Raw genomic sequence first — 72,089 nt, forward strand, 5'->3', positions numbered from 1 at the left:
GAAGCAGGCTCCAGGCTCTGACCTGTCAGTACAGAGCCTGACGCGGGGCTCGAACCCACGGACCGTGAGATTATGACCCGAGCCAAAGTCAGACACTTAACCGACTGAGCCACACAGGAGCCCCTTCCATGTTTTAGTTATTAATGGTATTACAGTCTTCCCAACCTCAGGTCAAAAATCTAAGAATCTTTCTTACTCTCTTTCTCTTATCCCTTGGTCTAATCAATACCTAAGTATTCTTGGCTTTTCCTCTAAAATATTTCTGGGATGGAATAATTTCTCAACCCTACTGGGTTAATTGCCCTGGTCATAGCCACTGTCACCTGCCGTCTCTCACTTTGACGACTGTAGCAGCTTCCTGGCTTCATTTCTGTCCACTCTTGAGCTCCATTCTCCATGCAATAGCAGAGTAACCTTCTTAGAGTATAAATCATATCATGTAACTGATCTATTTAAAGTCCTCTAATGCTTCCCTCTGCACTAAAAATAAAACCCAAACACCCTTCTTGAGACTATCAACCTTCGCACGATCTGGCCTCTGCTATTTCGGTTATATATTGTTGCATAACAAACCATCCCAAAACTTAGTGCTTGAAGCAGTAACAACTTATCATATTTCATGATGTGCTGCAAAAGAACAGCTGGTCAGTTCTCTGCTCCATTTGGTATAGTCTAGGATCATTTGTATGGCTGTGTTTGGTTGGGAACCCATCTGGGACTGAAATGTCCAATATAGCTTTCATGTCTGGTGCCTCAGCCAGGATGGCTGGCTGGGCCTCTCCTTTTCCTCATAGTCCCTCAGCATTAGTGGGCAAGTTCAAATGTCTTTTTCTAGCAGCTGAATCTCAAGAGGACAGAAAAGGAAACTACCAGTATCCTTAAAGCCTAAGTCAAACACATAATATCAATTCTACCACATTCTATTGGTCAAAGCAAGCCACAAGGTCATCCCAGACTCAAAAGGTCGGTGGGGGGGGGGCAGTGAAGATTGACATACCCCTTGATTAGAGGAGTGACATAAATGTTCAAGAATGGGAGGAATTTTGGCAACTGTCATTAGAAATAATCTTCCACACCTACCTATCTCTCCAATCGAATTTCATACCACTTTGCTCCAGCCCCACTGAGCATCTTTCCCTTGTTAACAGATGTTGAGATAGAGATTGCTGGCATTTCTCCCAATATCCTTCTCTCCATCTTCTTTAGGAATAGAACCTATGAATTCCCATTAGATTCATGTCCCCAGAGTCAAATTTTGCTGATAGGTCAGATAAGACCCGAGAATTTGTGATTGGATTTGGCAACTTGGAAATCATGAACAACCTCATGTATCAATTAGGACTCAACCAGAGAAAAAGAACTAATAAAAGATACACATTAAGAGACTTATTGCAAGGAATTGGCTTAAGCAATTGTGAGGGCTGTCTAGTCAAGTTTGAATTCCATTACGTGGGTCATCAGGAAAGATAAGTCAGAAATCTCAGGCATGGGATAAAGCTTGTGTTCACCAGCAATTTTTTTTTCTTCAGAGAATCCTTAAGTCCTTCAGCTGATTAAATGAGCCCACCAGATTACCTAAAATCAACTGATTATGATTATGGACTTCAATCATATGTACAAATTATCTTCACAGCAACACCTAGATTGCTATTTGATTGAATAACCTAGCCTAACCTAGCCGACACATGAAAAGACCATCACACCTCAACAATACCAGCCTCAGTGGACTATGGGAATAAAAGCCCAGTTGAAGCAGGTTCAAGAGAATGGGAAGAGAGAATGTGGAGATAATTAGTGTTAGCAATTATTTCAAAGAACTGTACTATGCAGGGAAGCATAGAAATGGAGCAGTGACTGGAAAGAAATTGGAATGTGGGTTAAGTGGCTGAGTGAAAACTTACAACAATACCATTGGTGGAGAGGAGCTTGAGGAGTTAGAGGCTTTGGTGTTAGAAAGTCATTTCAATGGACACCGAAACCACCAAGAAAACATAAGAGTGACATAGAGTAACTGTGAGTCAGTTGATAACATATCCAGGGAATGAGAACATGCCTCAGGTATGAGTCAAGGGGTGACAGTGCCTGGCGACACAAGAAAGAGTGGTGGAGTTACAATCTGATGACATCAAATTCAAAGCTGGGGGAATAAGGTGGTTAGAAAAGAAGAAGTGAATCATCTGGGGAGACATCAAGGAGGAGCAAGAGGACACACAACCACATTCAGACACAGCATGGGGGGCCTGGGGGTGACAGCCCTCTCTTGAGAGGGATGCACAGAGAGTGGTGTCCTCATATGAGATCCAGATCTGAGCGAAAGTAGGCAGGTGAGGGGAATTTTCAGAGAAATTGAGGATTTATGGGAAATGCTGATAGTGAGTTTCAAAAGGTGGGGGTGCAGAGGGGAGATAACATCAGTAAGGGGGTTTTCAGAGCCGTATTAGAAGCCGCTGAGGGTTAGTACCCTGGGGTGTCTAACATTGAGAACAGTCTTGGTTGTTTCCAGAAAGACGGGGATCATGAGGCTGGGAATGTTGAGGCATATGTAAGGATGAGGGAGTCTTGGGGTGCCTGGGTGGCTCAGTTGGTTAAGCGTCTGACTTTGGCTCAGGTCGTGATCTCACAGTTCATGGGTTCGAGCCCTGAATCGGGCTCTGTGCTGACAGCTAGCTCAGAGCCTGGAGCCTGTTTCAGATTCTGTATCTCCCTCTGTCTCACCCTTCCCTGCTCATGCTGTCTCTCTCTCTCTCTCTCTCTCAGAAATAAAACATTTTTAAAAATTAAAACAAAAAGGATGAGGGAGTCTTGCCAAGAGCACAAGTTCTGGGGCCCTGTTTTCGTCTCACTGATGGGGATTTCACAGCTGGAAGCAGGGGAGTTGTATCCCAGCACTTAATCCCCCTGGGTCTTGGGTTCTTCATTGGAACAACAATTTTGTTGCAGAAATTCTCTGCAGCAACTTCTAACTACACTGTGATTTTTTTTTCTGAGAGAGAGTGAGAGAAGAGGAGGGGGCAGAGAGAGGGAGAGAGAGAATCCCTCTTGATCTCTCAAACCACCATGAGAAATCAAGAGTTGGATCAAGAGTTGGATATTTAACCTACTGAGCCACCCTGGCACCCCACCTTGTGATTCTTTAAAATAGTTCTGTAATTCGTGTTTGACATAAACATTTGATTCCCAGGATGTTCACTTTTCTCAACTTTTTGGTACTTGTCAAAATCTCTTAATGCCTTCTGGGCCTGTCCCATGACAACATGGAAAGAAAACAAATATACTACATGCCATTGGTACTAGTATCCCCTAAAGATCAACCTAATGCACAAAAAAAAAAAAAAAAAAAAAAGCTGTTTACTTTCCCCTGAACTTATGAAGCTGTATGAGTTCCTGCACATGCATACATCTCAGAAAGCCCTATTCAGGAATAAAAGAACCCTTTACTTTAGTCCACCCCTCAATCATCTCCATGCCTCAGGTCAGCTTATGGCACCCTCCAAACAATGGTATCCGAGTTGAAAGACTGATTCCCCTCTCTAACTAACTTTCCAGCCTCACCCCCTACTCCATCAGTTCTTAAAGTGGGGCAGCATCAGCTGCCTAGGCATCAGCATCAGCATTACCTAGGAATCTAGTAGACATGTAAATTCTCTTGCCTCACCACATACCTACTGAATCAGAATCTCTGGGGGTGGGACTCAACAATCTGTGTGTTAACAAGCTCCTCAGGAGATTCTGATGCATGCTCAAGTTTAGGAACTGCAGCTTTAGACACAACACACAGTTTGGTCATATGGAATACCCTCTGGTTCTCCTAACTTTGGTACTCATTTATATCCTGGGCCTTGACACTATTCCTTCTGTTTGGAAAATCTTCCCATATAGTATCTGCCTCTCATACCCTTCTAAACCAGCTTGACCATCATGTCTCCTGGGAAGCCTTCCCACTGCCAGGCTACTGGAGACACACCTCTTCTAGATTCCAAAGAAAATTTCCTGCAACCTTCCACTTGAGCATTTATTATATTGTTTTTTATTTTATTTTGGTTTTTATAATGTTTATTTATTTTTGAGAGAGAGAATGAGAGAGAGAGAGAGAGATTGTGAGCAAAGGAGGGGCAGAGAGAGGCAGACACACAAAATCTGAAGCAGGCTCCAGGCTCTGAGCTGTCAGCACAGAGCCCAAAATGGGGCTCAAACTCATGAGATCATGATCTGAGTCATGACCTGAGCCTAAGTCAGACACCTAAACAACTGAGCCACCCAGGTGCCCCCTATTTTCTTGATCTTTGGTCTCACTCCTGAAAAAATAGGCTTAATCCTTTGACATTCAACAAAATTATAAATGCTTATTATGGGAGCACCTGGGTGGCTCAGTCGGTTAAGCATCCGACTTCAGCTCAGGTCATGATCTCACAGTTTATGGGTTTGGCCCAGCGTTGGGCTCTGTGCTGACAGCTTGGAGCCTGCTTCAGAGTCTGTGTCTCCCCTTCTCTCTTCCCCTCCCCTGTTCATGCTCTGTCTCTCTCTGTTTCTCAATAATAAATAAATGTTAAAAATAATTTAAAAAATTTTTAAATGCTTATTATGTTTTAGTGAATATTCAAGGCATTGGGAAATTAGAAGTTTGAAACAAAGATCAAATACTTGTTCTACTGCAAGTTGCCAGACAATAAATAATGCAAATGACTGCATTTCATAGTAATGTATTTTATTGATTCTAAACCACAGATATTTTCCCCTCACTTTTAGGATCTGAAGTCAGAATACATCCTAATTGATGGCATATCGTGGCTTAATTGGCATCTTTTCTTAGTGGTGCACAAAATAATAATGTTTCCACAATAACATGACAACCTTAGATTTGTTGAAATACAGAAAAGTTAAAAAAAAAAGTGATATGTTATGGGGGAAATCAAACCAGAAAGAAGGGTGAGGGGTATAGCTTTCAGGAGAAAAAGGGTATCTTTGGAAATAGGATGTCCAGGGAAGCTCTCAGAGAACATGACATTTGAAGACAGATGTGAGAGAGAGGTGGGTGACAGATTCATGGACATATAGAAGGAGTAACCACCAGAGTGGGGGAAACAGTCTTTCCTAAAGACAGGAAAATGCGTAGTGTCTTGTTGGACTGTTTAGAACAGAGATTAGAACGATCTGATAAATACCCATAAATGTTTGTTTCTATAATGGACATCAAACACTGGTAATGTACAGATACTTGCAGAATATGATGATTTCCAAGTATTTTAATTTCATGTACCTGTGGGCAGTGGTGATGCTAGGAACAGAAATGTGTAAATCAGGAAATCTTACTTTGCATCTCTGGTGTTCCAGACCTTATTTTAGGTGCTGGGAATACAGAGATATATTAAATGTGACCCTTGCACTCAAGGAATTCTTGGCTAGCAGAGAAAATAGAAAAATAACCACAATATAATGCTACTGAGTTATAGTCAGAGGTATGTGAAATGTATTATTATAGCCACTTAAGAAGGAACAATATCTGTGTTCATTCATATTCCTGTGAAGGTCTATTTCAGAGGGAAAGTAAAGAGCAGCATTTTGGACTACATCAGATCCTGATCTCTTATCAAGCCTCCTAAAGTCAAGGCACAATGGATTACAACTCATACACAGAACGTTCTTACGAAAAGGGACTCCCAAAATGGGCTGCTACCTTGAAAGTTACATTCCTGCTAATGTTATTTAGAAAATAATAATGCATCAAAAGGCTTAAATGATAGGACAAGCTAGCTGTCCAACAAGTGCAAAATGCCACTCTAGCCCAGCTTGTGATTCCTACAGTCTTCTCAAATGGATCTCTCCCTATCTTTTAAAAGGTAGAGCAGATGTGCTGAATCCCAGCTGGCCTTTAAGCAGGGCAGAGTTAAGGAATCAAGTCTCATGGTCTGGTTTCTCTCTCTCTTTCTCAGTTCTGATCTTCCCTATGTTACTAGAAAGTTTGTTTCTTCATTACAGAAGTTCAAATTGTCACCTTTAGTGGCTCCAGACCTTATGTTCTCTTAACTAAGTCCAGAGGAGAACAAAAATACCTTTCCCAAGAAGACCTGGGAAATACCTCATCCTCCTTTGTAAAGTCAGATATTGATCCCTAAATCAGAAATCAGTAGCGGATTCTAGAGTGCCAGAATCCCATGGGCTGAGTTGGAGGGAGGGTTTCCTCCTAGTGAAGCAGGATATAGTTAAAGAAAGTGGATGCCCGGGGTAGGGGGAGCAAAACAAGAGATGTCCCCTAAACCTCCTCTCAGAACATGAACCTGATTGATCATGACGCCAGTTACATCATGGCCCCCTGCCTCACATCTGGCTGTGGACTGACATATTCCTCCCCTTTTGTCCCCTCCTTACTCTTCTCATACCCCTGCCACTCATGCACACACAAAGAGACACACCATATAAACACAAAATTATTTGAATATTCTGGTTTGTGTATATCTCTGGACAATTTCCAAAGGAACAACGAAGTTAATGTCTACCTCTTTCCAGTTGAAAGAATTCTCTAGACATGCACTGTCTACTAGAGAAACCATCAGACTTTTGTGACTCTCGAGTACTTGAAATGTGGCTATTCAAAATTAGAAATACCAGATTTCAAACATATAATACAAAAATGCAAAGTACATTTACGTTTAATACAAAATATAAAATAGCTCATCATGGGGCGCCTGGATGGCTCAGTCAGTTAAGCGTCCAACTTTGGCTCAGGACATGATCTCACAGTTTGTGAGTTCAAGCCCCACATCAGGCTCTGTGCTGACAGCTCAGAGCCTGGAGCCCACTTCAGATTCTGTGTCTCCTTCTCTCTCTGACCTTCTCCCGCTCATACTCTGTGTGTGTGTGTCTCTCTCTCCCAAAAATAAATAAAATTAATAAAATAAAATAGCTCATCAGTATTTGTTATTGGTTCAATGTTGAAATGTTGATAATTCTGGATATACCGTTAAATAAAACCTATTCTTAAAATTAATTCTACCTTTTCTTTTCTACTTTTTAAAATTTAGCCTCCAGATTTATAAAAACAGAGAGTAGAATGGTGATTACCAGAGAATAGGAAAAGAAGAGATATTAAGTACAAACTTTCAACTGGTCAATATATAAGTCCTAGAGATCCAAAGCACACATGTAGACAACAATATTATATCATAATCATGAAACTTGCTAAGGGACTAGATCTTAATTCTTCCCACCACATAAAAAGATAATTATAAAACATGACAGAAATGCTAACTATTACTACAACTGCAGCCATATTACAATATATAAATATATCAAATTAACATATTCTACCTCTTGACTTTATACAAGGTTATATGTCAAATAGACTTCAATAGAAAATAAATACATAACAATTTAAAAATGAAATGTGGCTCCCAGAATATTTAAAACTACAACTGTAGTTTCCATTATATTTCTATGGACAGTGCTGTTGTGACATTTCTACAAGACTCGGAGCAGACTTTGATTTGGCTCTGTGGTTCACAGAGTATGGTCCCCTCCGACCAGAAGCATCAGCATTACTCGGTGGCTTGTTAGCTTTGCAATTGCTCAGCCCCTTCCCAGACTTACAGAATCAGCATCTCTGGGCAGACCCCTGCCATCTGTTCCTAACAAGCCCTCCAGGTATTTTTATTCAGTAGCTGCCCTGGTGAACCACACAGCTAGAAGCTTCTGGAAGTGCTTACTAGCGCTTCTGGAAGTGGAAAAATCAATCTTTGCAGAAGATCAGGTTTAGTAAATTGCTAAGCGATTTAAAATGTTAGTTTTCCTGTTTAAAATGTTGAAAAATAGACATGAATATTGAAGCCAAAACAAGCCATTTGAGCCCTAGAAGAAAGCCCCCTGGGGCGGGGGAGGGAAGAAGTAAATAAGTAGCCTGTGATTTTGGCTTAAAATGAGTGATTGAGCGATTTGGCATTATAAACTAAGATTTATTGAATTTCATTCTAAATGTTTGGTTCTAAACCCGAACCACACTCTTTGTAGTAGAGCATTATTACCAACTCCGTTTTACATTTAAGGAAACTGAGGTGCAGCAAGGCTAATTAGCTGGCTCAAGGCCACATCTGCTGGGGCCACAGCGAATCCAGCTGTAGGGCCCAGAGTCTGAACCATTGTACTCACAGTATTGCATAGGGTCCAGGCTGTATCTCAGCCGATCTATAAGGGAGGGTTGATTCTCTGCTAGTTCCTCCTGGCTGCTAGACTCGGTTGGGGACACTTACAACTGCACTCCTGCCAGGCATCACCAACTAGAGATTTTCATTTCATTGGGGTGGAGTGGTTTCAGGGGTGCGGAAGAGCCCCCAGGGACCTCAGAAACACGTCTCATCCGACATGAAGTTGATGAAGATGAAGCAGGGAGACACACGGTGGGATGAGTTAGCAGTAGCAAACTCGGGCTCTGGAAATTAGGCCAGGGCTTCTCCAGCTGCAAAGGTGTGCAAGTCGCCTAGGAAACCTTTTCAAGTGCAGGTTCGGCTGCAGAGCGGTGGCGGAGGCCAGACTTTCCGCAGCTAGGCGGGGGCGATGCCAGTGGTCCACGGGCCACACTTCAGTGTTGGGGCAGTGCACTGTGTGGATGCCCCGACCCTTGGGGCAGGTTTCTGGCCTTCAGAGTGGCCCACTCTCCAGCAGGCTAGCAATAGGACAGGATACCGAACCCAAATGCGCCCCCAGAACGGGGATTCCTGGAGAAGGCAGGCCTGATGCCCTGGGATGAACACCTGGAGCACCGCCTGGAGTTCTGGAAATTCTGGCCAGCTGAAAGGAAAAAAAAAGAAAAGAAAAGAAAAGAAAAGAAACACAGTGACCGCCTTGAAGCAGGAACCCCAGCGATGCCCACCCATTTCCCGTTCAGTCGCCCGCATCTCCCCGAAGCTCAGCCTCGCGTGCTCCCGCCCGCGCTGGTCTGAACCTTGCAAGAGGTGCGCGCACAGGCACCGCCCACTGCATCCCGCCCAGAGCTCGTGGCTTTCTAGGCCTCCGTGTCGGGTCGGACAGGCGGACGCGAGCTTCGCAGTGGCGTTTTCCCGGCCAGCCACCCCTTGCCGCAACCCTGACTCTCCACCCTGGCCCCCCTGTCTCTCTCCAAAGTTCCCAGTCCGAGGCCAGAATTGGACTTTAGCTGGACCCGGAACGAAGCCTTTCCCTCGCCCCCTGTGGCTTTCGCTCCCCCCCCCCCACCCCACCCTTACCCATAGGGTCCTTCCCGAGTCCTGTCTTCCCGGAGCCGACAGCGAGGCGCCGGCCGACGCCGACGCCCAAGGACCGAGGCGGCGCGGCTCCCGCACTCACAGCCACGCTGTCCCCGGGGACCCGGGACGCGGCGCCGGGCCCAGAACCGAAAAACGAGGGAGGGAGAACTTCGTGCTGGGGACGGAAGCGGGGGGAAGGGTGCGGGGGGGGTGGTGGAGCGGGATTCCAGGATTTTCTCTAAGATCTGTTTATGGCACCCTCACCCCCCACCCCCAACCCAAATCCGGCAGCCAGAGCCTCCCACCCGGCCCCGCGGCCATCCGGCGGGGTCCCGACGCGCGTGCGCCCTCCCGCAGCCCGGTCACCCGAGGTGGCGGCCCATCGGGTCGGGAGACGACAGGATCCATCAGCTGGCCCTGAGTGCGGGGCCCGCGGCGTCCCCCATCTGTGCGTTCCGCGATGTCACCCTGGAATGACGGCGCGGCGCAGCCACCGAGGCTCCCGACCCCTGGGTGGCAGAGGCTGGCGAACGTTGCCTCTGGTGGCTCTGCTGCTCTGGGCTCCGAGGCCCATTGGTTTGGCTTGGGCTTCCCGAAGCTGCGGTCGGGACCGTGGCTACCACCTGCACACATCCGACTCTTTCTCTAACAACTGAAACAGAAAACAAAACAAAAACGGCCGGGACAGTTAGAAACACGAAGAGCGTCCCGGGGAGGCACAGATCTGGGCTAGAGACGCGCGGTCCCCAGGGCGGCGGCGCCGCGGCACACCTGTGACGGTCAGGCTGCGGCGGAGAGGCCCGGGCGCCCCACAGCAGGGGAGGCCGAGGCACCCGCCAGTCTGCTTTTGAATTAAAAGATACCCATGGGTTCTCCGTGGAGAAATATCCGGAGGTTAATGTTATTTTTCGGTTTACTGCGCGGGATTTAATGTTGTTTATATTTTCAGGGGACTAAGAGGAGGGTCTCCACGGTGCTCTTCTGGCGTGGGGCTTCCCAGAGTTCTTACCCGGCTCTGTCCACCGAAGAGGAGACAGGGGCGCGACAGGCCACCCTCCGGAGCCGCCAGACAGCCGGTCCCCGAGGCCCGCCGGCAGCCTGGACCTAAACCCCGGGGGGATCCGCGGAAGGGGCGGCAGGTGCAGCGGGGGGCGCAGCGGCAGCGTCTGGGCGCGAGATTTGCTGCTGAGAGGCGAAGGCCCTCTGCGCCCTTCCTCTTCCCCAGATTGATTGATATTTTATTTTTAATTTAAGTTGAAAAATACCCTAACCTCACAGCGCTGGGCCCCGTGCGTCAGTCCACTACTCACCTCTGCGTCCGGGCCCAGAGCCCGCAGGGTCCCGGGCGGCCGCGGGTCCCGCCCGCAGAAGCCGCTTCCTCCCGGTGCTCGCCCGAGCTGTCTGCGCGCTAGTGCGGCCTCGTCTGCCATCTAAGCTTCGATCGCCTCTTAGCAGAAGCCGTTTTTCGTCTGGGAAACCTGGCGCGGGTCCCAGAGTTGTTCGGGGACCGAACTGCGGCGTGACACCCGGGCCACCCCTGGCCCCGCAGCTCGTGTCCTCCGAACTCCCCTTCTGGAAGCCAGCCGGCCCGAGCGCTGCGGGGGCACTTCCCTCCCGGGCGGGCACCGCGCTGGCGGTTTGGTCAGAAAGAAAAGGAAAGCGATGCCTCTGTAACCTGGTCTCCTCTCTCCCCCAAGTTCAGCAGCCTACTCCCCCCTCCAAGTCTCCCGACTTTTCTCGGGATGGAGAGGCCCAAGGATCGGAGAGCGCCGGGGGTCTCACCGCCCACCTGCCTCGCTCCAACGCCGCTTTTGGCAAGACTTCCTGCGGCGCAGGAGCTGCGAAGAAGGTCGCTCCAGAGAGGAGACAGTGACACGCTCTCTGCTTGGAAAGTTCTTCCTCCTTCTTCTAGTGCCAACGACCCTCCACGCCCAGACACAAAAGCCCCGCAGGTTCTGTCGCTGTGGCCGACTTTGCTCACCCCCAGCACCCTTGAAATTGATCCCCCTACCCCCGCTTTGGAGCCGGTGTAGACATCAACTTTGCAACTGGGCCTGGTTTTTCTGTCCCATGTCTGTACCTGGAGGAGCTGCGCCAATGTGTCAGGAGTCCAGCCCAGGTGCCAGGATCCAATGTCTTTCTCAGGTTGAGGCCTTTGCAGGCTCTGGGCACAGGCAGCTGGGCGCCCGCAGCAGCGCGCATCTCCTGCTCGGGCAGAAGCTCCCAGGTCTGGAGTCTGCAGTCTGGGCGCCAAAAGCTCCACACCCGGAACAACCAGGCCCTACTGCATCGATGCCACCCAAAGGTACTGACACAGGCCACAGGCCATGCGGCCTGACCAGTGCACTCTTCTTCCACGTTGAGACAGTACGCTTTAATAATGGAATCCCCAGCATATTTTTCCCTAAAGGAGTTGCTCAGATCACTTCCCAACTAAGGTCACTCAGAGCACTATGTTTCCTCCTGGAGGGATTGCTTTAGGAAGGGCATTTTCGAAGCTACTGCTCTGAAATTGTCTCTGGTCATAATTAGCATATTGCTTCCTAGACTGCCGTTTGAGACACCGTTGCAATACACCAAAGACTTCTTCCTTTTTCCCTTTCTTGGTTACTGGAGCATCTTTGCAGTGTTCTCACACAAAAGTCACAGACATATCCCAAAGGTACAACATTACACCTGAGGGCGTTCAGAACTCCAGCTCTGTCCAGCAATGCTTCCTTCAAAGCACAACAGACTGGCTAAACCATTCTCACCCTCTCCTCCCAAAGGCAATTAATACAAATTGTCCTTAGTCCCAACACACCTTCAAGTGGTAACTTCAAATAGGCAATTAAAAGAGTAGTTAACTGGGGGACCAGGGATGCCTGTAACATGATTTTAAGAAATTGCAGCATCTTAGAATTCAGGTAGCAAACTATTTCAAATGAGCCACAGCTTGCCTGACCCTTCGACGCATGGAGGTAGTGTTATTTCTTGCAGAGGAGCACTCCTTAAAAAGTTAAAAAATATATATCAATTGACTCCTGTTTTTTTTGTTTTTTGTTTTGTTTTGTTTTGCAGAAAAGTTTCCTGCCCCCCGTTAAGCTTTCCCTCACTGCTAGGAAAGCAGAGAGGACTGTACTCCAAGGCCTAAAAACGTATGCATTGAAGCTAGTGGTAACTAACTTAAAACAGGTTTAAAAATGGCTAACTAATTACTGCCTCATTTGCTACTGAACGTTTCAGGAATGATTACCAAGCCTTACCATCTGCTTACTCAGGGTTTGTTTTATGGACTTTGTCTCCCCCTTCTCCCTTGTATTCTCTCCTATGTGAAGTCATTTATTCTAAATGAACCCATAAAAGGACATTTCCTAAGAACTTAGCATGAATATACTTTGCCAATGAAAGGGTTATTTTATTATTCTGATGCTTTGTCTCCTCCACTGGTTACCCTCATTGTAGAAACAGTTCTTGCTTCATTAAAGTAGGTGCTGGAGAGAAAGGATGAGGGAAATCTTACCAAGGTCATGCAAGCTGAATGTGTCAGAGACACGCTTCATTTTCTCATTCTTTGCAAATATTCTAGGGTTTGGAAGCTTCTGCACAAGATACTCTTGTGTACACTTATTTTTCAGTTCCTATCCCAAAAGGGTTTCTATCCTAGAAAGAGTTTCAAAGGCAGTAGATAAATTAAATGAAATAAGTATTCAGTGATATGCTAAACACAAGAAAAAGTTTTGGTAAGCAGCAATTCTGGCTTAACCTGTCTGTGCACCTTGTCCAGTTTAGTTAAATTATCCCTGCTTCTGTTATCCGTGCGTGCTTCCATTGTGTGTGTGTGTGTGTGTGTGTGTGTGTTAGAAGGGTTGGGGGATAACAGGGCCAGAGTCCATTTTTGCATTGTACTGTATGGTGGACTGAAACATCAACAAGCCAAATTTCAGCTGTAACAAAGCTTAGCTTTCCCCCTTTGAAGCTCACAAATATGGTTTCTAATCAATATTTTTTCTGATTTTTGTAATCTTTTTACTTAATTCTACAACTCCAAGTCCATTGTTTGTGTGACTAATTATAAAGAGATATACCTAACAATTCGAATATTTAATTTTATTTAGAATAAGGTTTGCATATGCCATTTTTTCATATACCATATGTAGGGCATATTATCAAATAAAGACGTTAAATAGGGACTATAAACTATTGTGAACTTCTGAGTCTAATTTCTTCTTTAATGTAAATGGATAAATATGGAAGGGTAAAGAGTTACATCTTTCTACTGGCTTTCCTATTTAATATATATTTCTTCCATTGGCAATGCCAAGGGCAATGCCCTTCTTTGTCTTCTGGTCAATCTGTCCATGTTTTTCAAGACCCACCTTCTCCAAGAGGCCTCTTTTGGTCAGTTCTACCCCACCCTGGGATGGCTGTCTTACTTTACCTTTCCCTGTGTGTCTATGCCCACCATGTGCCACACAACTCTATATCTTCATGTATCTTCTTGTTTTCTCCCAACCAAACTTAAAAGTCTAGACACACAGGAACCTTTTCTTCCACTACTGTGAAATAGAAACCACCCAATGGCATATGATTCATTAAGACTAATCCAATAAGTAAGTATACAAATTGAAAAGAATCCTTTGAAGGACATAGAGGATCTAGAGAAGATTCCAAAGACAACATGCATGGGTTACACTTACCCCTGACATTTGTTTTTACACCACCAGCAGCAATGATGAAAATTGGCACAACCATTATCCACAAGAGTGTACCTGTTTATGTTAGTTTCTCCTACTTTCTCTCCCATTCAATAAATGAAGAATGGAACAAATTTTGGAAAACTTTGTTACTTTCTTAACATATGATTTAATGGTAAGTTTTACTTGCTCTTTGCCAATTTCAGAGAAGTGAAGATTTTTTAAAGCTTGATTGAAAAGTTGTTTAATTAATGTAGGTGAAAGTTATACGGAAAGTGATCCAATTCTTATTGTAACATAAGACTCACTGAGGACAGATTAATAAGTTAAGGGATCTTTGTAAGCTATCTCTAGGATTAAACACCTAAGAGGAAATTTAATTATGTCTTGAGGATGATCCTTCCAGGAAGAAAGAATTAAAACTGCTTCCTTTTTTCTTTTAACTCTTAAAGTACTCTCTGCTGTCAACAAAGAGATCATGTATGTCAGGTATGGAAAGAAACCATTTCAAAGGAACCACCATTTATTTATAATGAAATCAATAATCAACTACAACAACTTAAGATTAATGACCCGTGCTACTTCCCATCTATTTTTTCTTCCTAAAGCAGGTAATCGTCAATTAATTCTGTTGACCTTTTAATAATCTATAAATTAGGACATCTGCAATGACGTATCACAAGAAAAATTGTCATAATCTTTTACAGACATCTCTTCTACTTCTATAATGGTATTCGTTTATCTTTTGGTCCCCAGAGCACCAAATATAGTGCAGGTAATAGGTATTCAGTTAATGTTTATGATGAAATTAATTTGTCTTTTGTTTTGAATGATGTTCTACTCATCAGCTCACTTGGCCTAACCAGCCATCCCTGTAAGTATTATTCCAACTTTTAGTTGAGGAAAATGATAATCTGTACAAGGTCATAAAGGTAATAAATTGTGAATATTAAACTAAAATCTATCAATTTCTTTCCCTATTAAAATACTGGAAGGAAAGATGGAGGGAGAGAGAATATACATGATTCATAACATAGGTCTCATTGTTTTAAAAGTTTTTATAGTGCTACAGGAAAACGTGTAATAGCAATTGCTAAGGTGACAAATTCTAAGGCATGTAAATTTTGCAAATTGCAATCATAATAATAATTGACTTTTAAGAATCATAATTTGGCCTCAGTCCTTCTGTATATAGACATTTATGCAAAGTTCTTGAAAAACAACTTGAATGAAATATAACAGATAAAAATGAAGATATAAAACATAGTATTGATTTAACTATTACTTTGTAATTTGAATTGCTATTGATATAATTAGAGACTTTGGGTTTCAGCTTGTTATTTGGTAATTGGGTAAAGATTTTGTGGAAATGAAAATATAGTATTATGGAGCCAAAGTATTATGTAAGGAAAAATGAAGATGATCCCAATGAAGTTAAAGCATGTGATTTTTCTATTTTAATTCTAACTGACCATGTGACACTAAGGAAGGTCATTTAGTTTTTCTGAGTCTTAGTTTTGGGAGTGTACAACCACTATAAGGCAAATCTTCCCTTGTCTGCCTTCTAAAGTAGTAAGGAGGATAAAATTTGACAGTGCATGTGAAAATACTTTGCAATTTCTTCCTTAGTATGACATTATTTTAGGATGTTATATTACTGATTATTCACATAATTAAATACCCGGTAAGACATGAAATATTTGGGTATCAATACAATTGATGAGGACAGCATGTTCATTGCTGAAAAAGCTATATTCTGATTTATGAAGAAAAAAATTTTTAAAGTAAGCTACCAAAAAGGTAAATACAGGAATTAGCCCCGTAGTATTTTCCCTCCTCTATGCTATAGAGCAATATCTGTGTAATGTTTATGTTTACATAAGTAGGTGACATTACTGTCCTGAGAGACCCTAGACAATCCTCACAAACTTCAGGTTCACTTACATTCCTCTTGGCAGGAAAGACACAATATAATGAGTGAGGGTAGATGACCCCAGAATTTAAAGCCCGCATGCAATCAGAGAGCAGAACTCACAGAAAATAAGCCAGAATGCTGCACTGACTGACGGCCTCATTTAGGAAGGCGTCAATTTAACTTTAAACCTATTAGCTCATTGAGAGCAGAGGAGAGAAGGGGATGTCTCCAAATGCAGGAAACTGTTGCCATAGCATTTTCCTTCTCTATTTTTGCCTACTCCTCCTCCCCCAAAGCAGCAACAATTTGTGCTCTACGGTTTTCTTTCAGGAACCAGATTTTCAGCAGCCAGGACTCCAGGGATGTGATATCTACCCCACCTAATAACCGTACCTGGTGGGGATACTGAATAAGTCTGAGAGTGCTTTTAAGTTTCTCAGGACAGAGTCATCTCTGCGGATGCAATTGCAGAACAGGAAACAGACTCAGGGAGAATTTTAGCCCCCCCAAATCTCATTGGCTATCTGCACAAGCCAAGCCACAACACTCACTCCTGCAACACAACCGATCCCTTTCAGTACTCGCAGCCGTGGACAGCTCCCTCACCTCGCGGTCGGTTCCTCTGCAGTGAGCCGACTCGCGTTCAGCCTGCACGGGTCGGTGCGGCACCCGCCACCAAGTCTTCGGCAGCGCGCAGAGAACACGCGCTTCCCCCCGCCTCCCTCTCGGTGCCCCCGCCCCTCGCTCACCCCGGCTCACTCCAGCGGCGACTTTGAGGGATTCCCTCACGGGTGGCCTCTGCAGCAGCACATCTGGCCTCATTCGCTGCACGGCGAGCATGGATCTCCGAGGAAGAGCCTTTTCCAGCGTCTGTAGACTTCGAGTTCTCCTGATGCTGTTCTGTGAGTAGCGTTTGGGCGACTGCGAGGGCAGGGTGCACTATTTGCAGAGAATAGAACCAGCAGAGTAAAACCAGTAGCTTAAGGTCAAAATGTGGCCCTTAACGTTTTGCTATTTTCTTTCTTCTTTGCGGGCGGGGTGGAGGGCCTTCCCGCCAGAGGCAGGGAATTCCCCAGAGGGCCACACACCTGTACGGCACATCCCAGACAGAAAGCTACACGAGCCTGCTTCGTGGGGTCTGAGCATTGGCAAGAAAGATTTGGTTTTAAAAGCCTAAGATGAAAGAAAAGACCAGTCGGCTTAAAGATAGTAAGGATTTACATTTTTAAATTTTATTTTTATTATAAATTAACATCAACGGAGTTGAAATTGTCGGCTCTGGGTTAGGGAAATGGCTCGCAGAGCGCACAGCAGCCAGCAAGGAACTTTATCACCCCCGTGCAGACCACGATCTCTCCACCCCCGTGCCCGCGACGCGTGGGCTCACTGTTCCCGGAACCGATAGGATTTTTTTGGTTTGTTTTTCCGCAGATACAATGGCTCGAATCATGGCAGAACAAGAAGTGGAAAACCTCTCAGGCCTTTCCACTAACCCTGAAAAAGATATATTTGTGGTGCGGGAAAATGGGACGACGTGTCTCATGGCCGAGTTCGCAGCCAAATTTATTGTCCCTTATGATGTGTGGGCCAGCAATTATGTCGATGTAAGGAACCTTTTCCCTCCCGGCTTGCTTCTTGGGCTCCAGGGACGAAGGGCATTCTCCCTCAAGGCCCCATGAAGACCTGGGTCGCCCGCCTTCCCCTTCTGCGCCCCTGCAGGCTGCTCCCGAATGCTGCATGGGGGTTCCGGCTTGTAACCTTCTGCTCGCCCTGCCTGCTTTGAAAGTAACCCCCCTTTCTCTGCTTCCCTAACGGCCGGGTCTGCACGTAGAGCATCTAACCGCATGTTCCCGGACCTGGGAGCGCGCGAGCAAAGGAGCGCTGAGGCGTGCAACCCCGAGTTTGGACGCGCTGCCCTTTACAGCCCCCGCGGAGGCCGGGAGCGCTGAGGGGGTGCGGGGCGTCTGTGTTCCCAGCTGATCACGGAACAGGCCGATATCTCACTGACCCGAGGAGCTGAGGTGAAGGGCCGCTGTGGCCACAACGAGTCGGAGCTGCAGGTGTTCTGGGTGGATCGCGCATACGCGCTCAAAATGCTGTTTGTAAAGGTAACCCCGAGGGGGACGCGCAGAGGGGGCTCTGCCTACCTCTGGGTGGGTGTGGGCGGGGGCCGCCCCACGGTTTCCTCACCCAGAAGCTGTGGAGACGAGTGACGCGCGCCTTCCCCGCTTGGCAGGAGAGTCACAATGCGTCCAAAGGACCTGAGGCGACGTGGAGGCTGAGCAAGGTCCAGTTTGTCTATGACTCCTCAGAGAAGACCCATTTTAAAGACGCAGTCAGCGGTGAGTGGTGGCCCGAATGCTGGGGAGGGAGTCTGGCAAAGCCTGGGCACTGCAGAGAGCACAGGCGTGGAGACAGAATTCCTCAGGAAACTTATGGAAACAGATCCTGGCTTTGCACTCTTAGGCCACGTCCGCCCTGGGCTTTCTCTCCAAGGTAGAGAAAGCGACAGCACCTGCATGTCCTCTGGACCTTAGGCCTTGTAGATGAGCAAGGAATCCTGGGCCTAGGATCTGGTAGCCTAATCCTGGATGAAACACCTCTTGAGGGCCTGTGTTCCCCCTGGCTGCTTCAGGATGATTTCTTATTATTTGTCCTTTAAAGGAGCACGGAAAAGGGCAAAGTTGTATTTCTTTCCCCTGCATTCTGGTTTTTCTTCTTATGTGCAGAAACTTGAAAGGGACAGTGTGACTTCTTTTCTTGTTTAGCCTGCAGTATCTTTTTGCTCGTGGCCCTAGGCCTCACACTCGATCTTCAGTCATTGACTGCATTCACCCCAGAGCAGATTCTGAACCATGTCCTAATTTATTAGCTTTTCCTGCCCATCGCTCCAACTCACCCAGATCCTCCAAAACTATCATGGCAAAAGCAACAGCCCTTCCCCAAATAAGAAGGTTCACATGTGCAAGAGCCATCAAAGACCACATGTAAATTAATTAACCAACTTACATATTTAGTAAACTGTCTCATCTCCTAATGAGGCCTTCCATCACCTGGGCACCAGTGTTGGGAAAAGATTTGTATTGAGCATATGAAGGAATATACATCTCATGTCTCCCTTTCCATCCCTTTTTATCATTGCAGTAAAAAGAGCATTTTCTTCTCTTCATCAAAATCCATATTCAAACACTTCTCCCAGCTTCTCCCAGTTAAATTAGATACGTTCCCCTCCAAAAAAGGGAAAGAGGGGGAAAAAAACACAAACATGTGCCTGAAAAGGAGGAAAAGGGGGCAGACGTGCAAAGAGTGTATATGTGTGCTAGGGCGTCTGCCCAGAGCACCATCAGTCAGTCCTGCTTTGTTGAAGATCTTTTATTCTGTGTTGGCCAGTGTGAAATGTGGAAAACCAAGTCACTGCTCTGTTTCTTTGAAATCTCCATTGTCAGGTTTCATATAGTAAACAGGGTTTGGTTTTTTGGTATCACTTTCCTTTTCCAGAAATAAAAGATTTCAAATCAATGTTTAAGGAGCCGCTGCTCCCGAAAGAAGGGGAGTACCTGTCCTTTGTCACTACTTGATCCCATCGGCAGAGCTCCAGCCGCAGCGAGGCAACACAGAGGATCAGAGGGGTGTCTGGAGCTGAGAGGCAGGAGGAGCCCACCCATCTGGCACAGGAGGTTAGGAGGTTAGGATTCTGCCAGAAATAGGGGCCTAACCATTGCCTTGGGCCTTCCTTGCAGCGGGGAAGCACACGGCCAACTCACACCACCTCTCTGCCTTGGTCACACCAGCTGGGAAGTCGTACGAGTGTCAAGCTCAGCAGACCATTTCACTAGCTTCCAGCGATCCACAGAAGACAGTCACCATGATTCTGTCCGCGGTCCACATCCAGCCTTTTGACATCATCTCTGATTTTGTGTTCAGTGAAGGTAGGTTGATGGGGATATGAGCGGGGGGAGGAGATGGGATGGAGGGAAGGAAAGGCTGACTTCAGGCTGGATGGGGGAAAGGGACCTGCCAGGGTCCCAGGCTGTTACCACTTGTATTTTCTTCAGGCTTACATGACACTTACTCTCACTGTAATATTTTAGGCTGTGAACTGATCAACCTTCCTCAATGGTTCTTTCTTCTCCCTTCCTCCTTCGCTTCATTCTTTCCTCTCCCACTTTCCCTTCCTTGCTCCCCCTCCTTCTTTATTTCTTTCCTTTCTTCCCCTTTGTTTGCCAAGACAGGAACGTTGATAGGGAGAAAGATAACAAAGACCATTTGGAATATATAATATATATAGTATGTATATTATCTATATAATTTTGATGCAAAATTTCCCAGTGAAAAAGCAATTAAAAATCTCAAGCACTTACGTAGAGAGCCATGGATTACAGAAGGGCCTCTGCTTCCATGGGCCTTCATTTCTCCATGTTATTTTGGGTACTTTCTTTCAGCTGTAGTTTCTACCATTGTGAGGCTAAGTTTTTGTGTGGCTAGGATGCAATAGGTGTGTGTGTGTGTGTGTGTGTGCGCGCGCGCATGTTACAGGAAGAGAGATTCATGAAGACCTGCCTCCCTCCAGAACTCCCCTTTGTGGGGAGGAAGACCCTTGAGGCTCCAGGAAAGCATGGTTCTCTGATCCTTTCCTCCTGGGATATGGAGAAAGTCTTCTCAGTTTGTGCTCCTCTCTGAAAAGGGGACAGGCAGGATATAGTCCGGGCAGATTCAGGATGTCCACATTCTATTGGTTCTCTGCATCCCAGCGGAAGTTGGGCACAAGGGGATTCCACATTTCTAAAATTTATCTGAGTCTCCCAAGAATTTATACCAGGCAAAGATAGGGTGAATTAATTTTTCAATTCATTTGTTCTCTCTTGTCTGGAGAAGCTTGTTAAGGATGGTTTGATATGCTGTTTATTCCTTGTGGTTAAGAAATGGGGAGAGACTCTGGTTGCTTTATGGATGCCTTCCTTTGGGGTGGGAATCCCCAGATGAATACAACTATTGGAACATACAGGATATGAGGGAATCCTCACCTGTGTCATACACAAATCATTAAATCATTTCCTAAGGCATGCAGCTTTCATAAAATTCTCCTCCCAAATCAAACTATACTGTGTAGAATCCACGCACCCCCCCCAACGCCATGATCATTTAAAGACCATTTGAACATTCTTCAATTAAACTGTCTTTGACAGAAGACCCTACTTCTTTTTTCCTCTTTGTATTTTTAGCACCTAACACAGTGCTTGGTACACTGTAGATGCCCAGTTAACTTTGACTGAAGTGATTTTTGGAAGCTGCGAATACAATTAACAGGGACTTCCAAATGCTTGAATGTCAGATGAATCAGGATTTAATATGTTTAGTAAGTCAGTGTAATACTTACTTCCACACACTCAGGGAAGGATGGGCTAGTTCCATTTTAATAGATCTTCCACAAAATTGAAATTAAACTCATAAGTGTCAAGATTTTAGCATTTTTTAAAAATCTGTTTGATTACACAAGTGTTTATAAAATAGAACAGTGTCTCTCTTAAACTGAAAATGTTAACTATAATTAAATGTAGTTGGACTTCCGATTACTGATGACCAGGAATTCATGATGAACATATTGGACTGTGTAGAATCAGCCTCAGTGTTCCTACCATAAATATTTTTGAGTTTATGCGGGTACTCTTCATAGTCTCTAATTACTCTTTGTTTTTTGCTGGTCAGCTGTTCTTTACTGGTTGGCGCTATCTCTGCTGTGATGGCTGCTTTTACTAGGTCCTTACTGCCACCTCACCTCAGTCATTTTGGGTTATTTCTACACTGTTGCTTATGGTCACTTATGAACTGAGAAACCAAAGCTCATCAATGTTTAGAATGCTATACAAAATAAGAGTAAATGAGCACTGACTCAGGACCAGAGCTAGTTTCCTGAAAAGCAGTGGAGTTCATAGCATGGACGTAATGGCATCTTTTGTTTGAAAACCAAGTTTTATTCACTTCCAGGTCTTAGATGGACACAGTTGCTGGGTAGACTTAGATAATTTGGAAGCATATAGACCGTTATACATGTAGATGTATTATTAAGCACAAGCAAATGGTGTTTGTCTCACCCAGGCTTTTCTGGGTAATAATTAGGATGTCCCCTCCTATATGGTGCCCTGGGGCTCAAAGCCCCTGCTCCTGGGAGGAAGCAAGCCTCATTCAGAATCACTCACTGGATCTGTGTGCCTTTGTGTGGCAGGGTTTCCTTTGTTCCTGGCTCCTCCCATTTGTGCCTCTCAGCACCTGCCCCCCACAGTGTTTTGTAAGGGCTCATTTGATTTGATTTGGTGGAATCCAAAAGCTTCCTTTTAAAAGTGCCTTTTTGGGACCTGGGACTTGCCCCCTCCCCTCCCTTCCCTCCCAAGAGGCTCTGGATGAGCAGCCTGCCCCAAGTTGGGGGTGGGGAGCAGTATCTGGTCTCATAACTGTCCACTGCAGGAGTATAGATGTGCCTTTGGCACGTGTGTGCAGGATGTATAGTCAAAGGGACTCCAATGAAGAAGCTATTCCCTGTGTAAGGGGGCCATACTGGCAGTCTGAAGTTTCACACCTACCTGCTTAATAGACTCTAAGCAAAGCAAGAAGGAGTCAGTGAAATGGAATACTGGATACTCACGGCACTGAGAGCAGCTCAAATGGGGGTTGACATCTTTATCACTTAAATCCCTTTAGTTCATTGAGCTCCACTACTATGCTGATCCTCAACAGAAGTCTCTTAGCCCAGCATGTATCCAACTACAGTGTGCACACAAATCTTCAGCTGCATTGTGCACAACTGTGGTAATCTTGTTAACATGCAGAGTCTGGTTCAGTAGGTCTGGGGGTGGGGCCCAAGATGCTCCATTTCTAGCAAGCTCCCTGGTGATGCTGCTGGTCTGTGGAATATTCTGGGGGGGGGGGGGTTGAGGAATCTTGAGCTGATCAGGGAAATGATATGACCTTGAGAGGCAATAGTACACAAGCTTTATTGGGTAGTGCTTCGACAGGGTTGCGTCAGGATGGATCAGAGCATGAAACTATCCATGGGGAGGCTTATGGGGACCACCATCCAGAAAGGAGGAGAGCCAAGGACCTCCTGGCAAGGAGAGGGGTACCAGGGAGGGTGCTTACATGTCTAGGCAATATGGCACAGCAGCACAGTAAGGAGTCCCTGGATCTGAGAGCTCTGAGGGGCAGCAGAGGCTAAGGCCTATCTTATCAATGGGTAAAAGCTGTTGGGTGAAGTTTGATATGCAAAGCAGGCAGGCTCTAAATAGCTAAAAGTGTGCTTGTTTGGGCTGGTTTTTAAATAATTAGATGTGTAAAAATTTGAGTTTGGCATGATAGGCTTTCCAGCTAATGGTCTCAGCCTGCGGTGAAGAAATAAAGCACCTAGGTACCCATACACAGAGGCTACTTTGGCTCATTTCTATAACCAATACATTTGTATGGCAACTACCAACCTGCAGTTCAAAACACCTTATGTTTCTCCGTTGGGGTTGATTAACATGTCCTTCCACAATTACATCCTTATAGTGTGTCCCTTTGCAGGCCCCAGGAGATTCCTGGCTGTCATAGATGAGGATTGCATCACTGATAAGCCAAAGATCAGCCCGAGAATTTTAATGCTTGAATTAAAGGCAACTTTTATACATAATTACAAAAGAAACATAATAGAATGGAAAGGGTATCTCAGTTCCCCTTTATTTAAATTTTTTAAAAAGTTTATTTATTTTGACAGAGAGAGAGAGAGAGAATGAGCAGGGAAGGGGCAGAGAGAGAGGGAGACAGAGAATCCTAAACAGCTTCTGCGTTGTCAGCTGAGAGCCTGATGCAGGGCTTGAACCCATGAACCTTGGGATCATGACCTGAGCTGAAATCAAGAGTCAGACACTCAACCGACTAAGCCACCCAGGCACCCAGTCTCTGTTTCCCTTTATTAAAGATTCAGGTTTAAAAGGCACTTAAAAGTGACCACATATAGGCTGGTCCCTTTTTAATTCTCAAAGAGGAGAAACAAGCAAACAAACAAACCTGTAAAGAAGGTACTGAGATCCCAGATGACGGCAGAGAGACTGAGGCTCAGAGAAGTGAAGTCATTGGTGAAGTCTGCCCTCCTAGTGGCTGCTAGAGCTGGGACAAGAGCCTGTCTTTGGGTGTCAGATCCTGTGCTCTTACTCAGAGCCTAAGCTGTTTCTAATAAAAACATGTGAGCACAGGAGGCACCTTTACAAAGGTTGTTGAGTACCCTGAAATTTATGAACTTTTTATTAGTGTTCCTAACAGCATTATTGGAAGATGCCACCTGATCTGTGTTTTAACAAGATATGTGTTTTAATGGAAATGATCATATCTTACCTTTCTCTGTACACCAGCCCTCAGTAGGGCACCCCGTGGCTGGCTGCCACGTGCAGGAAGGCTTAGCTGATGCTGACCCACAGCATTGCGTAGACCTGTGATTTATTTAACACCTCCCAGCAGGTGTAGTTGATCTTCAGGGTCTCCTGGGTAAGCAGCTAGGGGGAGATAGTCCTGTTATGAACAATGCTGACAGGTGTGTCAAGGGCTGGAATGTGGAGCCCCAGTGTAGGGCTATGGAGCTAGCCAGTTGTAGAATTCAGTGTTCCTGGTACTTTCCTGGAATGTAGTGTTTTAGGCTGGGTTCCCCAAGGAGCAGATCATATGCAAGTATGTAAGTACAAGTAGTTTATTTAGGAGGTGGTTCTAGAAAGCACTGGGAGGGGGGTTGGGAGATGAGATAGGAAGGCAAGGCAATTACAGGTACTTTAGTGAGCAGGTGTCTACTGTGGGCACCTGGGGCTGACACCGCTAGAACCCCCGAGAGTGTAGAACCCACATCAGCATTATTCAGCCTGGAAGGTGGGAACAATGGCATTTACCCACCAACTGTTATCCCCCACTGATGTCTGCTGGGGTGGGGGAGAAGCATTGACTCTCTGAGACTTCTAAACTGCTTTGTAGGCAAAACCCATTGCAATGTGTGAGAAAGGTAGCTGCCAAGGACACTGGATGGGTCTGCTACATGTAGGTTCTGGGGTATATGAACTTTCCTGCCCTGTCAGAGCTTATAAGGTAGTGAGAGTTTATACAACTCTTTCTTGTGCATGCCATGTGCCTGGTACACAGTGGCATCAATCAACAATTGCTTTTATTATCTTATTTTAATTGCTACTGAGAGTATCTGCTTGACTCCAGCCAAAGATCTCCAAAGCCCATTCATACTGTTTCTCAATATAAAAAATACATTTTGCTGAGGTTACAGAAGTCCAGAGTCAGCCCAGAGAAAAGAGGCAAGCTGCCCTGTCAGAGGGTGGAGGAAGCCCAACCAGCCCCTTTCTTGAATGGGAACAGTCTGGGCTGTTAGCAGAGCTTGAGAAGCAATTAGTTTGCCTTTTTGCCCACTGCCCACCTTGGTGCTTTCATTTGGGGTGCAATGAAGAGTTCTTGTCATTGGTTAGACTCAGGGAGTAAATACACCATTGAGATGGCTGTCAAACCATCAAACATACAAAAAATGGTGGTCATCAAACAAACAAGTAAACATGAAAATAAAACATGGACTAAAAACCAGAACTGAAGATGAATCAGAATTTCAGTGGCATTGGATTTATGCTTGAGGGTACCTTACTTGGCAGCTGGCAGCTGGCAACAGATTAACCCTCTGTTGTCTGATTTGTCTTCATCTGGTCCTTTCTAATGACTAGACTGGTTGTTGTCTTTTGTAGCCATATGCCACCCTCTTCAGGCTCTGTTTTGTGCACTCAAGAACCCTGAGCCCAGCCAGGGCAGAGGCATGAGGGACCCCAAGCCCTGTGGAAGTGAACAGGGAATTAGGGGTCTCTGAGCATCCAAAGCTAAATTTAGTGTGGGCTAAGCCAAAAGACACTCTTCTCCTAGGCAGAGACCTAGAACCTTCCTGTTTTATAATCTGTGGGTTATAATCAGTTTATTGCACAGGATCTTAACCCTGAGGTCCACAGGGGTTGTGGATAGAATTCTGGGAGTGTGTGAATTTCAGTGAGAAAAACTTACATCTTTATTTTCACCAGTTTCTAATTTTTGACATTCCCTTCAATCATAAATACAGAAAACAATCCATAATAGTGTTAGTGGTGATAATTAATGAATAATTAGTGGTGCCTTTCACACCAATAGAAATCGTAGATATTTCCATCCCACATTTGCTTGTGTAGATCTTGCAAAGTAACAGTGATGCTTCTCATTACTTTGCAATCCCAGCCAGTGTGTGTTCTAATAAAGGGGTACACATATTGCTTTTTCCCAACTTATTTAAACATATTTTGATAGCTGAATTTCAGTGTAATCTATTTCCTCCATAATCCTGTATGTTTTATTTTTATGCATTTGTAAGCATGATTCTGAGAAATGGTGACAGTTTCATCATTACTGGTACAAAAAAGGATGGCACCTCCTGCCTTAGTGGGTCATGGCCAACACTGTTTTAAGTTAAAAAGAATAGACTGGAGTGGAGATTATTAGATGTATAGGGTCAAGATAAGTATTGTTTTGTGAAACCTTGGTTTTGATTATGCGTGTTTACCTATGTTCTGAGCTAAAATGTAAAACATTATTTTCCCTCTGGGTCAGAGGCAGAGTTTGAAAACACCAGCTTGGGCCTGAACATGGCACGTGTGTGTGTGTGCGTCCCTCTGGCATGAGCTTACAGTCTTTCATTTAAAACCCTTGGGGATAGATGGGTTTCAGAGTTCAGGATATTTGAGACTTCAGTGCATAGTCCATATATTATGAAAAACCCCAAAAGAGTCCAGGTAGTTCCCCACAATCAAATATATTAATATATCTGTTCCCTGCAGTGAAACACATGAATCTTCATGCTAAGTAGGTTACATGAGAATCACTAGTATCCTACATTAGTTCAAGTCAAGTGTTGCTGCCAAATACATGATACAAAGTTCTTGGGATTTCCAGAGCTTTGTGGATTTTGAGATGGTGGATAAGGGATTGTAGACTTGGGAAGGTTCCCTTATTTGACCACTTAGTGGCTGTGAAGAAATGAGGATGAGGATTCAATATTTTTTATGATAATTTTTGACATCCCCTTATTTTCCCATGACTTTTTTGACATGTCCATAGTTTAATGTTCCCTTTATATACCCCCTTCTGTGGTGGGTTTAATTCAGGTTTTTTCCTAAGGCACAAAAAATAATTTTTAAGAAGTAACCCACAATTATAATGCTAAGTGAAATAAGTCAGAGAAAGATAAATACCATATGATTTCACTCCCATGTGGAATTTAAGAAATAAAACAAATTAACAAAGAAAAAAGGAGACAAACCAAAAACAGACTCATAACTATAGAAAACAAACTGGTGGTTACCAGAGGGGAGGCAGGTAGGTGATAGGTGAAGAGGTGATGGGGATTAAGAGCACACTTACCATGAGGAGCACAGAGTGATGAATAGAATTGTTGAATTGCTATATTGTACACCTGAAACTAATATAACACTGTATGTTAACTACACTGGAATTAAAATTAAAAAAATAAAAACAAAACAAAAAGGAACTAAACCACAATGGTATTTTAACCATAATTTTTTCTGTCAGAAGACATGCTTTTCTCCTCCATTTTTCTTAAAAAATGGGATATGTTATTCCCCTATAACTACACCACGTTATCAGTTTAAAGATAATACTTTACGGGACATCTGGGGGGCCCAGTCAGTTAAGCTTCTGACAGACTCAGGTCATGATCTCACAGCTCATGAGTTCAAGCCCCACATTGGGCTCTGTGCTGACAGCTCAAAGCCTGGAGCCTACTTTGGATTCTATCTCTCCCTCTCTCTCTGCTCCTCCTCCATTCAAGCTCTGTCTCTCTCTCGAAAATGAAGAAACATTTTAAAAACATTTTTTAAAAAGTTAAAAAAAGATAATAGCTTGGGCAGTATGATTCTGATACTAATTCTGATGTGTGGGTGTTTTTCCCAACTGCTGAGCAATTCTCTGATAGCTGCTGGGTGTTCTACAATTCAACTCACTGCTGACACTATCTACTTGAAAATGCCATCAAATGCCACAGGTTAAGGGCCTGTCCTACAAGACTGGTCCCTATCTCCACTTCAAATATCAACTGCAAGTCCAGGCTATCACCTCCGCTTCTGATCAACTTGCTATCAGAGGGTTCTGTGACCTTCTCCTTGAATTCTAGAGAGGCTCACAGAACTCAGAGAAATATTTTCCTCATCACATTACCAGTTTATTATAAAAGGTTACAACTCAGGGACAGCTATCTGTAAGAGAAGCATAGAGCAAGATAAGGGAAAGATGGGGGTGGAGCTTCCATGTTCTTTCCAAACCCACCACTCTTCCCAAATCTCTATGTGTTCACCGATCAGATGCTCTCTGAATCCCGTCCTTTGGGGTTTTCATTGAGGCTTCATCACATAGGCACAGTTGGTTAAATCATTGCCCATTGGTGATTGAACTCAAGTTCCAACCACTTTCTCCTCCTTGGAAATCAGGGCAGTGGGGCTGAAAGTTCCAGCTTTCTGATCACAAGGTTAGTTCTCCTGGCAAGCAGCCCCCATCCTTAGGTGACCCAGGGGCTTTCCCAAATCTACCTCCTTAGCTACAGTCAGGTGTGCTTGAAAGGGGCACGTTATGAATATCAGGGTGTAAGTTTGCAGCTAGTACATGGAAAATGAGCAAAGCCCATAATGTACGTTAACATTACACAGGCAACAGCATGTTGAGGAAAACAAATGGCCTTTGTTAATAGAATCCCTATCCCAGGAAGCCCCATTTCTACTCATTTTTCTTTTCAAAGAGGCAGTGTGGTACCGTGAAGGAAAAAACCAACCTTCTGGGTATGGAGCTCTGGGGCCCATAGCTGTCCCTGGTGCAGTGTGTAACAACCTTTACATTTTTCCAGGGGGAAATGGGTATGTCGGGCTGCAGGCTGATGCTCAAAGTGGAACTCATTAGAATTGAATCAAATAGTGAAAAAGAAAAGTTCCCTACTGATTCTTTTAGGTCCTTCTGATTGTAATAAAGAGAAATGTTCAGTTTAGTGCTATTAATAGCACTTAACCCTTCTTTGTAAAAAAACAAACCAAAACCAAAAAACTCTTCTTTTTTCAGTCAGGAAACATAAGTATGTATGTATGTATGTAGTTGTATGTTTCCTGATTTATTTTAAACAATTTTGTTCAGGTTGTAAGTGAAATACAATAAACTGCACATATTTAAGTGTATGATACGAGAAATAATTGACTTAGGAATGCACCTATGAAGCCATCACTACAATCAAGAAGAAAACAATATATCCATCCTCCCTGAAAGTATCCTCATACCTCTTGGCAATAAGTATGTTCCTCACTGAATTTTCAGAAACCTCATGTACCTCTGTGACCAGCACACACAGCCACAGAGCCCAGAAGCCCCCTTCCTGCCCATTTTGTGATTCTGTGGCTTTTAAATGCCAGTAGGTCAGGTCTGCTACTGACCTGACCCTAACTCTACCCTTAGCTCATGTCTGCTAAGAACCCCCCTGAGTGTGCTTGTGAGTTAGGCTGCTGAAATTCAAGTTGGGGCTTCATTTCTTCTAGGCAAATTACTTAGCCTCATTCTACCTTATGACTAAAATGGGTATGATAACAGTATTTATCTCATAGGGTTGCAGTGGGGATTAATGAGAAAATCTTTGTGCTTAGAGCTGAAGGATAATTTAGGAGCCATGCATATTAAGTATACTAGTACTTATTTTATCTTTTTTGAGAGATAAAGAGTGTGCACAAGTGGGGAGAGGGGAGAGATAAAGAGTGTGCACAAGTGGGGCAGAGGGAGTGGGAGAGAGAATCTTAAGCAGGCTTCATGCCCAGCTCAGAGCCCAACTTGGGGCTCGATCTCATGACAGTGAGATCATGACTTGAGCCAAAATCAAGAGTGGGATGCTCAACCCAGGTGCCCCAAGTGTACGCTTTTATTTTTTTTAATGTTTATCCTTTTTGAGTAAAAGAGAGAGAAAGAGAGAGAGAACAAGCAGGGGAGGGGCAGAGAGAGAGGGAGATTAGAAGCAGGCTCCAGGCTCTGGGCTTGTATAGCTTTTCAAAAGCTGTATATTTGCCTGAAATCTTCCAGACTCTAATTGCTAGAATAGGCTCAGGCCTTATTCTCCTTTCTGCTGGCCTCAGGAGAGGTGAGAGGAAGGACTGTGTCAACCTGGAGGAGCCTGGCACACAGTAGGTGCTCAACAAATGCTTAATGGGTCACCCTGACTTAAAAACTTGCTCTTAATGGGGGGCGCCTGGGTGGCTCAGTCGGTTAAGCATTCAGCTTCTGCTCAGGTCATGATCTCTCGGTTCGTGGGTTCAAGCCCCATGTCGGGCTCTGTGCTGACAGCTCAAAGCCTGGAGCCTGCTTCAGATTCTGTGTCTTCCTCTCTCTCTGCCTCTTCCCAACTCGCGCATGCTCTCTCTCTCTCTCTCTCAGAAATAAATAAAGCATTAAAAATTTTTTTAAAAAACTTGCTCTTTATGAACAGATATCTAAAGTCTGTTTTCTCCAGTTGTGGCTCATGAGTTTGGTGAAGAGGCCACCAGTTCCCCACAAGGAGCAAAGGAGCCTGAGCAAACGTGTCCTGGTTTCTAGGAATGTAGTTTTACTCAGCTCTACAAACTATGCGACCACCACGTTGCTCCAAATTGGTTTTCTGGTTCTAGGGAAAAATTGAGGCATAGGGCTATTAAACTGTCTTGAGGATAAGAGGGTAAAATGGAGTCAACGCCATTTTAGTAACCAATGCGAGTAACATTTTCTTTCTTGATCTAGGTGCTAGTTACATGAGATGTTCATTTGTGAAAATTCATTAAGTTCTGCACTGTCTTTTTAAAATTGAAGTATAATTTACATATATCAAAATGCACATATCTAAAGTATTTAGCTTGACACAGTTTTTTAATGTTTATTTATTGGGGGGGAAGGGGCAAAGAGAAAGGGAGACACAGACTCTGAGGCAGACTCCAGGCTCTGAGCTATTAGCACAGAGCCCAACTTGGGGCTCAAACTCACGGACCATGAGATCACGACCTGAGCCAAAGTCAGATACTTAACCAACTGAGCTATTCAGGTGCCCCACAGCTTGATGCATTTTTACCTGTACTTGCAACCACATAACCCTTTACCTAGATCAAAATAAAGGATATTTCCATCACACCTGGAAGTTCCCTGTCCTGCTCCCCATGTGTAAGCATTTTTCTGATTTCAATCACCATAGACTTAGTTTTACCTACTCTTGAACTTCATATAAATGGAATCATATAGTATGGACTCTTTGTGTCTTAGAGTTTTCACTGAACAAAATATTTTTGAGAGTCATCCATTTTGTTATGTGTTCATTCCTTTTTACCATCCCTTTTTATTATTGATTAATATTCCTTTGTTTTTCCATTTCACTTTGATGGACCTTTGGGTTGTTTCCAGTTTTAGGCTATTGTGAATAAAGTTTGTGTGAACATTTAGGCTCAAATCTTTTCGTGTCCATATGTTTTAATTATTCTTAAGTAAACACCTAGGAATGGAATGCTGGGTTATAAGGTAGGTGTATATTTCCCTTTATTAGAAACTACTGGACAGTTTTACAAAGTGGTCGTACCATCTTCCACTAATGATATATAAGAGTTCTAATTTCTCCAGATCATTATCAGCACTGGATATTTTCAGTCTTTTTGAAAGTTCTATATTGTGTGCAATTCTCTATGTGTACATATACTTCAATAAAAAGTTAAAAAATTAAACCAACAATAAAAATGATGGTAGTTGTGTTTAATGCTGAAACTGAAATTTTAAACCAATCATCTGGATGTTTTATTGGCACCTGCCAGCAATCCAATGACCGCATATTGCCCTGTTTAACAGGTACTCTTTAATTTTACCTTGTGCAGAAATATTAAGTAATATTATGGTTCATTGGGTGAACATTATTTCTAAAGAAAAGAGTCTCCCCAAATATTCCTTGAGAAACTTTTCACCTCCATTTCCCTTTTCGTTTTGATAGAAGATTTTATGATTTGAAATATTTTGACAGGAACTGATTGCTTTTCTTCTTCTTTACCTTTTCAGAACATAAGTGTCCAGTGGATGAGCGGGAGCAGTTGGAGGAAACCTTGCCCCTGATTTTGGGGCTCATCCTAGGCCTCGTCATTGTGGTCACACTGGCGATTTACCACATCCACCACAAAATGACTGCCAACCAGGTGCAGATCCCTAGGGACCGATCCCAATATAAGCACATGGGCTAGGGACCAGTAGGCAGCAGCCCCTAAGGCCCCCTCTCCCGGCTGGATCAGGTAGAGAAACAAAAGCACTTTTCCACCTTGTACATGGGATACACCAACATAGCTACAATGCAACAGGCCTGGGTGTCCAAGGCTTGCTTGGCCTGCATCCATGCTTAAACCCAGGGATGGGGGTGGGGGGGAATTCTTTTGGATTCATGGGGTAAGTGGCAGATGTTCTCTCCACTCTGGGGAATGAGGAATGAAGAGGGAGGGGTCAGCCAGTCTTCCTGCTCATGGTGGCTTGGCTTTGACTCTCCAAGGAGCAACACGTACAACTCAGAGGAGTATCTGGCTCGAAGTCTAGGGATTGAAAGACACTTCTTTCGGAAAGACACCCCTTTGGGTTCAGAGAAATGGGGGGTGCTTTGCTCCCTTGGCCTACCTTATACAGTTGTCAATGCACACAAAATACAGCCTCATGCTCCCTCCAGCAAGACCCCTGAAAGTGATCCTTGCTTCTGGCTGGCATTCTGCATGTCTAGTGATTGTCTTGGGAATGTTTCACTGCTACCTGCACCCAGTGACTTTGCAGCACAAGAACGTGTTTAATGTAACTATGCAGAGCTGTTTGGACATCATAATGTGTCAGGTCTAAGTAAGGGGACCTGAAGAATCAATCATGTGAGTTTGTTTTTCAAAATGAATTAAAACACACTACTGACTAACATTTGGCTGCTTTCTTGAAACAAGACGACAAAAACTGATATGGTTTCTTCGGCATCCAGAGAAGAGAGGGGAATGTTGAAGATGGGCTTTCATTTCCGCAAGACGAGAGCAAAGAAAGTACAGGGAAGCCAAAAGAGGGAGGTTGGTTTTTCCAGGTAAAAAACCATGGAATTACTTTGACAAAGAGAATTTTAATAATGGCACCTCTTGAATGATTGGTCTAATACTGTTTTTGATGCTTCCTGGTCTTGAGTTTGGCATTTCACTTCAGATTAAAAAGCTGGCCTGAACCTGGTAGCCTAGGTTGTGTTGTATTTGAATTAAAATATAATTTGCTGAAACTTTCTAGAGAAATGGACATAGTTTGAGTTTCACTCACTTTCTAAATAAGAATGTTATCTAAACAATCTGAGCAAGGGTAGGAAAAATTGTTTTCTCTGGTGTTAGGGTGGGAATCTCTCCATGCCCCATACCATCTCCATTGTATGAGAGCAACTCATGAGTTCATCTCCTCAAGTCATCAACTGCTAAAAGTAGCACATCCTTGGAAGTTCATCATCCCGGCAAATCTTGACAAGTACCAGCCAATTGTTCTTCCGTTACTTGTTTGTTTGCTTCTCTGTCAATCTGTCAGTCTTTTTCCCTGCACTATCTCTCTTCAGTGTCTGCTCAGTCCCAGTGAGGAAGAAACCCTGATTCCTCATGACAGTTGGCCACTGCACCAGTAGAAGAAGATACCTTTAGTCATCCACCATTTTGTCACCCCATGCCCTAAACTTGACATTACTCTTTCCTTTGTAGCATCTCATGTATTTTTTAAAAGCTTCCCATTTATTTGGAACCACCCAAGAATCTGGGGAGAAATGGACACTTAGATGTATCAGTGAGTTACCCTTGCACTTTGTAACCCCTTCAGAAAAAAAAATTTTAGACCTGACTCCTACTTCTGAATACTCTGTATCTCCTTAACTTACTTTTACAAAAGGAGATTTGTGTCTTTTAAAAATTTTGCTTTCACAAAACATAGGTCTAATGATTAGTTTTGGAATCAGCATTCATTCATTTATTCAACAAACAGGTTTTCAGCACCTACTAAGCGCAGTCTCTGTTCAGTATACAGTGGTAAACTGACAAGTTCAAGTCTATGGGGGAGGGCTGACACGCACACACAGGTTGTTCTAAAAACAAATGCCCTGGCTCTTTTTACAGTGTTGTCATATAGCCACATCCCTGTGTTTAAGCTGATTAATTAAATCTTTTGAGAATCAAATCTGAATTCTCCAATATCAGTGGCTTTTCTGCCTGCAATATGCAGTATGTGTATAAAGCCACATTACCATGACTATACTTGCTATAATCACAGCATCTTTATCTAGTTATCCTAAAACTAGCTCAGTTCAATCTCAGCCTAATTTCTTTGATCCTCTCCTTATTTCTCTCAGTCTTGCCTTTTTCTTATCAACTCAGTGGAATAAAAGGGAGCCTCCTAATGAGGGCAGGTGCAGTGGTCTCTGGATGGCTAACCCAAGGCATCCAGAGGAACTGACTCAGCCCCCTGGATCCCAGCCTGGGCTCCGTTCATGGCCATTCCTATTGTCCTGCATTTCACGGCTGCTCCTGTACCTGAGTATAGCAAGCTGAGATGGTGGCTCATGTATCTGCATTGCTTCTCAAGCTCAGAGATGAGAGAGAAAACAGACAAACCACAGATGCTCAATTACCCCTTTAACTGTCATTTTTTCCTTACTGTAGTTTTAAACACAACTGCCTCTGGGCACAGAAGGATGCTGTGTCTGGTTGCCGGCCTGCCTGCCTGGAAAAGCTGGGCCAGATGAACCATATGCAGATTTCTGTGGGGTGGGGGTGAGTTTGAATTAAATTCTGAATGTGCTTCTATGCAAGCCTGCCCCATTCTGGGGAAATAGCTCCCAGTAAAGCTGCCTCAGGGGGCAGGGGAGACTGTTCTCCAGCCTGAGAAAGCCTTCTAAACTATAATCACTCTCTTCTCACCAGTTGTCCAGCCTTTCTGTTAACAAAGACTTGGCAAAGCTGAGTAGGAGTGGGAGACACAGGAGAAACAGGAATGGAGAAATGGGTGGGGGAGGGGAGACGTGGTAGGAAAGAGGAGCCTAGCAGAGCCCTGTCTGTGGAGGCAGCAAGCTGTGTGCTCAGGAAGGGGTGTTTCCCTGGGGAGGTAGCCCCAGCTGGCTTTGGGCCCAATCACTTCCCAGGAACAAATACCTGAGTTACCAGAACCGGGCAGATGCAGCTTTAAATCAACATGCTTCCAAGAGCAGTTTGCATCCGAGTCATGGGGGGCGAGGGGGGGGGCAGTTTAAAACCTCAGTTCTAGAGCATCATCCCAGAAGGATAGGGAATCTCTGTGGTGAGACCTGGAATCTGCAGTTTTACTCTGCTTCCCGGATAATTTTGACACAGGGTATGAAAACTGGGGAAAAGCCTTTGCTCTCAGACTATCTGAAACACTAGCCACATTATGCAGCTTCTCTGATCTGAAAATGGACCTTACTCGCCAATCCTTGCCAAGTTATTTGAGGATTCATGACAGTACATTTAAGTCCCCAGCACAATGCCAGGCACGCTGGAGACACTCCATATAAGCTAATTTTAATGATATGCTTTCTAGCCCATTTCTTAACATGTGCATTCAAAGGTCACCTGCCATTTGAGTTCAGGAAAGGTTCAAAGGGACTCGTGCGGGGGGCGGGGGGGGGAGGTTAACCTAGCATCCACAGTTTCCCACGTCAGTTTATTTTGAATTCAGAGTACGTTTCTATGCAGGGATTCCTGCTCCCCCAGCCCAGGAAACCACTGGGGGAGGGTGTCAATTTACAGGGGTTGGGAGGGACTATCAGAGTCAATGAACTTGTATAGGAAGAAATTACACCTTTAGTCTTTACCAACCTCAAATGAAAGGCAGCATTTGCCTCAAGTATGAACATAGACACCAAAGCACTATAGCAGAAGGAACTGTGTGTGTGTGTGTGTGTGTGTGTGTGTGTGTGTGTGTGAGAGAGAAAGAGAGAGATGAGTAGAAATCACTGCATTGCACCTGTTGGAGATATCTCAAAAAATCACATATATTCATGACTTTGAAATTATGGTGGTTATTAGACCCATCACAAGATTTTGTTATTTAATACAGTACCACTACACAATTAACATATTTCAATGACTATACTTCGGTTGGTTTCCTTTGTATTTTACTCTATGCATTTGAAGGCTTTTCCCTGAGGAGTCCACAGCCAAGTGGGTCCAGGGTACAAAATTAGGTTAAGAATTCCAGGGCTAATGGCTACTTCAGTTGTCATTTAAAGTGACATTTATATCACCTCACACCTGCTAGAATGGCTATTACCAAAAGGTAAGAAAGTTGTGAAGGGAAGAAAAGACTTGTGCACTGTTGATGAGAATGTAAATTGGTGCAACCACCATGGAAAAGAGCCTGGAGGTTCCTTCAAAAATTAAAAATCAAAATATCATATGATCCAGAAATCCTACTTGTCTCTAGGACATGAAGACACTAACTTGAAAAGATATCTGTACCCATGTTCAGTGCAGCATTATTTACAGTAGCTGAGATACAGAAATAACCTATGTGTCCAATGATGGATAAATGGATAAAGAAAATGTAAAGTGTATATACCACACACACACACACACACACACACACACACACACACACACACAGAATATTTCTCAGCCATAAAAAGGGAGGAAATCCTGCCCTTTGAGACAACATGGATGGATTTTGAGGGCATTATGCTAAGTGAAATAAGTCAGAGAAAAATACTGTATGAATCACTTATATGTGGGATTTAAAAAAAAACCCAAGTTGACAGATACAGAGAACAGATGGATGGTTGCCAGTGGCAGGGGATAGAAGGTGGATTAAATGGATTAAGGAAGTCAAAGTTACAGCTTTTTTAAGGTTTATAAAGTAAGTCTTATAAGATAATGTACACCTTGGTGACTATGATTAATAATAACGTATTGTAGATTTGAAAGTTGCTAAGAATAAATCTTCAAAGTGTTCATAAGAAAAAAAATTATAACTGTGTGTTGACAGATGTTAGCTAGAATTATCATTTCACAACATATACACATAGCAAATCATGTTGTACACCTGAAAATATTATGTCAATTACCTCAAAGACAAAAGGCGGCTGAACTTGTTGTCTGCTGGGGAAGAATTCACAAAGACGTCTATGACAAATGAGATAACAAGTATGTATTAGCACTGACTGACCATATGTTTTCTGGACCTTGGTCTGGATGCTGAAGACACATCAGTGAACAAAATAGGTAAAAATTCCTGCCCTAACAGAGCTGAAGTCTGTGTGTGTGTGTGTGTGTGTGTGTGTGTGTGTGTGTGTGTGTGTTCCGTTCAGGCAATATGATTAACGTACTGACATTACCTAACTTTGGGAACCTTGTTTAGCTCAGTTAAGATGGATCATGGAAGATCTTGGAGTAGCTTTAACTTTTCTTAAATGCTGACAATGGTGAGGCATAATTACCAAAGCATTTGCTACATGGGCAAATCTTCCAGGCTAAGAAATCCCTTTGCTTTCAAAACTATCTATTTTGATCTATAAATCAGCAACCCTTATAGAGTTTCTCAAGGCTTCTCTTTTTGTCCTTCATTTCGTCTATTTATGTAAGAGACGTTATCAGGGTCTCATCCATATTCCCTCAGCCCTTCTTGGAGGCCATGTGTTGAGGGTTTCTGTACAGGCTTCCCATGCCTATCTCTGTCAAAGTGAACCAATTTTGCCCATGTACAGGGCAAGATAGAAGTTCAGGGGTTGATATCCTTGGGGCAACTCTCAACCAGTGAGGGGTAAGAGACGGTGGATAAATACCCAAACATCTTCACATCCAGAAGGAAGATTCTACAGTGTCTCTCTGAGAAGGTCTTTGCTGAGATTGAGCCCCAGTTGCCCACCATAGTAAACCATTCACTAAAAAAGGGTTTAAAAAAACTTATCTCCCTTATTCATGTCAGTTCTCCACTCTGTCGTGTTGAGAGAGCTTCTGGGATCATCTCCCAAATAAAGTACTTGTGTCTAAGTCCCTGTCTTAGGTTCCCCTTTTGGCAAAACCCACACTAAGGGAATACATTTATTTGACCTGGAAATCCAACCGAAAATGCACACACGTGAAGGCTCAAGTTGACCGAGTTTCCAGAACAATTTGGATTTGTACTACATAGTGTCACTTTCACAGAACTGCTCCTGCTTGTACATCTTGTACCTGCTTCAGACTGAATCGATCTTTTCTCTACCTGGAACCTCATTACCGTTTCTTTGATGACACAGTGCTATTCATTTGACCAGTTTGACCGAAGAATCTGAACTCATGGAGTTGCTAACTTCATGAGATTTTATTTTTTCAGTAATTACTACTGTGTTCTTCCAAGTGGGTAGTAGGGACACAATCACAAATCAGAGTGATTTCATCTGTCTAATCCATTTAAAAACATCAATCTCATTGGAATTCAAAATAACTCCCTTCTCTTTTGCTTGGACTAAACTTGTATCAGAGAAAGAGGTAGCAATAGATAAATAGTGCAGGAGACATGGAATGCATTCTTAGTCTCCTTTTCTTTTTTCTAGACCCTTCCTCCAAACTATGGTGGTCTAACGCTAACACAAGGCCCAAACCTATAGGGAATAGCCAGGCAGGGAGGTTCCAGTAACCCAACTGGGCACAGTCAGCTGCCTTGGTGATGTCCTTGGAAGAAGGGGAGATGCCTGAAAACTACAGCCTCGGCTGTTGAGCATTCTTGGTGTAGATGGCATATGTAGATCTTAGAGTAAGGTTCAGCTCCACCCGGACCCCTTCTCCCTGCAGAGAAGTAGCCTTATCTCCCTTTAGATTCCCCCATGGTGCATGTCTCAAATGCACGCTTCAAGTTAGGCATTTCATTACTTGGTCAATGGTTTGATATGTTCCCTCTCCATGGTCCATCATAGACAAAGGGACCTGGTGTCTCCTTCCATGCTCTGTAATGGCTTCCTGCCTGGGGGAGGAAGCTTCCATCTTTCTCTTCCCTGGCATACGATATACTGCATCCTTTCTCATCCTGCTATGTCAGGCTATTTCCTGAGGATTTCCATCACCTGAAACTTCCAGATAAGAAATGAGCTCTTTATATACAAGTGTCCCCCTCAATATCACGGAATAAATGTTAATGTCTCTCTGGTCCGCCAAAGAAGAAGAGGCACCTAACACTCTCTTCCTGGCTACCAGAGAGCCTTCACTACACCTGCTCTAATCCAGAATAGCCTCCTTTTTATGTCTACATTGGTAAAAGCCTTCAGATCAGTTCAGCATCTTTGACACAGGGAAGAGGTGTGGGGGTCTTTAGCCATGAATCCAGCCTTCCTTGCATGTGGCCTTCCAGAATTCAGTCATTTTTTTCTCAGTTGTGGTGTCTTTACCATAGTCTTACACTGCCAATAAACTTTGGGGATGGGAATATTTATCTTTGGTTCATATCATCATGATGTTACATATAGCATTATACTAACTCATGTGCATTCCTCAAGGTCATAAAGAAACCATTCTTGGTTACAAGAAAACAAATTAGGGAAATCACTAGATGGTCTAATAACACGATGGGAAAAAGGCAAACATTTATTTTTATTTGCAAGTGCAGTTTCTGCCAATAGTTAGTGCTCACAAAACCTTTTAAGCTACAGTAACTTTTGGTAAACTCAATGAATATTTATAAAATACCCAGTGATAAGAAAATTACAGAAAATTTCATTACACTGTTGAAAATGTTTGGAATCCAAAATCCACTATTTTCTGCAGTGGTTTTCAATATTTGTTCTCATTAAAAAAAGCTTTTCTTTCTCTTTCTACTTCTACATAGTCCTGGTTAAATTAATACAATCTGTCCCATGAACTTTTAGGACGGCCATTTTCTGGATTTAGATTTTTATTCGTACATATTTATATCAATATTTTAATATTTTACATAAAACATTGCTTTGTTATGTTTTATGAAACAAAAGTATAGATCCTATTTATGGTGAGACATTTCCAGTTTAGGGGGAAAAACTGAAAATCTAATCTGTAGAAGGTCATTTTACGCCTTTTTTCCCTTTTTTAGCTATAATAAATAATTAGCAACCTATTAATTACAAAAATTCTTAATTATGCCTAGAGTAACCAGAGCATTTTCATACATTTCAATTCCTTTTTGTTACTGTATGTGAAGTCGTTAGGAAAAGCCTCTGGTTTTCCAGTTTGGTAACAAATGGCTTTTTTTTCTGATGCATAAATAATAGAAACTAATGATGACTATGTAGCTCTTCCAGAGTTTTTAAAGGCAAATCTATATTGGCCTACAATTAACATGCAAATTCATCCAACAAGCAACACAAAATGTATTGTAGTAGTCATTCATTGTTATCAACATTCAAGAAGATCTAGTCAGCAGTACATCTCTCCTATGTCGGAAACACATTATAACATGGTCACAACTGAAGTCAGAGCACACCTGGTAAGATACCCTCTTCCTAATTCATCCTTGACTTCCAGCACAACACATGAACAATAGCAATTAATACCGCGGTACAAAGGTAAATACAGACAAGAGTTTGGTGTGCTAGCATACAGAGTTTTAAAAACAGTGACAAACGAACCCAAACATCTTGCCCTGTTCTCTCTCCTTTCCCTTGGTGAGACTGGAATTCTCACAGTCTTACTTAAAACATTCAATTTGGGGAACTGAGTCCAATGACCCTAGCACTGAAATTGTTCCCGTGGAGGGAAATTTGGCCACAAGGGGACACCGTACCTATCTGAGAGAGGGCACTCTGGGGACCACCCTGCTGTGCAAACGTTGGCTTGTGATTAACAGCCTTGAAGGAAAATTTGATTTTCCACATATTTAGCTTTATCCCAAGCAGTAGCATGGTGGCATACTGTGGCTCAAATTTTATTTTATTATTTTTGGTTGGATAAGTGAAATGTGCGCCTCCATCACCATCACTCTTAATTCTTCCTCCATCACATAAGACACTTGTTAAGATATGAAAGATATTCTACTAAAGCTGACGGTGATTGAGAGTCATTCAGTATTCAAAGTTCCTAAAGAATCGTTGGTTCTCTGAAAGGGATAAAAAAGTAGGAAAGGCTTTTGTTCAAACTCCTGCTAGTAAACAATTACTTCAACTGATACAATGGCTACGTGACATCAAAGTACTATAAATTATCAAAACTATCGTACAGAAAAATTACAAATTCATTGCAAAATACATTACACTGCTACCATTAAGAAAAAAGTGCTTTTTTGTTTTCCTTTCTGTTTTTTTTTTTTTTTTTTTGCCAGAAAAGTATTCTTTCAATATAGAAAATCCTATGCGTTACCCTGCATGTGGCTAGGATATATCATAACGGAGTTTGTACTGAGTCCTTCTGATTTGCTGGATGAAGGCCTGAAAAATATAATAATGACTTATTAAAGCCTTGTTCCAAATGATCACGCCAGCTGTCAGTGGAGAGATGCCTATTTAAGACACAAGAAGATGCCCTGGTCTGTTGAACCCTGCCTATCATCACATTGTCCCACCAATCAGCTGGGTAGAGTCCACAAGCCTCTTTCATGTTCCTCATGTTCTCCTGAATTATCCTTATGTCTTCATCCAGCATTTCCACCTATTTGAATCCTTTGCTCAGTGATGTCTGTATTGTCTCATGAGGGGAACGATGCAAGATGGTGGACCTGCCAGTTTCAAGAATGGATGTCCAAGGAGTTCCTGGGCTGTGGCTCTTTGCGAGGGTTCCCTCACCAGCATCAGGTCTAGGAATCCCCGGAGCACAGAAGAAACCTGTGAGAACACAAGATTCCATCTTGAGGACTAACACAGAAACCCAACCAGTTCCCCTAGAGTGGTTTCCCAGCCAATTCCCAGTTAAGTCATTCTATCAAACAACATCGAATTCTAGAAAGTCAGCTTGAGAAGAAAGAAGTTAGGCAAGCAAAAAGCGGGCACTGCCTTTATTAACATATGATGTTTTCTTTACCTCGAATCTTCAGGTTTGAAATAATATGAGCAAATGACAGGGCAATGTAAAATGACAACCTATTAGCTAAATCAAATAATAATAGAAATAACAGCATTTATAGGCACTGGTGACACACATATGATGAAATGTGGTATAAACATGGAATAGTTTTATTTTTCTAACAACTACAACCATCTAGGCTGTGGACTCCCCCTTCTTGAAGACAAACAAGCTTCTGTAAGGTTACCTGACACAGACAGCATGTTTTTCTTTTTTTTTTTTTTAATATTTTTATTTATTTCTAGGAGAGAGAGAAAGAGAGACAGCGTGAGCAGGGGAGGGTCAGAGAGAGAGGGAGATACAGGCTCTGAAATAAGCTCCAGGCTCTGAGCTGGCAGTCAGCACAGAGCCCGACGCGGGCTCGAACCCACGAACCGCGAGATCATGACCTAAGCGAAAGTCGGACGCTTAACCGACTAAGCCACCCAGGCACCCCCGACAGCATGTTTTTCTGTAATTTATTGTAATTTACTTTTTGAAGTATATCTTACATACACTCAAATGTATAAATATGAAGTGTATGTTTTACAGTAGTTTTTTCTATATTTACACTTATTTACTCTCCAGCCCCATCAAAATACAGACCATTTCTACCACTCCAGAGGCTGACCTCAGGCACCCTTCCTATTAATACCCATCTCCCCACAAAGGGTCACCACTTTCCTGACTTCTAATAGCATAAATTAACATTGCTTCTTTTGTCCTTTAGAAATGGAGATGTATACTGTCACGTCTCCTCTGTCTGGCTTCTTTCATTCAATACCGCATCTGTGGGATTTATCCCTGATGTGTGTGGTAAAATCTTTCTTCTTTTTCATGAATGCTGTGTAGCATTCACTGTTAAGTTGTACCACATATTATTTATCCATTTGAAAAACAACCTTGGGCAATGTCTAGTCTTTGACCGTTAGGATTAAGGCTACTCTTGTAGATGATGTTGAAGATGACACCATTCTTTTTGGATGTGGGACCCTTTTGATATCATGCTATTTTAGCCACTTTTAATTATTTAAACTTAGTCCAAAGCAGTTGAGGTTTTAATCTGTTTGATCCAGTCTCCTGGTTGTTGTTACTGTTGTTTGTTTTGTTTTGTTTGCAAGTTCACACAACTATAGGGGTGATTCTATTAGAACCTCTTCTCTAAGACTTAGGGGTGAGGAAGACAGAAATTCCCCCCTAAAAGGTTGCCTTACTTCCTCTCAGCACCATGAGGTAGAGGGGAGGGGAGGTTTGTGTGGGGTTAGCGTTATATGATCTCCTGGAAATGGCTCCTCCCAGCAAGCCCTGTCCCTCCCTCCTAGGTTGGTGGTTCTTTTTTTTTTTTTAACTTTATTTATTTGAGAGAAAGAAAGCATAAGTAGGGGAGGGGCAGAGAGTGGAGGGAGAAAAGGAATCCCACATAAGATCCCCACTATCAGTGTGGAACCCAATGTGGGGCTCGAACCCACAAACTGCAAGCAAGATCGTGACTTCAGCCAAAGTTGATGCTTAACCAACTGAGCCACCCAGGTGCCCCAGAATAGGTGGATCTTTGACTCAGGATCATTTTTTCTGAGCTGGACCCTACCTGGCAATCCTTGGGAAACAGGAAAGACCCTACTTGGTCTCTTAACCGGGCCCTTCATGGCCTGTATGATCCAGCCCCTGCCCATCTCTTTGACACGTTTTGTCTTCTCCCTTCCTCTGGCTCACTTTGCTCAGACACAGAAGCTTTCCATTTTGGCATAAGGCCTTTGCACCTGTTGTTCCCTCTGCCTCACACATTTTTCTCCCAGATCTTTGCATATCTTGTTCCTTCCTTCCATTCATATTTCAGTTCAGGTGATTTGTCCCCAGAAAGGGCTTCTTTCACCCTTTAACCTAAACAAGCTCCGAATCTCCTCTCCTGCATACTCCCCTGCATTACAGTGTTTTATTTGCTTCGTAGAGAAAGCCACTCTCTGAAATGATTTTGTTCCTTCATTTGTTTGTAGTTTACCATCTGCCTCCCCGACTAGAACACAGGCTATCAGACTCAGGAAACCTGAGATCTTGTGCTACAATATCCCCAGTAATTAGGAGAGTCTCCAGTATGTCACAGGTGCTCGGAGAGGGAGTTATTGTGGAATGCCTGGTTTACTCTTCTAGCCAACCCTACAACAGAGGGCCCAATTTTATCCCATTTTACAGACAGACTTCGAGATGGAGAGGCTGAGTGGCTAGTCTAATAAGTGAACAGGAAGAGATCTGAACACAAGTGATTCGAATTCCAAAGTCCAAGCCCATAAACCAGGATCTACTCTGGACAGGATAGGCCAGTCTTTGAAACCACAGAAAGACTGGAGAAGCTAAGAATGATTTTGAACTTCAGTAACAGATGTTGTTTCTCACCTTGTGTAGGTCCTTCACTCTTGGAGGTAAACTGTCCCGAATCCTCCTCATTGCCTGGAGGGGGGGCTCATTGAAGTAAGGGGGCTCACCATCGATCATTTCTATGACCATGATCCCGAGGGACCAGATGTCCACCTGTTGGGGACAGTCCAGTGATTATATCTGGCCAGGAGAAGATTCTGAAATGTTGGATGGTGTCCAGGGGACCCAACAGATCTGCATCCATTCATAAATTAATGTGGCATTTGCAAACTCAAAATTTACAACACAGATTTATAGACTGAACTGCTGAGTTACCAAGATTTTGCTATTGGTCTTCATATCCTTTCTAAAAGCGACTTCAGTAACGATTATGCCATTTAGGTACACATGAATACCTTAACATTCTGGAGCTCAGGAGTTCAGAATTTTTTTAAACTCTTAATGTTGGTGGTCACCTGCCTCTCAGGGCAGATGAGGAAAACACCCAAAGTTTTGTTTTATATTATGAGCATAGAGAAGAAAGTTGCATTTAAAACCATAAAAAAGGGCAGGTGACATATTCATAACAAACTGCAAAAAGCTACATTACGCAACATGATATATGCTGATCCTTTTATTAATTTTATTTTTAAAAATACTTCCTCTTTCCCTACTGTGGAGTTCTTTCCTTTGCATTTTATCATTTTGAAGCAGCATGCACAACACCCTACTTTATAAAACCATTTTCAAGGAGTGGAGAAAAGAAAAGGAAGAGATGACAAGCAATTCTTTTCGTGTAAAGAATGGGAAGTCATATGTTTGCACGTATAGGAGGATTAGGTGGAGCTTGACGGAGGAACAAGGGGGAGAAGAAGGGCGGAAATGGTGGGGGAAAGGGAGAGAGGCAAACCATGAGAGACTCTTGAATGCTGACAAAAACGGAGGACTGATGGATGTGGGGGGGAGGGGGGATGGGAAAAGAAGAAGGAAAATTTGGGGATGAGCACTGAGTGTTATGTGGAAACTAATTTGACAATAAACTATTTGTAAAAAAAAAAAAAAAAAAAAAAAAGAATGGGAAGTCAGGACAATGAGAAGCCAAAGCTGTGCTATCAATTCCCAGTTACGGCCACTTCCTTGTTACAGCCTCATTACACCTCTTATCAGTTAGCTGCATTCCTGTTATAACTCTTGATGTGATCTTCACTGAGAATTTATGCACTTGGGACCGCAAGTGCTCATTCAAGGGCAAGCAAACAAGGAAAGTGAGCAGAGTCTGCCTTCACTTCTGCCATTATCCTTAGTTCACTGGTCCGTGCTGCGTCTTCACGCTTCTCCTCTCCTAGAATCGCCTTCTGCACCATAATGTGTGGAAACGCTGTGCGTCTGGCCGGAACGGACTCCTTGTGGCCGTGTGTGTAGACTTGCATGTCTCAGAGCTTCACTCACGCTACTCCCTCCCAGGAGGCTTTTCCTCCACTCCTTCTGGCCCCTCATTTTTATATTTCCAAACCTTGTCCTTAATAGACTATGAGCAATTGTTTCTTTTCCAAGGGAAACAGAAGTTGTGCCATATTTTAAAATATGTTATCATATTCATATATTTTTCTATGGGAAAACATTTGTTCTCTGTCCCTCTAGCCTTTGAATCATGACACCTGCTCATCTGTGCATCTCTGGCTACTTTTCAGGTTGCACTGCCTTGCTTTGTGTGTGTCTGTCATGGAGGGTGAATCCGAGTTTGCGTGCTCTATCTCCCCCACCTTCAGTGTCTGTTTAGGACCTCAATAAATGCCTCTGGATGAATGTCATGGCAGTTTCCTGGATGATGGTCAGTCCCTTTCCTGCCACAACCTCCTCTGTGACAAGTCTAGTGAATGGGGTCAAAGGTGGAGTCCAAAGTCCTCACCCTGATCTATGGTCATTAACTCTCTCAGAACCACTGAATCCCTAAGCCTGTCCCACCACTCCCAAACAATGACTGTCACCCCCTTACCTCTGTCCCATAAGGTAGCCTAGAAATCACCTCAGGTGCCATCCAGTAAGGAGTGCCAACCAGTGATTTCCTCTTCGGCACCTCTTTAGAAACTTGAGCACAGAAACCAAAGTCAGATAGCTTTATCTGAAAAGGAAAGGAATATAACAAGGTAACAATCTAATAATACCGGCTTCCAGATGGAGAAAGCAAATTTCAAATTCAAAACAAAACAGTCTCATGAACAGGCCGTGGAAATATGGGAAGTGGTCAGACCCTTTTATTGAAAAGGCACGATCCATTTTAATGGAAAAACCTCTCATGGCCCCACCAGGTTGACTTGCAAATGTGAACCAGAAAAATTTACAAATTGCACTCCAGACAACACATTGGTGAAAATTCAAACCCACAACTATAACAATTTAATATACAGGTGATGGCATAGTGTAAGTAAACTTCATGTGAGTTTTGTACAAACTGCTGCAATTTAGGTTGTTTTGCATTGAACAAAGATTTCAAAGTACCATGAGAGAATTAAAATCATCAACCCCATTTCTGTATTTGAATTAATGCAAGACCCCATTTCTATAGGATGCTGAGTATTGGCTCTTTTTTTTGTTTTCCTTTTTTGCTCACAGCAAATTGAATGTGCCAATGTGAACATCAGTGTAGGTAGAAATATGGGTGTAAAAACTGGATGTCAGCACTGTACTACGGGTTTAAGGTCGTCATCCTAATGACCCAACATATATATATTATTTACTTTAGTTGTCATAAAAAAAATCCTGAAAACTCTTGCACAGAGCTTTAAAGATTACTCTTAAGACCATACTGCACCATTAGGCACCCTGCAGGTTTATCTACTCCAGAAGGCCAGGATTCAGTTTATTTGTGGGGGCTGTGATTCCTGTTAATGACTTGGTCTGAACTTCAGATGACCTCACTGAAGAGGACTGCCACTTAGGGTTGGTGGTGATGACAGAATACACACAAAGAAAACAATGGTTCAGAATGGGCATTTAAAGTAAAAATTCTCACAAACTAAAGGTATGGTCTCTATGGCACAAATTCTCCCTTAATTCTCTTTAAAACTTCCTGAACTTTTTCAGCCTTTTTCTTTGGCTCTCTCTCTGCTGCCTACACCTTAAAGGCTGGGCTTCTTAGGGTTCAGGTCTTAACCCTTAAAATGCTCTTGCTGGGTACTCTTCTTCCTCCCATGCTTAATGCAGACCTTTCTCTTCCCTTCAAAACCTATGTTTCCATCAAGTATATGTTTCTACATGGAATTAATTTTTATGAAGGATATAAAGTCTGTGTCTAGATTTTTTTTGCATGTGGATGTCCAGTGTTCCAGCACCATTAGTTGAAAAGACCATCTCTTGTCCATTGTATTGCTTTTGTTCCCTTGTCAAAGTTCTGTTGACTCTATTTATATGTGAGTCTATTTCTGGGCTATTTGGTTCCACTGGCCCATTTGTCTATTCTTTTGCCAATACCACTTTCTCAATGACTATAGCTTTCTAGTAAGTCTTAAAGACAGGCAGTGGTAGTCTTGCATGACTCTGCTCTTATTTAATATGTGTTGGCTATTGTGTTGGTCTTTTGCCTTTCCACACATACTTTAGAATCAGTTTGTCAATATGCACAAAATAATTTACTTGGATTTTGACTAGGATTGCGTTGAATCTACAGATTGAGTCAAGAAGAAAGGACATTTTGGTAATACTGAGTCTTCCTATCCATGAACATGGAGTACCTCTACATTTATTTAGTTCTCTGATTTCATTCATCACTGTTTTGTAGTTTTCTTCATATAAATTGAGTATTTTGTTAGATTTACACCTAGATGTTTAATCTTAGCGTGTTAGTGTAAACAGCACTGTGTTAATTTCCAATTCCACTTGTTCATTACTAGTAGCAAAATGATGGAATTCTGTTTAAATCCAGAATTCCTACAACCTTGTTATAATTGTAGCCTTAGTTTTTCTTGTCAATTCTTCTGGATTTTCTACATAGATGCTCATATCATCTAAGAAGACAGTTTTATTTCTTTCTTCCCAGTATATATAACTTTTATTATTCTTTATTTTGAATTACTGCATATGTTAGTAATTCTAGTATGAGGTTGAAAAAGAGAGGTGAATAGGAACATTTTTGCCTACTTCCTAATCTTAGTGGGTAAGTATACTCAATTTTTAAGCATATTTCAAGGCCCTGGCCATTTCTCACTTCCTCCAGAATTTTTCTCAGGAGCCCATATTGATCTCCCCCCTCTCCAGATGTGAGAGAATTTAGCATTCACTCAATCTTGAACTATTTTCAGATGCTGATTTTATTCCTCCAGCTAGAGATGACAGTCCTCAGAAACAACAGTTCTACCTCTTAATTGTGAAGCTTTACTATGTTCCTTAAAAGTTGGGAAAACAGTAGATACCCAAAAAACACATGTTACTAGATTGATTTATTTTATAATGACACATACAAATATGATAGTGGATTGTGCGGTAGAGGACATATTGGTACTTTTTCTAAAACCATTATGGACTTACTGAAGACAGTTGTTTCTAGAATCAAAGTTGGAACACAGATGAAGTCGGGGTAAGTTTTTGGAAATTATTGGGTCTTTTCCTATTTCCTTGTTCATGATCTCCTCTCTAATCAGGTCAAGGTTAGTGGTGGTGTGGTTTGTGGGGGAAGAGACTGGAATGCTCCATATGGAATGCTAGAGAAAGCTGGTTTAATAGAGAGACGATTTTTCTCCACTGCTTTGGCATATCAAGCATCAAACCCAGATGAGTCAGATCATTGGTTTCTCATGTGGTATAAAGAGAGCCCTGTGGCCATGGTAGCTGGTCCATAATCTTTGTTGGCCTACTGTAAAAGGAGACTACGATTCAGAGAAGTGAAAATACTATACTCCATCCCTTTTAGTCTGGGATTATTTGCAGAAGAAGACAAAGAGCAGTGTCCCAATTTATTATACATCACTTCCACACCTAAGCAGAGGGTGGTGACCTTTAGAAATATCTAAATAGCACACATCCCCAAACAAACAATGGGGAGGAGAAGCCACATATATCTGTGTTCAGAGGTAGTATTCAAAATATTTAATAACCAGAATCATCTAGATCAATAGGAATCTAGACATAAGTTTGAGTTGTGTCCTGGAGTTATCTTGGGTGCTTCACCATCTTTAATGAGGCAACGGCATCCCAGTAATGGGCTGTCATAATGACTTGAAACAGCGCCTATTAACCAACAAACATGAAAATATTGTAAAATTTAATAATGGGTATAGACATAGTGGTGAACACTGGCTGAACATCAGCCTTGGCTCTGCTCACTATGGCCTCTGGGGGAAGACAGCACAAGAGACTGGGTGACAGTGAACCTAGGCAATGCTTCTGGCTTCCATGGTCTTGGTCTACTGTGCAGAGGTCTAGAAGCTCCTGCAGATCTCAGTGAGGGAATAAGGAAGTGCCTGGCACAAACCTATGGTTGACATGAGGAGCTTCAGGATGGCTTTCAAGACTTGAAGAAAGAGGCTGGATTTGTGAAATGCTGCAGAGACACCCTCCTGAAAAGGTCAGGAGCCATGGGACCTGTAAATCATCAGTGGTAACCAGTCCTGGTAGCAGAAGAGGCCAGTTATGTCAAGGCAGGGACCAGAGAGGAAAAGATAGGTCTTATATTCCTTTCTTTGGGTTCCCATAAGCCACATTTGTCCCTTATTCTCCTTGATTCTCTGAGAAAGAGAGGGTGGGAGGTAGGAAGATGGAGTAGATGTTGACCAAATCTGAAAGATTGAGGTTCTAAGGTATCTGTTAAAGCTTATAATAATGTGGTTGACTTTTGAAAGACAATGTTTAAATTATTTAAGCAGACTAAATTTAATAGACTGAATTAAGAGGGGTTTTTTTGTTGTTGTTTGTTTTTTAGTTCATGGACCTTTGTGAAGTTTTAAGACGCAGAGGCAGTAGGGGCACCTGGATGGCTCACTTGGTTAAGTGTCTGAATTTTGATCTTGGCTCAGGTCATGATCTCATGGCTCATGGGATTGAGTCTTGTGTCGGGCTCTGCCCTGACAGTGCAGAGACTGCTTGGGATTTTCTCTCTCCAAAATAAATAAATAAACATTTAAAAAAAAAAAAAAAGCAGAAAAACTATAACTGATTGCGCGTGCATGAGTGGTTATTTTCAAAGCTCTAGTGTGAATAAATTTGCAACCCTACTATACAGTGAGGGAGGAACAATTTCGCCAAAGCATTTTGTTTGCCTGTAGATTTTAAGAAATCTGAATCAAGAATGTGAATGTATCAGAATTTTGGTATTGGCAGTTTTTAATACTTCTAGTGTGGCTTTCTTCTTCTAGGCATAAGAAAAAAACCCCAAACCTGCCAGACTAATAATTATCTCCCTGACAATATGTAAGATGAAAAACTGAAACTGAACACTAAGAAGCTTAGGCCTCTTCTTCTGTTGTAGAAGTGTAAGTGCTTTTACATGATTTTTTTTACTCATCCCAGGACATAAAAGACAAAATTCTTTAAAAGAACATAATTGCATACAACACTCATCCAAATAAATCTGCAAGTAGATAATGGGAACTCAAGTAATGAGTATAATAAAGTACTGTAGGGAGATCTTCACAGTAAATCACACTGAGCCTTATTTCAGATAGAACTGTACAACATGGTGTATTAGGAAACACGCTGTCTCACTAATGCACTTGGGCTAAGAGAACTATAGCTAGCACATAGCCAACTCCTAAAAGAGAGGAGATGTCACCTGTTCCCCCAGAGGCCAGACAAGAAACCAGAGCTCGGAGCTCAAAGCTGCTCTTTGAAGCTGAGATCCTGTTCATCTCAGTGTGCCCTGGCCAGGAATCAGGGGCCACATAAAACCATGGGTGGTGGCTGGGGGAAGAGTCTATCTACAAGATAGCTACAGGTTTAAAAGAGAAGGTAACACCCTCATTTTGTAAATTTTGCATGCTCTCTAAAGAATTCATGGATATGCTCTAGGTCTTTGCTAGGCAAACAGATGGATGCTTTTTGTGCTTGGTTCCTGGGTACTTCCTATAAGGCAATGGTACTCAAACTGTGTAGCGTTGGCACCCTCTGGGAACTTGGGAGAGATGCAGGTTCTTGGATATCACCTAGTCTGGGCTGAATCAGAATCTCTGGTTATGGGGACCCAGGAATTTGGTTTTTGGCCAAGGTCTCCAGTGGTTTTATGCTCACTAAAGTTGGACAGATCTTCTGTTTTAAGAAGAAAAATGGCCCAGGGACAAAGGAACAGAGAGGGGTAATAGAAGAGGCCAGATGGATGAAGGTGTCTCCAGCTTCTTCAACTCCTCAACCAGAGAGGAGAGGGAGGCCATCACAACAGCTAAGGTGGACCAGTTCAGCGGCCCCATCTGGCTTCTCCATTATCTGACAAAGTGGGACAGGGTGGGGGCTTGCCCAGGATTGTACAACAGTATTAGAGAAGGACTCAGACCAGTGTCCTGGCTTGTCAGGCTGTGCTTCCTGTGTAGGAAAAGTCACCTCTGTGGAGTAGCAGCGAAGAGAGGGGACACAGAGGAGACTGTGGGAATGAATTTATGCAAGCAATGGAACATGCTCCATCTTTCTTCATTTAGAAAGAGCTTCTGAGAGATGATCTTCAGGTCTTCTAATTGTAAAATTCTAGTTATTCAAGAGACAAAAACACTCCAATGCCTAAAAGTGCCAGACAAATTATCAATGAATTTAATGGGTCGGGTGGAGACTATGGGAAACTAGGGGTACATGCCCTTTGTGAAGAGACACCAACTTCCGGCTCACTGTCAGGGCAAAGTAGAGGGTGTGTGGAGCAGTCACAAGGCCCTGGATGCCATCTTGGACTTTTTTTTTTTTTATCTTTTACCCTCATTTTAAATCCTGTGAAAGAGAGTGTACAGACACATTACACTATCTCTGGGTGCTGTGCTAGTTCAGCCCCCTCCCCCTCCAAGCTCACCATGAAACAAGGATTCAGTGCAAGTCATTTATTGGGGAGACACAGGAAACACTGGTAGTGAAATGGAGATGTGTAGCAGGGAAGGGAAGGCAGCCTGTCAAGTGTTAGTTGCCGCTGTGGGAACTAGAGCTTGCTCCTGATGAGGAAGTCTGGGAGCCCATAGGACATGTGCCTCAGAGCTAGTCCACGCAAGGACAAGAGGGCAGGGTGTTTCTACAGCAACTCCCCTGACTTGATCCTGGGATGCTGCTAGGGAGTGTGAACATTAATTCTATAGAGTTTCTAGCCTGCTGTGTCCTGGGAGAACAGACTGCAGTAGCTAGACAAAGTCCCCAGGAAAAGGGATGCCAGTGGTGGCACTGGGAGGTGGAGCTAGTGAGCACTGACACAGGGAGTCCAGGGAAGATATGGGTACGGCACCAACAGCATCCTACAAGGTGCTATTCACCCTCATCACACCACCGCCATTATTGCCATGTGTGAATTCAAGCACAGTGTTGTCAGATGCTTTGATTTTTTTTAATGTTTATTTATTTTGAGAGAGAGACCGAGAGACAGAGAGAGAGTGAGTGCATGAGACCAGGGGAGGGGCAGAGAGAGAGGGAGAGAAAGAGAGAATCCCAGCCAGGTTCCACACTGTCAGCGCAGAGCCTGACTGGGAACTTGATCCCATGAACTGTGAGCTCAGGGCCTGAGCTGAAATCAAGAGTCAGATGCTTAACTGGCTGAGCCACCCAGATGCCCCAGATACTTAGATTTTTTTTAAGGAAGACGGGAATCTGAAATTTTCTATGAAACCTCCTGATTCTTAAATCGTGGCAATCCAATTTTAGTTAAAAAAAGAAAAAATGGGACACCTGGGTGGCTCAGTTGGTTAAGTGTCCATCTTTAGCTCAGGTCATGATCTCAGGGTTTGTGGGTTCGAGCCCCGCATCAGGCTCTGTGCTGACAGCTCAGAGCCTGGAGCCTGCTTCAAATTCTGTGTCTCCCTCTCTCTCTGACCCTCCCCCACTCACGCTCTGTCTCTGTCTCTCTCTCTCTCTCAAATAAATAAAACATTAAAATAAAAGGACCATAGGGGCACCTGGGTGGTTCAGTTGGTTGGACCTCCAACTTCAGCTCAGGTCATGATCTCATGGTTTCTGAGTTCAAACCCCACATCGGGCTCTAGTTCTGACAGCTCAGAGCCCGTAGTGTGCTTCAGATTCTGTGTCTCCTTCTCTCTCTGTCTGTCCTCTGCTCATGTGCTCTCTCTCAAAAATAAACATTGAAAACAAAAGTTAAAAAAAAGGACTATGAAAATCACTGTGTATGTCCCTTTTCAATATAGGCACTGGGCTTAATAGGTCATGAGTTTGAGTTCCATTCTAGCCAATGAATTTGATAAAAGTTAAATCACTCACTGTCTAGTGGCTCCTAAGTATCATCTCTCAAATGCAAGCCTTGGGCCAAGGAGAGATCATAGATACATTTATTTAACTCTCAATTGAAAAGGTGGGGAGACCATCCTCTCTGAGCACCTACCTTGTACCTGGTTTACTTCTGACCGATTTTACCCAGATTACTTCATGTAATTCTTGCAACCACTCTATTTATTTTCCCTTTCAAACTCCAAATACCACATCCCCCCTTGCTTAACATGAATTGATGACTCACAAGACATTATTTCTGCCATAGAATAAGAGTGAATGATTTAATCTGGATAGTGAATAATTTCCCTTCTAGTCTTTGAAGAGGACAGAAAGGATGTATCCTTTAAAAAAACAAAACCTGAGCAATTCACTATCTCTAGTTTTTTTTTTTATTTTGAAACAATTCTAGATTCATAAGAAGTTGCACAGAAATGTGCACCCAGTCCTCCCTACTGCTGGCATCTTATCTGACTGTAGTATAGTATCAACACAAAAAAGTGATGTGGATACAGTCCACAGAGCTTGTTCAGATGTAACCATTTGGACATGAACTTATTTATGTATGTAGTATGGGGGGTGTGTATATACTTCGCAACTGTTACTTTGTAGGCTTGAGTAACAACCACCACACTCCAGGTACCCAACTGTACCTTCACCATAAGACTCCTTGTGCTGTCCCTTTTACGGTCACCCTGCAGTCCCTCCCCCCTGCAGCAACTAAGTCACTGTACATCTCTTTAATTATGTTATTTCACAAAGGTAATATACATGGAATTATGCAGCACGCATCTTTTTGACATTGGCTTTTTTTCCCGCTAGGCACAATTTCCTTGAGGTTCATCCAGGCTCTTACATGTATCACCGGTCCATTCCTGTTTCTTTTTGCTGAGTGTTATTCCATGGTATAGACAAATCTGTCTGTTTGACCACTCACTCTGTGAAGAACACTTGGGTTGTTTCTAGTTCTGGGTTTTTATACATAAAACTGCTCTAAATATTTGTGTGGAAGTTTCTGTGTAAAAATAAGTTTCCATTTTTTTCCTAGAATATATGCCTAAGAATGCAATTGCATGATATGTCCATTTTTAGTTTTGAAAGGAATGGTTTTCCAGAGGGGCTGTACTATTTCACATTCCCACAGCAGCGTATGAATGAGGGGTATTATTGTTATTTCTCCGTTTAGTCATTCTGACACATGTGAAGTGGCATCTCCTACTTTTAATTTGTACTTCTCTAAGGGTTAATGAATGATGCTGCACATCTCCCAACAAGAAAACTTAGTATATAGGTAGTGTGACAATGTTTTCCAGAAAAAGCCAACAATCATATTCTCTAGCCCACGAACTTTTCTAACCATATGACTCAATCCTCCTCCCACTGGGAAGGATTTTACATTCCCTCCCCTGAACTGGAAACGCTCTATCTGCAGTGCACATGGCATTAGGGGACTTTGAAGCTGGGTCAAAAAATGCCACAAGTGCTTCCATCTTGTTTTTTTGGGACACTCACTCTTGAAGTCTGGACTCCATGCTGTGAAGAAGGCCACCCAGAGAGAGAGGTCACATTGTAGATGTTCTGGTTGATGGCTCAGCTGAGTACCTAGCCACCAGCCAGCCCTTACTACCTGACATGTAAGTGAGGAAACCTAGATGCAGCATCTCACCACAAGTCAGAGTAGGGCTGGCCAGCTGAGCCCAGCCAACCTCCAGGGCCATGCAAGTAACTTTTAAGACCCTAAGCATTGGGGTGATTAGTTACAACAATGACAAGTAAATGAGAATGTTTTCTCCACAACAAAACTTCATGCTCTAATAGTACAAAACAAATCAGTATGAAATTTTCTTGGTGTAGCCACACTCTATCTTGGGTCTCATTCTTTTTTTTAATTTTTTGAGTAGTTTACTTATTTTGAGAGAGGGAGAGAGAGAGCATGTGAGCAAGCCAGGCAGGGACAGAGAGAAAGAAGAGATGAGCGAGGGGACAGAGGCAGAGAGAGGGAAAGAGAGAACCCTAATAGACCCCACGCTGTCAGCACAGAGCCCTATGCAGGCCCTGGTCCCATGAACCCAAGAGATCATGACCTGAGCTGAAATCAAGCATTGGCTGCTCAACCAACTGAGCCACCTAGGTGCCCCTCAGCTCTCATTCTTTATTAAAAAAAAAAAAAAAAAAAAAAAAAAAAAAAAAAAAAAGGTTTCCTTTCTCTACAGAAACTGAAGAAGCCCACTGGAGTCAATACTGTGTGTTGTTCTGAAACGTGAATGAGCACGCTCTGGGCAACACGGCCAAGAGTCACAGCATGTGCTGCCTGTTGCCTCTTCTGGAACACTCTCACCCCTGACAGTGATAGTGCCTACTCCCTCAGTCTCTGCTGTAGCATCATCACCTCAGAGGGGTCTTCTCTGCCCACACACCTCCACTGCTTTCTATCATAGCCTTACTCGGCTTCAATTAATTTTAGAAAACTTAGTGCTTATCACCGCCTGTCTGGAGATGATTTTATTTGTGGATTTATCCTGCCCCCACGCCCCCAAAAAGCTTAATGAAAGTAGTGGTTTTGCCTTGTTTGCCTGTAGGACCTAGAACTTCCCCTGGCACAGAGCAGATATTCAGCGAGTACTTGTGGAAGGAGGGAGCGAATAAACCCCTAAGACTAAAAGAACTTACCACGTGCCAGCTCCCAGAGCGCTCCTGCTGGGTACACAGAAATGCAGGCCATGCTTGAAGCATCACTTCTGCCCTCAAGAATGACACTGAATGATTTAATAACCTTTTATACATTGTGGGGAGGGGAGATCTTTAAGCTGATTAGGCAATGAGCCGTCTTAGTCTCATGTCTGATTTTGACACCTGACATGTATTTGCAGCAATGAAGCCTTTGTCATCAGCCTCCAGAAAGCCTGGCTTGAAACTGCCCATCTTTTTCTTTCTTTCTGTAAGCACCAGTCCCAGGACCAAGCTGTGGGGCAATTCAGTGCTTTGCAAATTGTGTTCTGAGGTCATGGGACCTCACGTAAGTACTTTAACTGAGTCAGGGGAAGGTTCCAACCCATTTCCCATAGCACCCCCGCTCTCTGGGAGAATGTGCAACATGGACACATACCCTTCTCCTCCCTGGACCCGCGTCCCTTTGCAATGTGACTGCATCTTCTCTCATCAACAGGTAGAGTCTACTTCCCAATCCCGTGCATCTAGCCTTCACTGTGTGACTTATTTTGCCCAAAGGCATTAGCAAACAAGATATAAGCAGAGGGTTCCAAAGTGTTCACTGAAGCTCGCCTCTCTTGCTGCTCCTGGGAACTTCGTCACAGGCACCGTGGGAATGAGCCTGGCATGGTCTGCTGGGAGATGCGGAACACATGGCCAGTGCTGGGAGGAGTGAGGCCATCGGCAGCCGGCTGGCCATAACTGTGAGAGCGAGCTCAGCTGATGCCACATGGAGCAGAGATGAGATGTTCCAGCAGAGGGCAGCTCAAATGCTGACTCAGTACTATGAGTGAATACATGGCTGTCCTTTTAAGCCACTATATGTAGAATGGTTTCCTATGTAGCAAAAGCTGACTAATGCATACTCCCATATCCTCTTTTTCTAAAAAAGCAAAATTCATGGGGCCCCTGGGTGGTGCAGTAGGTTAAGCATCTGAATCTTGATCTCGGCTCAGGTCATGATCTCACAGTTCATGAGTTCAAGTCCCATATAAGGCTCTGCACCATGAGTGCAGTGCTTGGGATTCTGTTTCTCCTTCTTTCTCACCCTTACCCTGCTTGTGAGCTTGCTCGCTCTCTCACTCTCTCTCTCTCTCAAAATAAATAATTAAAAACTAAAAAATTTCAGCTCCAGTAATGCAAAAAGCAGGACTTAAAAATGCCCATTAAAAAATAATTCCAAGTTTGCAAGTTTACAAGTATGTTATACAGAGAAATATGAGGAAACAGAGGAAATGGCATTAAGGGTGATCTTTATTCTGTCCTTTATACTTTTCTGAATTTCCTGAATTTTCCACAATAAACTTGACATTCTTTTCAAAACAAAAGAGATTTCAAAACCATCTTTTCCCTTGAAAAAAGCCAAAGTGCTTAGGCAGTTTCCCCTGGCTGCCCTCCGATCATTCCTGGGCAATTCTGATGCAACATGAACATTTTCCACATGGCTGATATTGCTGAGTTTTAAAAGACAGGTATATCAAAGGGACAGCTGGCTCCCTGCATGCCATGGCCATTACCTCTGGGGGTAGTTTCCTGGAGGTTAAAAGGGCCTAGATGATGAAATTATGTGCTTCAAACTCTTCCATCTAACTAAGACTGCCTTGAAATGTCAACTTCTTCTTCCCTTGGCTATTGTATTCTATATCCTTTTGTAACACAATGTGGCTGATGAGTTTCAGCAGAATCCCTTGAGCAGGCTGTAGTAATAGGAAATGCAGAAATCTGGGCCTGGGGATAAGCTAGTGGAATGGATATCTTTTGTTTGCCTTTCCAGATCTATTCTCCTCCCTTCTTTGAGCTCTGGGAGGTCAACCTGTATTGACTGTACTGATGGCTTCTGACTGGGTTCAGCCAATGGGGAGCACTAGTAGGTGACCAGAAGGATGGAATGGAGTAAGGTTGAACATTCATCCTCCCAGCTCCCATCCTGCAGATTTACCATGGTCTGTCTTCCACCAAAGATCAGACTTCCCTCCAGGCGTCACTCTTTAGACAACAATCCCTATTTTCAGATTCCAGTAGCCAATTCCCTGCCTCACTCCCTCAGGCAGGGGACAGTAAGAGTGGGACTCCACTCTAGAGTACCACACTAATTCTCATGACTTGGCTACATCTGCTCACACCTTTATTAAACTCTCCTCAAGCTGTCTGCTGGAGTTTGTCATGTGTTTCCTGCAGGAACTCTGAGAGATATATGGACATGCACAACCCCACAAATAGGGTGGACAAATCCCCAGAAAAGTCCTCTCTTCTCCTCCAACAAAAAGGAGAACATGGAAGAAAAAGAAAAGAAATTTTCATAGTTTCTATTACTTCCTACACTCATTGTTAAAGGGGAAATTTATCCATCAAAGTCAGATCAGAGAATTCTGACTAACAGGATGATACAGAGAGTGGTAATTTCCTTTTTGGTAACCCTTCTTGGAAGGGCAGTGGGTGACTTGTGAGCAAGGAAACATCGAATTATGAGAAAGTGTTCTTTGGAGGATGATGCCCATGACAGACAAATTGACGAGGTATAAACCATTGGAGAAGCCAAACATGAAATCTTACCCGGCCATCACTTGTCAGGAGGATGGAGTCACTCTTTATGTCCCTGTGAATCACTCCTTGATTGTGAAGGTAGGAGAGAGCTCTCAGAACTGACAGACAGACAGTAGCTATCTGTTCTTCATTCATTCTAGAAAGGAAATAACACTTAAGGAGCAAAGACAGGTTTAAGAACATCTCTGAAATGATCAAGAGAGGCAGCTCCCTTGGTTTTACTGTGACAGTCCACACTCTCCAGCCCATGTTTGGAAAATCTACAGGCAAGGACAAAGAAGTCTTAGAATCTGACTCCCAGAACCTAAGGCTTGGTGCTGACAATGACATGGACCAAATATAAGACAAAGGAAAGAGACCCCCTAACTGCTGGCTTTTGGGTCATTAATGAAAATTATTTCCTTAGGTTTTCATGGGTAATCCCTTAGGTATTGACAAACCTCCAGAGTCCTACAGAGAGAGTGCAACAAGTTCCAAGTATGCCTGTTAGGTGCCCTTGACCAAGCTCTTTTAACTTCCTCTGGTCTCTTTTTTCCTCATCTTGGGAAATGGGGACATCTATGGTTCTCTTCAATGCTGGACTCAGATAACACAGTCTTTGGATTTCAAAAATGCCCTAGGATTAGCCCTACCTCTAGGAGTTGGAGATCCCTGTTGCCTTAGGTCCTTCCATCAAGAAGAAAACTGGGGTTAGTTAGTCACTAATAACTAAGCGTGAATGGATGATACTTGAACAAAAGGATCTGGGAATGAGAAAGGCAAGCACGGCACTGGAGATGTGCTCCCACATTTCATTGCTTTACCCTTCTGAAGAAGGGTTCTGGTTTCAGAGGAGAGTGAGGTCAAGTAACCTGCCCAAGGTGTCGCACAGCTAAGAAAATGACCACATCATGATTCTAATCCCACCTGTTTTTGAGTTCAGACCCAAAAAGTCCCCATGGCATCACACTGACATTGCAACTCATACGAATGGCTTTTCAGCCATTGAGGAACCAGGTGGGAAGTATTATTTGCACAGCAGGGGCTGCTCAGTGCCCTTAAAATGACCCAGGGGGGCATCTGGCTAACTCATCTGGGTATAAAACTTCCTCCTTCTCACAGAGAGTATGTAGCCTAGACCAAAGAGCAAATGTGGAAAGAGCTCATAAAGCAAACCATCATACAAACAGAGCACACTGTCAGGAGAGACAGGGGGTATAACTGACCAGAGCCCAAATTTAAGGACTGACTTGGAAAATAATCCCAAGTAACTCTTAGCTCAGCAGGACAAGGAAATGGATGACCCTGAATTTGTTTCAGTCTTGTTGATGTCAGCAAATGCTGAGTAAAATTAGGATTCAAAGTAAAATCCAAGGAGATGGTCAATCGGGAGATTGTTGAGGGTATAAAGTGGATGGATATCCCTTCTCTTCAAAGAGGCTTCTTCCAGCAATGCATCCTACATTGCATGCAAAGTCTCCTACAAAGGCATGCAAAAAGAAATGGTCTTGTCTGGAGGAGTGGAAACCTACAACTTCTCTGTTCTCAGGTTTGTATGAGTGGACTGGTCATTGTGCTGGACTGCTTTCAGATGGCAACTCTCCCATAGGCCCACAGCAAAGCCCTCAGAGGTTTAGAGCATCGTCAGCAGGGATAAGCTCAAATACACAGTAAAAATAATTCATGAGCAAGAATCACCTTCTCTAATAAAATTCATTTTTCTTGGAGTCCATGAGATTCAAGTTATTTGAAGCAGGTATACAGATTACTTACAGGTCAACTATAACAAAATTTAATCGAATATGAGCTCCCATCACTGACTGAAAAATCACTTTCAAATGGCATATGTGACAAATGCTACTGATCATGAATTCAATGGCTTTGAAATTTTGATACAGGACCCACTGTAGAAAGACTGCACTTTCCTACTTCTGCAGGAAGGAAGCCTGAATTGGGGTAAAGATGCCTCAGTTCTGGATTTAATTCCAAACTCAAATCCTGGCTCCATTTTGTAGAGATGTGTATAAAGGTTACGTGAGTTAATAACGTATGAAGTGCTTGGCACTTCTTTTGTCTTCTAGAACCTTATGTTCCCTGGAAATCAGTAGGATATAATTTAACAAGATGCTAGGGAGGGCTAAAGCTTTGGTATGCATAGGAAATGCCTGAGACTCTGCATTTCTAACAAGCTTCTAGGTGATATTGATGCTGCCATTCTCCAGACCACACTTAGAGTAGCAAGGGGTTAGATATTTCATCAATCATTCAATAAAGCATTTATTAAATGTCTTGTACAGAAAACTCTTTGAATGATTTAAGGATTAAAGTCTAAATTTAGAATTAAAAGGATTTCAAGTTCCAAATATTCAGTGTTCCTTGACATACACCTTCTCCCTGCTCTCTGGAACTACTCTGCCTTCATTGGAAAATTATTGACAAAACTGGATGGAGAAAATTAGAGAACACAATGGATTTCAGAGAAGCTAGCTCTTAAGTGGATCCCAGAGACACAAAATAAGAACAAAGAGAGAGCTCTAGAAAGACATGTATAGCTATGTCTGAAGCTCTCCAGGGCAAGAAAAAAGTCCTCTCCTTTAGACATATTAGTATTAATTTAGATGTAAGTCACATTTGCCTTATGCCTAGATTTCTTCAGTATATTTTCCTCTACAAGTTAAGATGATCTTACATATGTTTTGGGGTGGTTGTGTCTTATATCTATACCAATAGGGATCTGCCATCTGAAAGGTTGGTGATAAACCTTCAGTGTCTTCCCTCATGTTCTTTTGTTTTTAGATAGTCTACTACAGACTGAGAGCTATAGGGGTCACAATGGACACATCATCTGATTTTAGTGGAGAAACAGCAGCCTATTCTGTCCCTCACAGTGTCTCCCAATACCTTCTTGCTACTTTGCTTCCCCCCATGGTTCATCTGAATTCACTTATGATTTAGGCACCATCAGCTAACATTCAATGCCTCTCTTCTTGAAAATGATCTCACCACACTTTGGAGCTTTATTTACTACCAAGAACAAATTTAAAGCTTCCCAAATGTAATGTGGTTTTTAAAAAAATATGTCTGTTCCTTAGAACCTTGCTTCTCCAAGGTGGTCCATGAAGTAGGAGCATTGGTGTCATCTGGGAGCTTCTTAGAAGAGAGTATTGTGCCCTTTTCTATTGAATCAGGATCTGCATTTTACTAAATTACCCACGGGCAATTCATATGCACATTGAAACTTGAGGAACACTGTCTTAGCACATACTGTGCCTCAAAGCCCTTTACCTCCCACCTGCCATCCTAATAAACTCCTGTGTTTCTCTCAACACTCATCTTGGTTATCAACTTATATTGGGAATCTTTCTTTACTCTCCCTGTTAGAGATATTCAGGTATCCTTCTTTGCTACTTTTATACATCTTTCTAATTCTGCACAGGTATAATAACATATTTATTTCTAACCTGTGGCTTCCTTGATGGAATATATTTGAGCCTTGATAATTTGTACTGTTGTATCCTCAGCACTCAGGAAAGAGCTTGGCACATCAAAGGTGACCAATAAACACTTCATGAAATGACCACAACTGATACATCAGGGAAGAAAGTAGCAGAGGTAACAATGACAATTAACCATTGTTACTTGCAAGACTATTTAAAAACAGAATTGAAGAATTTCTATTATGTAGGTTTCTTATTATGGCATAAAACTCTGACTAATCTTCCACCTGCTTCCTCCTTACCCAGGTACCCTTGGTGGCACGAACACATAGCAATCGCATGGCAACTTACAATGAAATTCAGTTTTTTAAAAAAATATGTAGGAATGGGAAATTTTATTACTTGGCACCAGAAGCCCATTCTCAGCAGCTAGCTGATTTTAAACCGTTGTGTATTAATGAATTTCTGGAGTGCAAGGAGAATAGAATGTTAATTGAATGAATGAACTACACATACATGATATTACAACAGGCACATAAGGAACATAAAGAAGAAAGGGCATCCTATTCCCTGACTTCCAAGGGCTTACAGTTTATAAAGAGTCCATAGAGATGGCCAGTGAGGACTTACCCTGGAGAAGAATAATAAACATTTGGAAGCTTTTTGTCTGGATAATGAAGAGACATACCTGGTATGAGTGACAATGTCTGTCAAGGCACCGCCTTCTAGAAATTCCATAACCACCCAGAGCTCGTCGCCAACAAGGTAGCTGTTGTACATGTCAACCACGTTGTCATGGTGGTAATCCCGCATTATCACAACCTGGGCAAATGGAAAGATGCTTTGTGACTTATGGCGGTGGGATTTGGCTTTCCATTCTCTTGTGGCCACCGACTGAGCTTCCCAGGCACACCTATTTATTGAGGTGTTTAAAAAATGGCTATAAAGGTATATATATGGTATCACCACCATGTGTAAAATGGACACACACACACACACACACACATATATCCATGTAGACAGTGTATCATGAGGCTTTGGAATCTGCTAGAATTCAAATCCCAGATCTATCATTGACCTGCTCTATGACCCTGGGCTAGTCACTTAACCTGAGTCCAGGTTTCCTCGTTGCTATGGCAATAACTTTGGTCTCATAGGGTTGTAGTGCAAATCAGGCCAGATCAGTGCTTAGCACAGTGGCTGATCCACATGAAGTACTTTATAAATGTGGCAGCCATGCATGCACAGAAAAAGATCAGAAGGATTATGGGAGCACTATTTTTGTATTCGTATTTTCATTGCTTTCTAGTGTCCTACACTGTATGTGTAATATTTTTGAAATGGGAAATAAATGTTACATGGGACAGAAAGAATGATCTGAACATACCACGTACCTCATTAAAGAGCAATTCTCGTCTCTGTTGCTTACGGAGGTCCATTTTCTTCACTGCAACTTGTTTCCCTGTGTGTTTCTCGGTTGCGATGCACACAATGCCGGTTGACCCTTCTCCAATTTTGATAAAGTTGTCCAAGTATTCCCTGGGGTCTCCGGGGCTGACCACCAGCTGCAGAGCAGCCCGAAATTGTTCATGGGACACCCTGGAGGGCTGCTGGTCTGAAGAAGAGCCCCAGCTGGGTGGAGGGTAGGTGCAGGATGAGATACTCAGAGAGCTCAGGTAAGAAGCTGTGGAGATGTACTGTGAACTGGTCTGCAGGGAGGGGTGGTGGTACAGTGTGGCTTTGTGGTACCCAGATGGGTACTGGTGGCTGCTTGAGGAGTAGCCCGCTTTGCTTTGACTTTGAGGTAGTTTGGCGGGCCCCCTGGGGTAGGTGTCAGACCCTGACAGCGGAGGGCTGAGGACCATCTGTGCTCGATCGTAATCCACCTGGGAAGACAGACACGGATGGAGAATATTCACATGCTAGATCTGAATGCCACAGTCAGTGAGTCAACCCACAGCTGGCCTGAATGAAGAGTGTCATGACACAAGAGGGTTGTGTTACCTTGTGAGGTCCCAGGTTGCCCCTGCTTCCACCACTTACCTACCCTCTAATCTCCCCATTCAGCCTCTTTCTTCCCCTTTCCTTACTAAGATCCCCAGAAGCAGACTATGAGACCCGGCTTTGAATATAAGTGGTGGGAGGTGATCTCAGGACTTATGACGTGAGACAAGGAAGGGAAAAAACAGTAAAGGGTGAGTCATAGAGTCTGATGGTTAATTTTATGTGTTAATGTGGCTAGGCCATGGCATCCAGTTGTTTAGTCAAAAACTAGTCTAGATATTACTGTGAAGGTATTTTCTAGATGTCATTGACATTTAAATCAATAGATTTTGATCAAAGCAGAGTGCCCTCCATAAAGTGGTTGGGTTGCATCCCATCAGTTGAAGGCTTTAGGTAAAAATATTAAGGTCATCCACAGAGGACATTGTGTGTGTGTGTGTGTGTGTGTGTGTGCGCGCGCGTGAGCGCGCGCGCATACACACACCTACTGGTTCTGTTTCTCTGGTGAACCCTAACGTGCACGGCAAGCTACCAATGAAGCAGGGAACCTAATTCCACTAGGAAGCCTTGCATCTTCGGAGACTATAAAGCACGTCCCTTGGAGTTATGCCATCTGAGGGGCAGAGAGTGGGAATATTTACATATGAGCTCCCTTCAAAAACACTGTTTAACATCTGTTTCCATGGGTACTAGTTTCCTGGAGCCTCTGACCTACCATGTTCAGGCTGGGTAGTCTCCAGTGGGTAGAGAATGCTCTTAGACCAGCATTTCTCAACCTTGGTACTACTGATCTTGGGGTTCAGATAACTCTGATGTGGGTGTCTGCCTTGGGTACTGCAGGATGGTTAACAGCATCCCTGGCCTGTACCCGCCAGATGCCGGGAGCAGTTACTTCTGCCAGTTATGACCAGCAAACATTTCTTGAGATGTTGCCAAATATCCCCAGAAAATGGGCAAAATTATTCTTGGCAGAGAACTACTGCTTTAGACAAAGGAAAGCAGTGTTGGCAGACGGAAGCAATAGGTGATGAAGGGATAGGGCTGGGCACCAACTGTACCCACTGCTCCTAGGAAAAGGCATTCTCCCCCCTCATTGGAACCACAGGGAGACTTTTAGTTAAAATGTGTCTTATCCAACATGTACTTAAGCCTTGTTTTCTTTTTTGGGAATAAAAGATCCCATTTGTCATTAAAGGGTGTCAGTCTTCAATGAGAAATTTCTGGGGTAAAAGGCCTTTGCCCATGCTTTTGAACTCATATACTAGAGGGAGGATGTACTATCCATACACATAACCTGGCAGATATATGTAGAAGGAAAAATATGGCTCCCTGTGCTAAGCAACTTTTCAGTATGGACCATAAGGTAAACATGTGCAACGCTCTCATCAAATAAGTAGAAACATAATTGAGAACAGCCAAATTTTGCAGGGCTGTGTGTCTGAAAGGAAATTTGGTCACCCTAGAAAAGGATTCTGGCAGAGAACATTTTACTCTGGTTATGAAGAATGGACTGAGGGAACTCAGCAGAGGAGTATAGGGAGGGCAGACAGAACAAGGGTAGGGGAAGCCAGTGAGGGGTTTATATGATCCTCGGTGTACATTTCAGCAATCGCTCCCTGAGAGGGATAGTGAAGGATCTCTGACCAACCCTGGAATGACTGTGGTCGTGAATATACCACATCATACCATATTCACAGCCTTGCCCAGGATAGAATGCACTAATCAATCAATGCACTTGTATGTAATAATCTGATGACAACACAGTGCTGGGTACACAGAAAGAGCTCAAAAAAGATTTTTTGATTAGACTAACACAGCACCCTAGGAAATCTCTACACTCTACTGGGATGTACAGGAAATGACATGTATGTGCCCCCACACCTCATCCACCTCAAGGATCTAGATCTACTCTAATATATGGATACCGGCTACATGTAGCTACTTAACCGAAATCAATAAAAAATAAAATTAAAATAAAAAATTCAGTTCCTCAGATATATAAGTCACATTTTAAGTATCCAATATCCACCACATTAGACAGCAGAGATATACAACATTTCCACCACTGCAGAAAGTTCTACTGGGTGGTACCTTTCCAAATAAATTCATTGCTCCCATGTAGTACATTCATGAAGTCCATTGATTAATCTTTGAGCAACTGTTAGTTGCTAGGCACCATTGCAGGTGCTATAGGAAGGTCCTGCAATAAAAAAAATGGATGGTATTTCTGCCCTATTGGGATTTGCATTCTAGAGGAGACAGATAATAAACAAGAAAACCCATAAATATACAATAGGCAGTCCAGTAGTAATATAGATATGAAGAAAATAAAGCAAAGGAAGGGGCTTGTGGTTAATGCGATGACATCTTGGATGTAATGGCCAAGGAAGACCTCTCTGAGGTGGTGCCATTTGAGCAGTAAATTGGGTGACATGAGGGAATAGGACCAATGTCTATGTGGGAAGGGTTGTCTGGGGAGAGGGCACGGCATACCCAGGATTCTAGGCAAATACAGGCTTGAGGAACAGCACAGAGGCTCTTCTAGTGTGAAGGGGAGTCAGTTTGGAAAGATGGCCAGAAAAGCAGCGAGGGGGCGATTGTGTAGACCATGGCAAGGGCATTGGCTGTCACTCTGAGGGAGGTGGGAACCACTGGAGGCTGCTGAGAAGAGAAACATGAGCTTGATGTTGATGTTGAGCTTGATGTTGATGTTGACCTGCAGGCTGGAGAAGAGACCTTTGTGGTAAAAGTGGAAACAGGGGTGCCTGTTAGCTCACTGTGGTCCATGTGAGTTTTAATTGCCTATTATAGGGGCGCCTGGGTGGCTCAGTCAGTTAAGCATCTGACTTCGGCTCAGGTCATGATCTCACAGTTTGTGAGTTTGAGCCCCTGCATCAGGCTCTGTGCTGACGGCTCAGAGCCTGGAGCCTGCTTCGGATTCTGTGTCTCCCTCTCGCTCTGTTCCTCCCATGCTCATGCACTATCTCTCAATAATAAATTTCTAAAAAGTTTTAAAAAGTTAAAAAAATAAATTGGCTGTTATAGTTGGAGTAGTCCCCTCCCACGGTGTATCAGGCTCATCTGTGTGACCAAAAGAATACAGTGGAAGTGACAGCAAGTGCCTTCTGTGACCAAAAAAGATATTGTGCCCCCTCTGCCTTCTCCCTTGGATATTTACTCTGATTTTCTCCTGCTGCCATGACTTGAGGACACAAGAATCCTACAGAGAGGTCCAAGTGCAAGATCTCCTGCCAAGAGTCAGAAACTTAGGCCTTCCACCAACAGCTATATGAGCCATCCTAGAAGTGATCACCTGGTCCCAGTCAAGCCTTCAGATGACTAACCCTGGCTGACATCTTGACTGCAACCTCATGAGAGTTTCAAGGCTAGAATCATCCAGCCATGTTAGTCAGAGAGAAATGACCCACAGAAACTCTGTGAGGTAATAAATATCTATTACTGTTTTAAGTCATTACATTTTGGAATAATCTGTTACATGGCATGAGCTAACTATTACATGGGGGAAACCAAGAGTTCTGGCATGGCCATGTTAGGTCTGGGAGAGCCATCAAGCAACCATGCAGATATGTTGCTTAGGTGACTTAGACATGCTTTGCATCTAGGAGGGAGACGAAGCTAAGGAATGCATCGGAGCATCACTGGTGTTTAGTTGGTATTAAAGCCATGACATTGCGTGTATAAGAGAAAATCCAAGGACCCCAACATTCAGAGACCAGAAAAGGCAGGGGGATGTTGCATAAAGGAGCAGAGAAGGAATAGCCAGTAATGCAGGAAAGAAAGTAAGGGACTAGATGGTCCTGAGTCAAGGTAGGAAAACATTTCAAGAAGAAGTAATGATGCATATTGAATGCCACGGAGAACTGAAATAGGATGGGGCATGGTGCTCATTGGATGTGGCAACATGGTGGTCATCTGGAACAAGGCAGGTGTCCTAAGCTCCTGCCTCATCACACGTAATGAACAGATTCCTCCTCCACAAGTCTGGCAGTAAGAGCTGAACACAAGTTGGCTCCTTAAAATTGCTACCATGACACCATTCTCACTTCTTCTGCACTGTTCACTGGCTCCCAGATGACAGTGCTGGCCTGTGCACATCCAGCAGTGAAGTCCTTCCCAGTCATGAGATCACAATCTACTCAGGTGAGTTCACCACTCAGGCAGCCTTCCCCCATCCAGCAGGAATCAGGGTACTGTGAAGCCAGGGCCCTGTCCTGGCTGCTCAGCAAGAGAACACATGCTTTTGAGGAACATACTTAGGGTTCAATTCGGACTCTGATGGCTTTAGTCAAATCACTATGCCTTTCTGAGCCTCAGTTTCCTCATCTGTAAAATGGGGATCATAAATACCTCCCTCATAGGATTTTTATGAGGCTAAAGTATGGCAACTTAGAGTAACCTAAAGTTTAAGAAAACAGCTCTTGGTTCAAAAGTTGTGTGACATGGGGCAAGTTATTTAAACCCCTGCACTCCAGTTTTCTCATCTGTAAAATGGGAATCGTGATAGTAGTAACTACCTCTTTAGGTCATTGTGAGCTCTGAAGGACTGAATGCACATCATAGGATTTGATTAGTGATTGGCCAATATATTCTATGTGCTGGTATCATTATAGAAAGTCCTTAGATAGTGGGAATGTAAAAGAAAAGAAATAGTAAAATGTTTTTTAAAAGCCCAGCTAGGGGCGCCTGGATGGCTTAGTCGGTTAATTGTCTGACTTTCGCTTAGGTCATGATCTCGCGGTTCGTGGGTTAGAGCCCCGCATCAGGCTCTGTGCTGACAGCCAGCTCAGAGCCTGGAGCTTGCTTCAGTCTGTGACTCCCTCTCTCTCTGACCCTCCCCTGCTCACGCTGTCTCTGTCTCTCTCTCCTAGAAATAAATAAAACATTAAAAAAAAAAAAAGAAAGAAAGAAAGAAAAGAAAAGCCCAGCTAGTAGTTTTTGAATATAATGTACTGGTAGCATGTGTATTCCTATACTAATGTATAACATACCCTCAAAACAATCAGAAAAGATGCTTTTAATTATAATCTATTGAACACTGTATTATAATTAAGATGCTGTATTTGAAATCATGCTGAAATCTGGAAGCCGCTGGATTTGCCCTATGAACGGGGAAAACTGGTGTGTTTCTGTGATGGGGGAGGGGGAATAAAATGTCAGTGTGAATTAAACAACTGGGTTCTTCCCTTAAATGAAGTTTGAGATTAGCCAGGCCCAGGCTAATTACAAGGCCAGCATGTGAGGAGGAGTGAGGTCTCTGACTTTTCTCTTTGCAAGTATGTCCTGGGAGCTATCACATGGCCTCATCCTGTGGTGTCTTCCGTGGAGAACTGGCTCCTGGACTTTAAGCGAAATTGAATTCATTCCCCACAAGCATGTATAACTGATCTCTGAAGATACATTAAAAATAAAATGGCTGTATCCAGTAGGAATCGCAAACACCGCTCCACACTGCATCAGGCTACTTTTCTTCTTTACCGACTGTCAGCAGCATTATCTGAGTCTACTCTTAGCAGCCAGCATGTGGCCTAAAGAAAACGAGGATTGCCTACAGGAATGGGACCATTTCCAGTCAGAGCCGGAAGGCTGAGTTATTCGCTGGGAGCTAAACGTCTTTGAAATTAGGTCTTTGAGACAAAACCATGCTATTGTTTTTCATGGCTGCCAGTAAGAGGCGCAGACTAAAAAAAAGTGATGGATGAGGAGCAATCTCTCTCACAAGAGACAGTTTTTTAAACCAGACTCGAGGTGGACTTGTGGAAGGAGAATTGACTGCCTCCAGGGAGAGAACATGTGGTCGTCCCTCTGGGTTTCCATCCGTTCAAGGAGAAGATGACAGACAAATTGTTGACTTTGGGAAGGAGAAGTGAGTGACCCAGCTCAGGTTCACCATGTTGCTGACCTATAGCCTTCAGTTGGGTCATTAACCCACCCACTGTGGGTTCCACGATGGTATTGCTGGCTATTTGTGGCAGTCTCATTCTTTTTCACTCTCAGAGTCAAGAAGGGGGCAATTTATCCCATTTTATTGTGGATAAAATGGAGCCTCTGGGAGGTGAAAATACTCCCCCTTCCTCCCCGCCCCTGCCACTAGCAATCAAGGCAAATGGCCCCATTCCCCCAAGAGGATTGCACAACCCAGTTCTTTTGCTCAGGTCAGTCTTTCACTCACAGGGGGAGGGTGTCTAGATGTTCCAGGTGGTAGGAACACAGGCACCACAGACTTGCTTTCTTGCCTGCCTTGGCATTTCTACCATTAGCTGTCACCTCTCCGCTCTGTGTAATCAAGGTCGAGGCACTCATTCCTTGAAAAAATGCAGGGGCATGTTACTGGTAGCCAAAGCAGGGCCTCTTCCATTAACCAACTGTTCTGTTACAAGTCTATCCCTGTAGGAGTGGTACATATGAATGTTAATGATGATATTTGACATTTGCTGAGTGTTTCCCATGTGCCAGGACTGTTTTAAGCACTTTATATATACAGATAGATACATTTAAACCTCATGTTACACAACAAGATAGGCCCTATAATTGTCCTTTTTTACAGATAAGAAGACTGAAGCACAGTGAGTTCAAGCAGCTCATACAAAGGTCCCAAAGCTCTTTAGAAGTAGATTTGGTTGAGGCACCTGGCTGGCTGACATCAGCTTAGGTCACGATTTCATGGTTCGTGAGTTCAAGCCCTGCGTTGGGCTCTGTGCTGACAGCTCAGAGCCTGGAGCCTGCTTCAGATTCTGTCTTCACTTTCTGCCCTCCCCACCCCCCACCCCCACACACATGCTCTGTCTGTCTGTCTCTCTGTCAAAAATAAAAGTAAAAAAAAAAAAAGTAGAGTTGGGATTTAGATCCAGATAATGTCACTTTAGAACTTGGGCCTTTGATATGTTCTCAGAGATACCCCTCAGTGATAAAAAGGTCAGGACAGAGGTGGACATGGTGTGAAAAGGCAATTACAGAGCAAAAGCCTGGCTAAGGTGTTTCACCAGGGGCTCAGGTGTCTGGGATGCCGGGAGCAGAATGCCAGAAATGCAAGGGCCAGAAAATGATGAATGATAATGCTTGGGGTGGCAGGGGAGGTGAAGATAAATTAAGTTGTTTTTTTTTTTTAAGTCTTGCCTTAGAGAAATCAGCTCAAAATACATAGCAAAGAAATAACCATCACAGTGAAATGAGCTGATCATCTATGTACAGAACTCATCATTTTCATTTTTGCATTGACCAGACCAGAACTTTGTGTTCACCTACAATAATGCCCTTTTGCTAAGAAGAAAGCAAGTCCAAGCTTTCTTCTGTAACAAGGCCTCATGGCCCTCCTACGTGGCTCTTAAACTGTTCTAATTATTTCGTTGTCCCACTCTAAATCATCTTTCCCTATATTTGTAAAAGGCGAAAGATTTATTAGATCTGAAGAGAAACCAGAGTCCCATGATACCCTATATTTGAAAGTGGGTGAAAAAATCCAATTTTGTTCAAGTATATTGTTTTGTACAGACACATCCATGTCTGTGCGTGTAAGCAAGCCTTTCAAAGGAGTAAAGCTTGACTGTGTGATCTTTTTTACAACTCAGTCTACAATACTGTAGAAAAAAAAAAGGAGCACATTTAGAGTATAGTATCTTGAGACAGATATAGGTTTTAATCATTTAGTGAAACCACAATGCAGTAGAAGTGGGCCAGTGAAAGGTACAGATATTTAATGAGCAAATCCAATGTGCCTCCCACTACCCACACCATTTCCAAAAGATCTACGTATGTGGTTCACCTCT

At 43.3% G+C, this 72,089-nt stretch overlaps 2 protein-coding genes across 2 annotated transcripts in view; one reads left to right on the forward strand and one right to left on the reverse strand.

The window, feature by feature from the left end:
• Positions 1–16,136: 16,136 nt before the first annotated feature.
• LAMP5 (lysosomal associated membrane protein family member 5) lies at positions 16,137–32,810 on the forward strand. Its single transcript, XM_039224372.1, has 6 exons — positions 16,137–16,705; positions 17,235–17,407; positions 17,780–17,911; positions 18,040–18,145; positions 19,544–19,732; positions 31,926–32,810. The coding sequence occupies exons 1-6, from the start codon at positions 16,642–16,644 to the stop codon at positions 32,102–32,104; spliced, it is 843 nt and encodes a 280-aa protein (XP_039080303.1). The 5' UTR covers positions 16,137–16,641; the 3' UTR covers positions 32,105–32,810.
• A 6,652-nt stretch (positions 32,811–39,462) lies between these two features.
• The window catches only part of PAK5 (p21 (RAC1) activated kinase 5), a 115,551-nt gene continuing 82,924 nt past the window's right edge, over positions 39,463–72,089 (reverse strand). Inside the window, exons 3-8 of the mRNA XM_039224428.1 lie at positions 63,696–64,187; positions 62,990–63,123; positions 58,895–59,021; positions 46,242–46,367; positions 44,285–44,419; positions 39,463–41,676 (exon numbers count right to left, since the gene is read on the reverse strand). Coding sequence (XP_039080359.1) covers positions 41,521–41,676; positions 44,285–44,419; positions 46,242–46,367; positions 58,895–59,021; positions 62,990–63,123; positions 63,696–64,187 — 1,170 coding nt within the window. The 3' untranslated portion in view covers positions 39,463–41,520. The remainder of the gene's footprint in view (positions 41,677–44,284; positions 44,420–46,241; positions 46,368–58,894; positions 59,022–62,989; positions 63,124–63,695; positions 64,188–72,089) is intronic.

Source organism: Hyaena hyaena, unplaced genomic scaffold, assembly GCF_003009895.1.
Source record: "Hyaena hyaena isolate Hyena2069 unplaced genomic scaffold, ASM300989v1 scaffold_16, whole genome shotgun sequence".
Lineage (NCBI taxonomy): Eukaryota > Metazoa > Chordata > Mammalia > Carnivora > Hyaenidae > Hyaena > Hyaena hyaena.

Coding starts and splice junctions, on each gene's coding strand:
- LAMP5 (XM_039224372.1), top strand. CDS start 16,642: ATGGATCTCCGAGGAAGAGCCTTTTCCAGCGTCTGTAGACTTCGAGTT. Junction 16,706..17,234: donor AGTTCTCCTGATGCTGTTCT/GTGAGTAGCGTT, acceptor GTTTTTCCGCAG/ATACAATGGCTCGAATCATG. Junction 19,733..31,925: donor TGATTTTGTGTTCAGTGAAG/GTAGGTTGATGG, acceptor TTACCTTTTCAG/AACATAAGTGTCCAGTGGAT.